The sequence below is a fragment of the Frieseomelitta varia genome, unplaced genomic scaffold, assembly GCF_011392965.1.
Source record: "Frieseomelitta varia isolate USP_RPSP 00005682 unplaced genomic scaffold, Fvar_1.2 scaffold_320, whole genome shotgun sequence".
Lineage (NCBI taxonomy): Eukaryota > Metazoa > Arthropoda > Insecta > Hymenoptera > Apidae > Frieseomelitta > Frieseomelitta varia.
The window spans coordinates 21,866-75,022 of record NW_025110058.1 but is presented as its reverse complement, the minus strand read 5'-3'; the positions used below and the strand labels follow the sequence as shown (position 1 = coordinate 75,022).

Here is a 53,157-nt window from a genome sequence, read left to right as displayed (position 1 = left end):
TTAGTAATTGTATATTTTGTGATATTGATAATATTTTTATATAAACAACTAAAATTAATTACGGAGTTATTATTTATTTATGGTATTGTGATATAAATATAAATTATCATAATCACTATACTACGCCAGCGATTGGAAAAGTGGGGGCGTGAGTCCGCGAGCCGCCAGTCAATCGGTTCTGACATAAAATGTGAGAGTACGGTCGTGAGTGTACGAAGACGAAAGGTAAGATTTTGACGGTGAAATTTCGGAAAATGAGTATCTAGTGGTGTCACGAGTGGGAGTTAAGAAAAATATATAAAGTCGAACAGAACGAAGATCATTTGCACTCATTATGTTTAAATTTAGTTGACAGCTAAAATTATAAAATTTTTTAATAATTGCTGACAATTACAACGAACGTAGGCGTGGTGTTGTACGACATATAATATAATATAACGACATGAAAATAATACAATTTCAAAGGAAGAAATTCTTCAGGATTATCGTCTATGTACACTCAATAATTGAGGATGATTCACGTAAACTAAACTTCTTATTGATTACTGCGTAAGTTTATAAAATGGCGAACGAAATACTTCAGAAAATTGAAATTATTTATCATTAATATCGGCGATTGCTCTCGAACGAAGTCGCATACGTAGAGAAATATAATCAACGAAAATTTCCTTTAAACATTTTATTTGAAGTGATACTTCATTTACTCTTTCGTAAATAAATTGCTGGCAGACGATATATGAAATATGTTCCCGAGGGCAAAAGAGTTAAAAGTTTCAAAGGCTGACTGATTATTTTTCGGGTTACATTTATACGAGCCACGATCGTGATTTTAAGAAGCAGTGGGGTTGCAAGCTTAGAGAAAATATCTCTTTGTATTCCTAAATTAATAAACTTTACGTTTGTTTTAAATCACTTGCTGTTTTTTCTTTTCTTTTTTATCTTTAGTCCAGCTCGCGGCGAAGTTGTTCTCGATTGGAAATTATCGGGATGTGCGAGACCGATTATCGAAAACTGTTCTCGAACAAAAATAGCGTTGATACTGGCCAATTGCACGTCTGGTGCATCGAGACCGCCACCGCGGAAGTATAAATCGATAGTGGAGCTCCTAACCGAATAGACGAGTCGATGCACGAGACGACGTGAGCGTGTGCCACGCGTGCACGATACGCCTGCTATCAGCAGCTACTATCGGCGAAAATACCGCAAGTTTCGAGTAATCGCGTTGAATATTTTCTGGACACGTGCACGTGCGAGCGGAAGTGGAAATGCTGCTTCTACCACAGCCTAACAATCGATCGCACGGCGATGCATTCGACTCGAAAGTTATTTCTGTTATTCAAATAATACATTTCCCCATTGTTTAAACGACACTACAATGTTTCATTACGCTTCGTGGCGGTGTGATATGATTTTCAAATGAATATGTGAAAGCCGAAGCATTTTTGTTAAAAAACTTTTCAAATAGAAAGAGGTGTCGTTCTTGGGGAAATTCTTACTTGCAGTTGGTTACACGGGGTGACATAATCATTTTACATATGTAAAATAGAGTGGTTAATGTAATGTTGTAAATTAAATTGCGAGTATAAATATGATTATGATAAGAATGTATTAATGGTAATCTTGTGAATTAAATTGCGAGTCAATAATTAGACACAATTTTCGCCTAATTGCTCTTGCAATTCTTTGACACACTATATATATATATATATATATAGAATATTGTGTAAATTTAGCGTGGCGATATATTTATAACGTATCTCTCTCTTTCGAATTCTTTGATTCCGACTTTGATATCAAACCTCATACTTGGATCATTTTTTTTTTTTTTTTTGCCGCAAAAGGACTTTTTTTCGAGCACGGAATTCCGAACGATGACAAGAAGTAATGGAGCAAAATGGCCAATAAAGTTTATTGAACAAAATATTGAATAAACGTACATATTGTCTAACGTGACAAAATATTGAATGAATGTAAATATTGTTTAACATGACAAAATATCGAATAAACGTAAATGTTGTTCAACAACTCGATATTTCACCTCCAGCAGATTTCTGCTCGTTGTTTTAAAATACACGTTCGCAAATGTTAAATATCTTGCTCGACTTCTATCGCCGGTTCTCGGATTCGTTTCGAATTTCCATCGCGTTCGCGTAATCGCGTTCTGGGACGCGACTGGCTCCCAGAACTGCCAGCAACGTTGAAAACTTCTCGGCACGGCGGGCCGAAATATATCCCCGGCCCCTTTCATTTCCATTACCCCGTTCGTTCATTATATTTATTTATTCCCTATGAAGTATCCCCCGTAAGGGGAACGGAGGGAGGGAGGAGCCGCTTGCGAAACATTTCAGGTGAATCTAATTACGCGCGAAACGGCGAATAACCATCGCTGTTCGGTGTTTCGGCGCGCTTTAAACGTAAATGTCGAGCGACCCGCCGATGAAAGAATCTTTTCAAGCGTTGCACCTTGTGCACCGGTCCCCGTTCGCCGAAAATCGACCAAAAAAGCCGCTAGGAGTAAATGACCGAAACCTTTCCAATTACCCACGGTTGGATTTGTAATTAAGAAACACGAAAAAGTCGAGTCGTGCTCGAGGTCCGTCTCAAGATTCGCCCAGCAAACGACCCATTCCCGAGATTTTGCTCCCGTTTGCCTCCCGTAGCAAATGCACCACAGGTGCATGTATGTGATGTGGCGAAAAAATTCGTAATAACACAGGGTCGCTTGATCACTCGTGCTGGCAACTGATTGCGGACCATAACGAGAGACCGAAACCTGTGTATAACAATTCGTCGCTTTCCTTTCGAACCGGTCGGTACGATATCACTGGAGTGAAATGATTGAGAAGTAAATTCATTATTTATGTTTGCCTATTATTTATCATACTTAAATATACTTAAAACTATTGAGAAAATATGGCAATTTTGGGGGAAAAAAATTGTCGACGTGCGTGGCACGTCATTTCAGCGCAAGAGGTTAATCAATTGTGCTGGCAACTGATTGCGGACCATAACGAGTGACCGAAACCGTATACAATAACTCGTCGCTTCCCTTTCGAACTCGTCGGTACGATGTCACTGGATAGAAATTATTGAGAAGTATTAAATTTATTATTTGCTTGCCTATTATTTATTATACTTAAATATATTTAAAACTATTGAGAAAATATGGCAATTTTGGGGGAAAAAAATTGTCGACGTACGTGGCACGTCAGCGCAAGAGGTTAAGAAAGTTGGAACATTCTGTGATGGATGCCTAACCTAAACCTAAACCTAATCTAACTTAAATTGTTTTAAAACCCATTACTTACTTAAAATCCATTAAAATTACTATTGCATTATTATCCTTGTATACCGTTTATATAATAATAAAAGCAATATTCAGCTACTATTCTTTTCTGAAAGTTTTTCAATTTTTAATTTATTTTAATTTAGTACTAAATTTGCTTTGTAGGTCACCAATGACCGACGCGACACTTAACGTGTTATCAGTATCTTGAAAATAAATTTTGAAAGCGCCTTTGGATGCCAACACTAGTCACAGAGATAATCTATTAACCAGAATAAGCAATTGACTAACCACTTGCGTTGGCAACTGATTGCGGACCATAACGAGTGACCGAAACCGTGTACAATAACTCGTCGCTTTCGTTTCGTGCTCGTCGGTATGATACATCACTGGATAGAAAGATTATTAAGACGTAATAAATTTATTATTTGTTTGCCTATTATTTATTATACTTAAATATACTTAAAGCTATTGAGAAAATATTGCAATTTTGGGACAAAAACTTCTCGATGTGCGCAGCACGTCATTCAAGCGCAAGAGATTAAGAAAGTTGGAACATTCTGTGATGGATGCCTAACCTAACCTAAACCTAATCTAACTTAAATTGTTTTAAAACCTATTACTTACTTTAAATTCATTAAAATTGCATTATTATTTTTGTATACCGTTTATACAATAATAAAAGCAATATTCTTTTCTTGAAGTTTTTCAATTTTTAATATATTTTAATTTAGTAGGTACTAAATTTGCTTCATCGGTCACCAATGACCGACACGGCACTTAACCTGTTAAGAGTACCTTGAAAATAAATTTTAAAAGCGCCTTTAGATGCCAACGCTAGTTGATACCAAACCAAAGAGATAACCTATTAACCAGAATAGGCGATTGATTGATCACTTGCGCTGGCAACTGATTGCGGACCATAACGAGTGTAAATTTATTATTTGTTTGCCTATTATTTATTATACTTACATATACTTAAAATTATTGTGAAAATATTGCAATTTTGGGACAAAAACTTCTCGACGTGCATAGCACGTAAGAAAGTTGGAACATTCTGTGATGGATGCCTAACCTAACCTAAACCTAACCTAACTTAAATTGTTTTAAAACCTATTACTTACTTTAAATCCATTAAAATTACTATTGCACTATTACTTTTGTATACTGTTTATATAATAATAAAAGCAATATTCAGCTACTGTTTTTTTCTGAAAGTTTTTCAATTTTTAATGTATTGTAATTTAGTAGGTATTAAATTTGCTTCGTAGGTCACCAGTGACCAACACGACGCTTAACGTGTTATCAGTATCTTGAAAATAAATTTTAAAAGCGCCTTTAGGTACGCCAACGCTAGTCAAAGAGATAACCTATTAACCAGAATAAGCAAATTGATTAACCACTTGCGGACCATAACGAGTGACCGAAACCGTATACAATATATATATATATACGTCGCTTTCTTTTTGTGCTCGTCGGTATGATATCGCTGGATAGAAACAATTGAGAAGTAATAAACTTACTACTTGTTTCGCCTGGGTACAATACTTAAATATACTTAAAACTGAGAAAACATTTACCCTTGATATTTGTTGATCATACGTTACATGAATCATCATACAGTCGTGAAAAGAAATTCGGTCCAGCGAGTTAAGAAAGCGAGGAATCGATGAAAGAAAATGGACAAAACTTGCACGAAGCGAGGAAAAAAACTTCGCGAGCAAGGGGGGGGGGGAGGAAGAAGGTGTTGGGATAAATAAGGGAGCAGGGGGGCGTTGTAATTTTCTAAGTGCGGGGGAGTTGCGGCCCAGCGCGGAAGAGCGGATGTAAGGCGGTTACGGGGAATGGAGTGAAACCGAGCTGGTATTGCGTTAAAATTTACATAATAGCCGGCTCTAACTCCTGTTGCGTTCCCCGGGCCGACTCCGCCGCACGGTGAGCGCAAACACCGACCGTTTCGTGTAATATACTTTCGCCGTTTATTTCCATCGTTTATTCTCATCGCTCCAGCTACGAATTTCGAAAGGCTGTTTCCCCCTTCCCCGTTCCTCGTCTTCTCTATTCCCGCGCCGCGTATTTCGTCGCGCATTCACGACCCACAAACGACGACAACGACGACGACGACGACGGAGAACGAAATGAGCTAATATTAAATTCTTGCTCGCGAGCGCAGAACGTTCGCGCGTGTGAATGGCAAAGAGAAAGGGTGGCGAGGAGGGTGGCGAGGACCGCGGATGAAAAGGGGACGATTAAAGGTTGGACGTTGGACGTTGACTCGAGATTGACTGGCGCTTTAAATATCGCGAAATTTCTCTCGAGTTTCGTTTAAAGGCTCGAGTGTCCCGGGGAGCGAGCGGGTTTGCCCGTTGCGCGTGGATTAACTCGATCGTAAATGATTAACGACCGTGGCCCGTCTTAACAATGACGGCATCAACCGCGCTGGAGGAAAGTTTTACGCTCAGCCCGTACTTTGCCTGGTCTCTCGGCCTGGGTTTCTATTCCCAGTCACTCTGGCGGTCGTCTCGCTTCGAAAGGGGACCAGCGCGTCGAACTGTCCCCACCTGGGGGAACGAGAGAGGCTCTTACTTATCGTCAATTACGAGAATCCGAGAAGAAACTTCACCCGACGGGTGTTTAAATATTGAAGGAAATTTACAAGGCTCGGCGGTGATTCGCCGATTTAAGTCGTCGGTAACTGAGAATCTCTTTGCCCGGATCTCGTTTCGTTGCATTTGCGTCGCATACGCAGAGATTATCCTGCCTGTTTTTCATCCATGTGAAAGGGATGCCAACTCTTTTGATTCATCAACGAGCGTCTAACGTAGAAATATCTCTAACGAGCAATCGTTTCCACTGTCCACTTCTTCCCCTTTTGTCGTAGCTCCTTTTCATGTTCATTCGCGAGTCCACCGTGGCTTCGAACAAACGAGATTCCCACCGGCGATCCTTGGCCGCGGTCGGCCTCGAATCCGTTGTCGCTGCAATTTACTCAACCTCGACTCTGTTTTTCACATTCAAACGAACCCGAGAACCACGCCAGACAAGATCACCTAATCCAACTACAATCTCGTAGGAGGGGATTCGTTTTCGAGAAGAAAACGCTCGTCGTCCGTTGTCTGCACGCGACGCGACACGGGAAAAGGGGGAAAAAGTCAGCGTCGAAGGAGAGTCGGATATTATTTATTCATTTGTATTCTCTGTTGAATTGTCAGTGTACGTACTAAAAATTTAACTTTCAGCTTTGTTTCGTAATATATCGAATAATCTATTAAGGTGTGTGGCACAATTCGAAACATGGGTCAATATAGAATCCTACGTCACGTTTGTTGCATTCCATGATGCGTCTGCCTTCCTTTTCATACGTTTTCTACACACTTGCATCTTTTTCTGATTAATTTATTACCACACCTTTTCATTTTTCAAGGAAATTTCATGAATAATAAATAACTGTAAAATAATCATGTTTAAATTAGTATATGATTAATTGAGGCTACGTCTGAATTTATTCTCTGCAATTATTCTCGATGACATTTGCCAGGCGCTTGTATAGGTGCCTTTAGTTCGATTCGAGCAATGTGAGCGCCTATAGCAATGATGGCGAACAAATGACCCACGCGTTGATTTTTATAAATTTATCATTTATAAATTTATCATATATCTAAAAGAATTTTAATTATTTTTCGAACCCCTCTTTTCAAAAAATGTTAAGACAATTACAAGTGTTCGGTTAGAGCTTAAAAGTGAGAAATAAATGCATAATTATGTTTTATGGAGGATTTACGACTTGGTTATGTATACATGTAGGTATTTTAAGTCTTCAATATTATATGAATTAGTTGTGTCCAAAAAATTTTATATAGCACTTACGATTAAATAGATGTGATGAACACTAAAAAAACACACTAGATCCCATTCTCAGAATGGATTTACTAGTTTTTTGTATAATGAAAGAGAGAACAGACAATAAAAAAATATTAAGAAATAAAGTATATATATATATATATCTAATGTATAGTACAGGGGTGACTGGGCATGATGTCACCCCTTTTATATCAATTTTTTGACGACATTTATTTTTCTGCTCTTCACTTGCAAAAGTAAAAGTTGTAAAACAAAAAGGAAACGTAAACTTTTTAGAGGATTATAAAAGTGAGAACCAAAAAAAAAAAGTAGTTTTTAACCATCTTTCCCTCCGTTTCCAAATGACGCCACTGACTTAGTGACCCACGAGCTAGTATTAAAAAAAATAATGATCAACAAAATTCGACCTATTTCTTAAAAAAGGTTCGCCTATGGTGTAGATAAAAACAAATTTAAACAAATTTAACTGAGTGGTTTAAAATAAATATAAATAATTTATTAATTTAGGAATTAAGAAAAACTATAAATAAATCCTAAAATAAGTCTTGCTATTACGACTCGCTACTCTCTGTTCGAAATTTCACCCTGAAAACCTTCGTCTTTGCACACTCACACGATCATACTCTCATGTTTTACGTCAGAGTCGGCTAACTGGCGGTACGCGGACCTTTGCCCCCACTTTCCTGATCGTTAGCGTAGTGGGGAGGTTCGATGCAGTAGAGGGGGTAATGCTAGCGACCAGAAGAGTGGGGATGAGAGCTCGCGGGTCGCCAGTTAGCCACCTTTGTTTTACGTCTTAAGACTTGCGTGGCTAAAATAAACAGTGCCAGACTTGAATTATTAAAAACATTCCTAATATTGATCCAAAATTTCATATATAGTTAATGGAAGATTAATAAATGATAATGGAATTTTTGTTATAATATTATTACAAATTAATATTTTAAATGTTTTCATTATATTTTTTATAATAATTTATTTCATAAAGTTTTTTTCTTTATGCAAGAAATTTTTGATGAAATTAAAGGTATTGAAATTACAAATAAAACGTGGCTTTTGCTGTGACAATCGCATGACTGCGCAGAAAGAAATTCCGAAAAGCAATTTTTGTTATAATATTATTATAAATTAATATTTTAAATGTTTTCATTATATTTTTTATAATAATTTATTTCACAAAGTTTTCTTCTTTATACAAGAAATTTTTGATGAAATCAAAGGTATTGAAATTACAAATAAAACGTGGCTTTTGCTGCGACAATCGCATGACTGCGCAGAAAGAAATTCCGAAATGCGAGACTTCCTCACCGTTCCCAACAAGGCGCCTCCCGTTTCAGCGAATCAAAGTAAATCGAGCGTCTATGGGCGCCAACAGTGCCTCGAAAGCAAATTTTAAAAGCGTCTTCAGGCGTCAAGAGTAACCAAGAGATTAATGATAGATGGGCAACGAGACTTGCGAGGGTGGAAAGAGAAAGCGGATGAAAATAAAGAGGCGAACGGCTGCGTCAAGTGATCGTCCCCGGATGAAACACGATGCACGTATTCCTACGTGCGACGTTTCCCCATTCCGGACAGTGCTCTGACAAATATCGCCGATATCGGAAGGGAAAGCGTACATGACGTAAACAAGGTTCGTGCCCGGTGTACGAAAACGAACAAAGAAGACCGCGGCCGTCTCGTATTTCTCCCGGACTTTGCTTTATTTTTCGTGGACAGATTACAATGCCGAGGGAAATATATACCGCGGCACACGGTCTTTCGATTTTCTCCCGTGAAGATGTCTTCCCGCAACGGTTCTGCGGGACTTTGCATACCGAACAGGATGCCGATAGTTCCCTGCGAATGAGAAAATTGAATGGATCTCGCCTCTGGCATTACACACGCGTTAATCGACTTGAATTTTTTTTTTTAGGCTGTATTAGGCGGTATTTGATTTATAGATATTTATCGACAAATGGTTAGTTATTTGATTTATTATACATAACGTACAGATAGTTCTAACATGACTAATTTTAACTCTAACTCTATAATTTTTAACACCTAACTAATGAACTTAAAATAAACATAAAGCTCGAAAATCTGTCACCTAAAGAAGGAAAAAGAAATTGGAGAATATCCAAATTATGGAGTAAAATCGGATAAATCTTTGGGAAAAGTCTCAAAAATCCTTTTAAATAAAGTAAGTAATAGAAACATGTAATTTTTTTAAATAAAGTAATAGAAACATGTAATTTAAACGACGTCGAGGAAAACTGATCCTATTTAGTGTGTGGACTGCAAATTTATTTACTTTGCTTCTACACCACTTCTGTTAGCACAGTTTTCATCTTCACACACGTTGCACTGTATCCAATCCTCTGCAATCTTTAGAGTGGCTGGATAAGTTTTTCAGCACGATAAATACAACGCCAATCTCCGAATGGATCGTTTGTCTTCTTAATCTTCGTTCTCTTTCTAATATTATTGATAGCTGACACGGCTTTTAATTTATGTTTTGTTCTCTTCCAAGTAGAACTGCTTTATCCTCAGGCGATGTTAAATGTAAATTTGGCAATGTTTGTCTGAATTTTATTTAATCTTTTGTTTACGTTGATTAATCTGCAATTTTCGATTAACTGTACAAAGTTGTTTAAGGTATATCGTTTGTAATTTTTATCTATAATTTTTATATATGGAGAATCTATTTGTAATTTTTATCTATAATTTTTATATATAGAGAACCTCCTGCATATAAATAATTATTACAGCAGAAAAAAGGGGCGATTCACCTCACGTCCGTATGAATTTCAATACAAATGAGTCAAACAGCGAAATTGTATATATTGAATAACATAATGACTGAAAATACACGTCGGATGTTATAATCTGGACACCACGGCGATTAATAACGACAGAGAGAAATTTCCATTTTTCGTTATAAATACGGAATTGCAAATTACGCGGCAAAATTGTGATACAACAATTAAAAAAACACGGCCAGGCGTTATACAATTTAGACACCACGAAGAATCAACAACGACAGAGAGATTCGCATTTCTTATTGTAAACGCGAAATTGTAAATTACAAGTTGCTGAATTAACACTGACATTATCACCACCCTTTGCATCACGTTTGGAAGCAAATCGAACGAGCATATTCGCGAGGACACGGTGTAAACAGAGGGTGCGAGCAGAGCGCAACAACCGTTTTCCCACGTTGCCACGAGGTTTGTCGTTAGAAGAGCAACCGGTCGAAGTTTTGCTCGCGCAATGCTCCGCCACCTTCGAACGGGCCAAGCGAAACGAAAGTTATTGGCATTTTCTTTCTTTCTCGTCCGTGTTTCGCGCGGCCGAACGATCTCGATAAGAGCAGGCTTGATGTTGCTTCCACTTCTGCCTGGAGAATTACCGTCGTTCAATAGTCAATAAGCGTCTGCCGCAGCTACTTTACGTCACGCCTCTCTCTCTCTCTCTCTCTCTCCCCTGCCGCCGCAACGAATCTTGAATCCCTACGTATGTTTATATACATAAATAGCAAAGGGTGGAATGGATGTAAACGATATTGATTTTACTGACTATCTAATAGGGATATTTTAAACATTTCCAAGTATTGATTCTGTGCAAACGAAATGTGGTACAGTAAAAGTGGTAAGAATACATAAAATATAGACGCAAGGTGAACAAAAGTTAATTATCAGTATAGTTATACGAAAGTTAATTAAGTATAATTATGATAAAGGGACAAGAAGTAAATTGTTTTGACATAACATGTTTTTATAATACAATTGCAAAACTTTCTTTCAATTTGTTCTAATCAATATTTATTACACGTTTATAATATTATATACGTGTAATATACGAACACTTTTATGTAAATCATATAAAAAAATATCTGTTTCACGCTTCTACTTTCTAGAAGATTAAATCTCGATATCTTCTTCGGCGGCCAGTAGGTAAAACCACTGCCTTCACAGCTACTGGCTTGGCTTCGTTTTCGATTTTTTACACAGTAAAATCTCTACCCTTCCCTAGATATTCTACTCTTCAAAATCGCACTGAGGACTATAGGAATCGGAATACCGTTCGGTGAGAGAGGTACATCCATCACCCGTGATTTCGTATTCTCAGTTCTGCAAACGATGTACAAATCCGTGTCGGACAATTCATCCGATATATCCGTCAATAAAATACGAATCTGGTAATTCAGTCCCAATCCTAAAACCGTAGCTTCCATGGTGAGCGGATGTGGTCCCGCGCTTTGACTACTTCTTTGGCCAATCTCAGTCGAAGAAGACTTTGTTGAAAAGTAGAATGGATTTCCTTCGCTTCCGATTTTTCTCGCATTGCTCAACAAACAGTCGTGTTTCCTTTGGTACTAAAAATTTGGAGCAATCATTTGAGGGTAAATTAGATATCGCATTGTGAATAATGAAGTCTGCGGTCCGTTTTAGAATTTTTACACAGAGTCCGCCCTCCTATGGTGACCATTGCCATCGTACGTTCTTCTTGACCCATTTTACCGTACTGTTTTGAGAAGAAAAAAATACAATATTTTTATATTATTGGGATTTAGTTTAGAAAAATAACATTTGTAATAATATTTCTAATTCACCTTTATCGGAGAAACTCGGTTCTATAATTTTTAACGTGTCCACGTGATGTTTTCCATCGTATGAGCGAATACCATAACCAGCGTACCATAACTATACTCACAGCGAGCAAAGAAAGTCCAATTTGCGGAACTGGTAAACTTATCGAATCCAAAATTGCACCAGGAACATGGATATGCCATATTTTAATTCCCTATATGATTCATATATTATTATTTATATTATAGTTTGTCTAAAAATATTATGCGTACCTTACTGAAAAAGCTGATTAAAGTACCATGATAGTAACCGCGATGCCTTCATTATTCAGGAGCGATACAGCTACAACAGCAGGTGATGGTAATTTTTCCCAAAGTTTCACAGGACTTCCTCCTTTTATCACTCTTATTTTACCATCTCTTCCAACAATTAATATTCTTCCATCACCGGTCCATAAATCTGTACACGCAAAAAGCGACTGGCGGCCATTCTAATGGATGTTTATGCATAATACAGAAAACGTTCTAAAACAGATATATCGCAAGAAGCATTTAATTTTATAATTTTTAATTATTCATATAGAGAATTATGTCATCAGGGAAAGAAGTTTTACCGTGGATCTAAAATAAGTAGTTCTTCGTATTCCGTGCCCAGCACGAGACAACTACTCGCTGGATCGTTCCACGAGTCCCTTCGAATCCCACGGAAATCGCAGTTAAAGCGTTGCTTTTAACCAGTGGGATTCTTTTACATTGTTCCGCAAAGCTAGCTCTCAAATTCGGATCCGTGGATAGAAATTTCAATGTTCGCGGCGAGATAAGTTCCTTTAACAATGAATCTAGTTCATCAGCTAGTGTTAATATATATTCAATTCTTCGTCCAATCCAGCTTTGTGCCAAATCTATTAGCAAATTTATTCTTATAACTCAAAATGAAAGAATATGTTTAACTTACAGTTAGTGTTGTAACTGAGAATTTTTTATTTACCTCTCGTTCCGTTGGATGTACGTCAATGTGCGGCGAACAGTATTTAAAATACGGTCTCATATTTTTAAAAATGTAGACGCTAGAACCAACACCCACCGCCGATTCCATTCTCTGTATAAAAGCCAACCACTCCACAGGGTGGATCTACCATGTTGTGTTCTGTTATCTGTTCGCCACCTTTGTAAACTCGTATCTAAAAATAAGATAACAATTAGCCAGTGATAAGCGGATAAAAATTAGAATAGAAGAAATTCTATTTCATTACTTTGGACGAATTGACATTGAGTGTGCCTAAGTCGGCACAGAATAATCTAGCATCTCCATCAAGCGTATCAAGTGCATTTGGTAAAGTGTATAATCGGACTGCTGGTTCTCAAAGCGTTAATCCCACTGGTTAAAAGCTGGTTCCAAGACCGCCAATGTTATAATCGGCTCTGAAAATTATATAAAGGAATAAAAAAACGAATTATCTACATTAAAAAAGAAATATCTTCCTCAATTTGCATATTCTGGTTGCATTACAGGTACACTTACAATTAAAAAGTATTTTTTCTTACCGTAAACCGTGCATGTTCCAAGGATTTTTAATATTTTAGACAAACTGTTATTTTTAATTAAAAGGCATCGTTAGTGTTTCTGCCTAAACGTTTGCCATATGGATTCTATGCACTTTACTATAGTGCAGCGTAATAGATCAATGTCATATTGTCGTTAATATGTTGAATTTTTTAAAAGAAGAAGAAGAAAGTGCCGCATAAGCACTATGTCAGTTGTAATTTTCGAGTGAATAGAGATCATATCGAAAAATCTGTTTAGAACAACTCGCAGAACGACATAACGATATTAGCGGCTCGTGCTTTGTTGTGAACAATTGTATCCATAGAAATATCCACGCGTTCGGAATATCGATGACTAGATTTAATATAAAAAGAAACGCTGTTACGTTAAATAATTTATCTATCATTGCGTTAACTTGTCTATTGATTTATCATCGATGAAAATAAATCGATTTATTAAGCATGAATAAAAAATACATTTTTTATGAGCATAAACTACTTTTTTTATTATCTTATTTCTTTTTTTATTCTTATTTTCTGTTTCAATGAACGATCGCGAAATTCAATTTTCTTGATTCGTGTATTTTGGCACGAAGCGGAGCAATATTTGTAATAATATACTATTTAAATTATTGTTATTCTCAGTTATTTCCTTCAAGTTCTATTTGACCTGTTTATAAATAAACAGGTCAAATATTACAGTTGCGAAATATCTGTCAGTTTCAAAATAAAGCACAAACGACCTCTAAATGGAGTATATAATTTCATTTGAAATTTCATGTGAAATTTTAAATATTGATTAATCATGAAAGAATTCTCTTAAGAATTAAAGATAATGGCATCTTCACTATCAGTGAACAAAAAGCATCTACAAAGATCTACGCCAATAGCATACGCGAAAGATAATTTAAAAGTACCACCTCGAAAATTATGGCAGATGAAGAATGAAAAACCGGAATTTGAAAATGACAATTGGAACACGTATAGAAATTCGGATAAAGATGAGAAATGAGATACGATCGAATATCCGCAATTTGTAGAGATTACTAATCCATCAGATCTAGGAGATTCGTTTTTCAGCAAGTACGATTATAAGGAAGAAGTCTGATGTTAATTTTTTCTCGATGATTATTTTCAGATAAATCCACTGCAATTGTGAGCGCGCCAAACTCGAATTTTGCAAACACAGAATATCCAAATATAATTACATATGTCAATACATTGATTGCGCAAGAATTACAACAGTGAATTTCTCTAAATCAGTCTCGAGCTACTTTCTTCTCATCTAATAATAAAAAATTTAGTTTAATCCCTTTATAGCTCTTTCAGTAATATCTCTTTGTGCAATAAAAAATATGATAAGAAAACATGTATAAACAATTTACAGAAACAGAAGAATATGTAGTTCGTAGTAATAATATTAAAATGGTATGTCAATTTAAATAACTGACATTGTCAGTATTTTAATTACGATTGATTTGTGAAAAAATTGAACATTTCAGGAACCTCAAATTAACACTAAGTTTGTAATAAAGTGAAAAAGCCGCAGAAAACCGAAGTATATCCATTCACTTTCGATTTACGGGACCAACAAGAACAAAAGCAAAAGCAAGAACATCTTAAAAAAGTATGAAAATCATGTCTTTTAATTTTACAAATTGTTATTAAAGTAGACATTGTATTTCTTTTCCATTATTCTTAGTTACTAGAAGAAGTGAGAATATTTCAGGCAAATCCAGTGCCTCACTTTATAAAATCTCGAACTAAAACTATTAATAATCGTCGTAATAACAATGAGAAAAAAAACGAAGAAAAAAAACTAATAAATGATAAAAATAAGCCAACGAGTAATAACTTAAATCAAAAAGTACAAAAATCTGATAATTGCGTCAAGCAAAGTAAAAAGAATATCGAAGTAAGTGTGTACTCTTATATAAACTTTGTCCAAGATAAACTGCGTACATATTTTAATCAATACATATCTAATATTATCGAATAATAAATATCTTAGAAAACCAGCTGTGGAAAAAAACCACCGTTTGTACCATGTTTGACGAAAAATAAGTTGCAATTGCCAAAAACCCTACCTTTGCATACAATGATTCGAGTGCAGGAAAGAAAACAGTTTGATGACACTGTGAAAGAAAAAGAAAAACTGAGAGAAGAAAAAAACAAATAGTAAAAGTGATTTGTAATTTTCATTTTAATAATATTCAATTTTTGAGATTATAATACATATCATGTAATTGCTGGTAATAGGAAATTGCTGCTAAAAAAAGCAAGAAGAGGAAAAAATTGTTCTGTTAAGAAAAAAACTGTTCATAAAGTCCAACCGATTCCTAAATATAAATTGAGTTTACCAAAAGTTAAGAAACGACCAACTTAACTGACCCTGTAATAGTAATGAAACGGCGCCGCTGTACATAAATATTTAAAATTAAAACTTAGAAACAGTAGTATTAGTAACTCTATATTCAATATTTTTCTTTTCACTTCCTGTTCTGCAGATAGATACATTTATACAAGTGTAAATTAATAATACAATTAGTAATACATTAATATATTCATGTGCATTTTATCAATTTATAAATTTTATTAATAAAGACAATTCCATTGAACGTATATCTCCAATTGTGGGAAGTTTTTATAAAACAATTATTCGAGATTTATATGCTTACCACAGCTTATGCTAGATAAATATTAACAATGGTGCGTATATTTAACATATGTACATTTTGCCGATAATTACTCTCTGTCAGAATTAGTTTAAATTGCCGAACGTAAGCTATTTTATCGAGTTTCCTTACACGTAGAGGAATGGTGCCTAATACGAGTTCTCAAAATGGAGGAAGATGTCACGAGATGAGAAGTGCACTTTGTCCACAAATACTGTAATTAATCATTTGTTTTCATAGTCAAAAATCAGATAGCAATTAAAAACTGAAAGTCTGAGTTCGAGCCCCGAAAAAATCTACGTGTTGCAGTGGATTTAATATCGTTATCCCGACTCTGGCAGTTGATTCGTTGCCAAAGGAATTGAAAAACATATTCATACGGGTGAGTTGGAGCAATGAATCGAGCTTTCCTTCCGCGTCGTTGACTCGCACCAATTCGGGGATATTTTTCTACGGGGGCGAGCCCGAGGGTTACGACGTCTATTTAATATTTTACGATCTCAGAGGTGTCCCCATATACAAAGCGCACGAAACGAAAGCTTTACGATCGTTCCCGTTACATACACGCTGAACCTAACCTACAACTGTACTTTTTCAAGCACATGTTTGCTACGTTCTGCGAAACATCCAAACCAGTCACGTATATGTGTATATATATATATATATATTTTTACGTATCATTTTTCGTTCTTGTTACGCCATCCAGTAATGCGTTTTACCAGCACTGCACGTTTTATTAGCCGCGCGATTCGCACATTTGTTGCAATATTTATCAAAACTGTTCTAACATGAAACTATCAACGGTTACGATTGCGGATGATTACTGATGTTTCGAGTAATCACGTCCGTTACCGTAATTGTGAATTTTTCACGCTTGTGGTTTGACACACAATCGAAAGATGGCGCGATCTCGCAGGTTATATTACTTCTTTAAATAAATATATTGCGAAATTTAATAAGAAACTATTTATTAATATTATAACAAGATTTTTACAATGACCGTTTGCTTTGATTGATTATTAACAACTGAGAATACAAAATATTTTCTGCCATCTTATTTTCTTCTTTCTTCATTTTAAGTCAGCCTCGTCGCTATTAAACTCGCTTTTTAAAATACGCGCGCCACCACATTTAAACAAAAGAGTGGAAGTGTCGCGCGAGTCGTTAGTGCGAAGTGAATCGTGATTGGTAAATGTCACTCGTATTAGTGGCTGTACTGTTCGTTCGGTCGTTTGACTTGTCTGTTCAAAAGTGACAATTTAACTTAACCATTTTAGTGCTACGGACTATTTAGAAAATCGTGTATATATTGTTTTGTGTCCTTTTATGTATGAAAAACGCAGAAAACTTTCAAGGATCGTTTATTTCTCAACTGTTTTAGTTCCATACGGCGTATATCAATAATATCTTATTTGTTTGCGTTTCAATGATATAGCTTTGTATTGTCATATTAATTATATTCAAATATTATTTGGATAAGTGCAGTATTATTATTCACTTTATTCGTTATTTCATTACTGTTCACTTATATATTTTCGTATATTTAACAGGCGAATGAAAATTATATTTAATCATCCGGTATGATATATAAGCTTTGCTTGTTCACTGAATATTTATACATTTACTGGACAAATGAGAATTGTATTTAGCTATATTTCGGTGTGATATATAAGTGCCAAATTTAAAACGATTTAGAACTACGTTACCGACGACACATAAATATTATCGACAGCGACGGTGAATTTAGTGGCAAATCATCATCAGACGAGGCTGCAAAAAGGTTAGAAAAATAAAATGCAACGTACATCTACGTTTAACGCCAAGCACAATAATGGTTTGTTGAATTCCATACTTCACCCTTTATACACACCAAGTGCAGATGTTGTAAGCCATTCTTACTTCAAAGTTACAAAACGTACTTGTTATAATGGAATCGTTAAAACTGTTGAATTCATTGTTAATCCATAATTCACAGTTTGATAGACTTGTTGATTTTACGTTACATAAATTTTCTTATATAGGGTGGCCACTCAAAAAACTGAAAGGTCATAACTCGTTTCAATCTTTCTTTGTAGGTTATGCAAAAAATTACTGAAAAAGATCCATCGACTATATTCCCAAATAAAATAATAAAAAATTAAAAAAAAAAAAATAAAAACACATGTGTTTGCAAGAGTTATTTTTGTTTTGTATCATTCAGTCTTTCAGCGACCATCCTATAGTTACGAAGCAAATTTGATCCTAAATTGCGCTAGCAATGAATGTTCGCCAAAATCCGAGTTTCGTTGGCTCCGGTGAACGCGGGGGGAGAGGCTGTCCGCGAGAAAAAATGGCCGACGAGCGGTTAAACTGCAGAGCGGCGTGTTTTACGATCGCGCGATGCGTTCGTGTAACAACGGGGGCTACAATTGCCAGGGAGAAGCGCTACAATCAGCAGGGGCATTGACTCGTCGCGGCAAAGTTTCGTTCAACAGGCAGCGGGAGCGTGTTTCTGCACGGGTCGACACGCGCCTGCACGCCTGTTCGCGTTACGTTCTCCACTCGGTTGAACGCGCGCGCGTCGCCGCTGACACTCGACGGCCATTTGCTACCGCGTGTATTCCACTGTAATGTCGCGTACCCCGGCAGCTAATTATTGTCCTCCAGAGTCATTATTCACGCCGGCTGCGCGCTAGTTTGAAGGCGCGGCAATTCCAAGATACACCGTACAGCGCGAACCGTGCAGGGAAAAATGTAACACGCGTAAGGCTCACGCGACACGGTTGGTCGTTCGGTGAACAATGCAGCCGTCAGCTGGCCGCACAAGTGCAATCGCCGCGGTAGATGGCTACAGTGACGCGGGTCGAGAGACATTTACGCAAGAAACTCGCGAAATTAACGTGCCAGTTTGTCACTCTCGAGGGAAACAACTGTCCCTCGCGTCGCGGCACGTCCGCCTCTTTCTCGTCTCAGCCATTAGAATTTCTCTCCCTTTGCCCGCTCTTCTCGTGTTTCCCCTGCTCTTTTCCTAGTTTCCATCGACGGACGCGGATCTACTTTGCCGCTGTTTCGCCGACACGTGGGAAACACTCTGTATCTATCTCGTACACAGAAACGAAGTTGACGCCATTCGAAAAGCTTCCATTTTCTTTCAAGCACGACACGTCGCTCCTCTTTCTCGTGCTTGACCGATCCTCAATTAACCACTATCCGACAGCTAGTTTTTTTTTTTTTCCTTCCTTCAAGAAGATGTCCAGTTTTTACGTTTGTTACTAGCCGGAGGAGAAAAAGGTCGAGACAGAGGGGAAGACTTGTGAAAAACTTGGGACAATTGTGAAACTGACTCGGATCCGGGCTTCGTTGGTTTCATTCCGGGGTCAACTTAAATTTGAGAGTTCTTTGATAACACCGCGAAGTAGCCGGTTCTTTGTTCGCCCGTCTTCTCTCGGAGAGAAATCCTTCGAAAGAGTAGAACGAAGAGCGGAGGCTGGGGGAAGAGGGAGAAAATAGAACTGGGAGAAGAAGACCGCGTCGCGCCGCTGTCCGTTACCAATTGTATTTCGTCCGTCTCTGCTGTTTCGCGTTCGATTCATATCCCGGGATGGTGTTCGACGAGGCGTGACATCGTCCCGAGGAAAAAGTTAGATGGGAAGTCTCGAAAGTTGGAAAACCATGCGAGGAGAGATGTCGCGAGTTTGGCTTCTGGCTGTTCCAAAGTGTATTTAATTTTACAGCAATTTACAGGATTGTGAACTAGTCTTGTCCAACCGAGAGCAGAGATTACTTTTCCAACTCTGATCAATGTAGAAATTCTGTACGGTCGGAATTCTTAACGATAATTCTTCATCTAACGATTTTGATACGCGGCCGGCCGCGTGCTGTTGAAACTCCTCGTTAAAAAACATTGATTTTATCAATTTACGCGACAACGAAAACGAAATTATCTTCGAATAATTTCCGAGATATTTAACAAAATACTACCCTAACTTTGAGGATAGTTTTCAACATCGGCCATTGCTGATAAAAAAAAAATTTCTTTGAAAACTATGTTCGTGCCAAATGTCATGAAAATCGGCGATTCTAGGTTCGGTATGTTCCCTTGTAAGTGTAACAGGCTCGCGAGTCAGCAATCATCTTGACCTACGCGGTGCTTTCGAGTTATATGATCTTGTAAACGTTAAGGAGAATGAGTCGAAAGATGTCTAACATACAGGCTGAACCAAAGCTAACTGGCCGCCCCCCACTCTCCTGATTGCTAGCGTTACCCCCTCCACTGCATCGATCTTCTCCACTATGTTGAAACTCTTTCCTCGCGCACGAGCCCCACTCTTTGTCTGTTGATTTCTCTACTATGCAAGTGGAGAGACTATTTTGCTTACTCGATGTGTCGATATTTACCCAGATATTTTTCTGGCAAATCATTCCATGATTTGATAATTTGGTTTCATTATTTAATTTAACTTTCACAGTTAAACGCAGCCAAATGCTGACTACTATCCGCGCAAAATGTATACACTCAGCAGGCTCGTCGCGAAAAGATACGACAATATTCTTGCGCTAACAAGAGATTAGCATTGGTGGTACTCGTTCACTCGAACGCGCTATTATGTCGTCTCGTGTCGTGGATTACGCTGCGAATTTTTTTTATCGGCCATCATTCCCCCATTCTGCTCCCTTATCAGCGATTTCCCACGCCATCATCAATTCCTCCCCCTCGCGACGTAAATCCTCTTACCGGCGACTCTGCCCTCGCGTATTTCCCCCCGGCCGCTGTTTCTTAATTCTCGATTTCCTGCATCTTCCTTTTCCTCTTCCGAGGGACGAGAATTCTCTTCTCGCGAATCCTCTTTCTTCGCGTTCAAAGGACGCGAATGGTGGTCGATCACCTATCGATCTACGTAGACTTGCATAGGTGCATAGTTGGTCGCGTTCCTTTTCCGTGTTTCGCAATCTTACGCGAAACCTCGTGAGCCTCTGGTAGCTTACTCCTCGAGCTGCGTCCGTGTGCGAGTTTACGGACAGCTTAGAGCCGCGACTACGAAATTCCACGTCTCGGTCGGTCGGCGAAATTGAATCCAACCTCCGGGGAAATGTCGGTCGCGTTCGCAAAGTCCGAGCTCCTTTGGCCAAGCCGTCGCCCCGGCCAACTCGATTATCAAATACTCGTCCCAAACGTGGACGCGTGCTTTCGAGCCATGCTTCTCGTTCTCTCTTTTCTTTCTCGATCTTTTTCTTTCGTTCGTTATCGAATGTGGACTCTGTCGCGCGTTCGTCAAACACCGTAATACCGTTTCACGCGTAACGCAAAAATTTGCGTCGAGCAGAAAGTGACTCGCTTCTCGCGCGCGAGTTTCGCACGAACGTACAGGGTAGAAGGAAAAGTTTGTGTCATATATGAATTCTACACTTTAGATTTGATGGAAATACGGGTAAAGAGTTTGCCACAGAGTTGACCTTGATTTTGAATTTCAAAGGCAAAATTTTTTTTTGTTTTTAACCTAATAGTTCTTTTGAAAAGTGGCGAAAAATTTAACACTGCGGACGCGTGCGTGCTAACAGCGACTTTATGATTCTGGACGCGTCGACGTAATGTTTGTATTACGAATCAGTCAGTTTTGATTAATTAGACTCGCACCGATGCTACAACTATGATAAATTAAATGTTAGTGATATCTAATACGAAAATTGCGTAAAATAAACATCCACGCGTCTAGAGCCATAAAGCCGCTGTTATGTAGATCCACGCGTCTAGAACCATAAAGTCGCTTAATGTAGATATTAATCATTTATTTATATAAATTTATATACCATTATTAATTTAAATATTAATAGTTTTCTTATTTAAAATTTAATATTATGCCTGAAAAAGAAATAAATTGTAAATTTATTTATAAAGATGTTAAATTCTTTTAATATTATTTATATTTATATAAAATTTATATTTATAATATTCTTTTAATTTTAAAAATTAATAGTTTAATATTAATTAATTAATAAAAATATTTTTAAATTTGCAATGTTTTTTATAAACTATAATTTAAATTATTTATAAAATTAAATATAATAAATATAAATATATTTAATATATAAAATATATAAATATATTTATAAATAAAAAAATAAATAAATTTTTTTTATTAACTTTAAAATAAATAATTATTGTTTATATATATATAAATTTTTTAAAAATAATTGTGTACTTTCATATTAATAATAATCTTGATAATAAATATAATAAATATAAAATAAATTTATTAAATTTAATTATTTCATATAAAAAGCACGCACACATCCGGAATGTTAAATGATTAAGCAGTGTCACTTTCTTTGAGTTCCTTCGAATATTTTGGCAAATTATTTGGATCAGCGCTTCCCAACCTGTGGCACGCAAAAATAATATTGGCATTGACGAAAAATACCAGAGAACCTAGTTAAAATAAAAACACAGGAACAAAGTTACAGAGTTCCGACTTGAAATGCCATTGGATTAATTCGAGTCGTTTGATTATTTAGCTGACCTAAGGAAATTGAAAAGATAAAAAAACAAACTTTTCTGAGGGATGGATGGAAGTTTCTAAGAGAAGGGCAAGTTTGGGAACCGCTGATCGGCGTGTCGTATCGCTTCATTTTCATTTTCGATAGCAAACCCACACAGTGCCTGCTATTTAAAACTCGAGCCGAGTTAGACTGCGAGAATGGCGAGAATGGTTTCGACAGAGAGAGAAACAGGAGGCGAATTTCTTGGTCACTCGGACTACGGGGCAAACGAACGTTTCGCGAGGGGGGGGGGGGGGGGGGGGGGGGGGGGGAAAGGGACGGACAGAGTGAGAAGGGGACTCTCGGTCGCGAATAGGATCGGTCGTTGAACACGGACGTTGACCGGTTACGATCGAACCGAATCGTAAAGGGAAGAAGAACAGGTCGAGAGAAAAGAAAAGAAAAGAAAGGAGTGAAAAAAAAAAAAAAGGTGGCAGACGGTGGAAAACGGCAGAAATCCTTGATCCAGGGAGAAAGAAGAAGCGTGGAAGAAAGGAGGGAACCCGGTGTCTAGGAGCGTATTCAAATCGAATCAACCGACGAGTGCCTCCATTAATTAGCACGAAATTGAATTAATGCGTGGATCACGCTGGTGGAGAACGAGCAGCCGGCTGAATGACGCTCGAATTAAACATTCATTCGGTCGAAATGGAACTTATGTAGCGGGAGGACGTCGATCTGGCTCAATGAACCGAGAGAGAGAGAGAGAGAGAGAGAGAGAGAGAGAAAGTGGGGGGCGACCTGGTTCGTAGATCCAATTCGAACAGAGATAAAGGAGGATGGTAACTGTGTTACAAAAGTCAAGTACGCGGGAACGTGGCCTACTGGACGAAACCATTGTTGAGCCAACACACAGATGTCCAGAAGAGAGTCGAGTGGCCCCCATATGGTCGATACGATGAAACGCGGATGAACGAGTTGCCAAGTATCATCTTCCACTGTTAAATGCGACGGGTTGCAAATCGGCGGGGGACCGAGTGGATTTTTGATGCGTTTGAGGTTCACTTTTTTTTCTTTCTTTTTTTTTTTTTTTTTTTTGATCAGTCATGGGGAATGATTTATTAGAAAATGACGAGTTTGAACGAAATGGTAATCAACAGGCTGTGAATATTCGTGGAAATTTATGTTTTTACGGATTGGACGATTCGTGATAATTTTGTTAATATAATCTTATTCTTTTTAATACGTTTCATATTTGAAAGAACGATAAAAGTTTCACTGCGATTAGAAACCATCCATCATTCGAGGGTTAAGTCCATCGTTAGTTTTTTGAAGGTTTTTGATCTTTCACACTTGTCACATTTATACGGAAAAAAAAAAAATTGTAGAGAGAAGAATCACAACATCAACAATTTCATTAAATATCTTTGATCGCAGAGCACAAGACAATTTTTAAGTAATCAAGCTGATTTTCTCCTGAATTTATTCTGTTATTTATCATTATAGCCCTGCGAAAGAAGAACCACGAAGAAAAGGATCGCAACAGTTGGCGATCGGCTGGCGTTCGGCTTTCGAATCGGCACGACTTGAAAAGTTATTTTGTTAAACACATCGCGAAGCAGCTTTCTGGTAAATAAAATAAAGCCTCCAGAAACTTGGTGCTCCACCTTCATGATCAATAAACTTGGTTCAGTCATGAGTTTACTTTGCCCGTGTAAAGTTCTCGATTCTCCTTTCCTTCCCGGGGATTCCGCGAATCTCGATCGTTTACGTTCGACAAACAACCAGTAGGATGTTTGCTGAATAATTTTTGTCATACAAGGAACTCGACAACCCCTGCGAAAAATCCACGCCACGTTCAAGTTCTCAAGCTTCGGAATTCTAAACTATGTAACGAAAACTCCTTTGCCTCACTTGGATCACTCCTTTGCCTTACTTCGAAAGTAAACACACCGAGCGGCTAAACGAACAGCAGTTTATGTAAAAACTAAGTTCCTCCGAAGGCATAGCAGGTCAATTAAATAGATTGAACGATCGAAATATGCTTTCGTAATCTTGCGCGCGTTAAAATTGAAAAATAAGAAAAGGAACTTTGTTTTAACCAACTCGAAAGTAAACGGACGATTAAACCGAGCAACGTTTATTTCTGTAAATCTTCGTTTCGCGAATTTAAAGGATAAAACGGAATTATTTCGTAATTGTAAAATACGTGCTTGGAAATAGTAAAACAGCTACTACGTAGAGGGGATTCTTTATTTTACCGGATTCATTATTTTTATGCTTCACTCGGTTAATTATTTTTATGTTTCGAGTAACTAAACGAGATTTATTTCTACAAACTTTATTTCGACTAAATTCTGAAAGAGAAGGGAATTACGAGGCTTCAGGATTCTCAACTACGGAATATTAAATTTTTAAATGAAAGTTTCGTTTCGCTTGTAATTAGCTAAGTGCTTTCATGGATAAATATTCGAAGAAGATGAAAATCTGTTTTCGTAAATTCCACTTCCGTAAATTTAAAATTACTCTCCGTCTGTCTGTCATTAAATGTCAGGACTCTATTTTCAGAACCTTTCAACTTGAAAAATGTTATCGTTTTAATACACTATCGATAAGTTAATTAAATTGAACAAAATTCTGTCAATCGTACAGAATGTGCATAAACTCGTATAAAAAGAACAAGAGAAATTTTTGTCCAAATTTTCCTCCATTATTGATCCTCGGGAAACGAAAGTTCGAAAACAAAAAATACACGAGTCTCAACAATTATGTCGCTGAAAAATTAATGATTTCTTTAGCATGTCGTTTAGTTATTTCAAGAAAATCCGTAATGCAATGTCTATTCATATATCACGTCTGTGACTCGATCTACAAAGTACATCTCGCACATCTCACTTAACGATCGAAATCAAATCGTAATGTTTCAATAAACCTTGCGTTACTTCCAAATATTCAAACAATCAAGATACAAATCTCAGGAATGTGAAGAAGAAAAATTCACAGTTCTCCGAGTCTACGCTCGAACATAGATCTTCAAAGCAAATAGCGAGGTACGAGTGCACCTTTCCTCGTACCTGGCCTAACCGCAGAGCGGATGAAATGCAAAATAGAAACTTGCCGCAGGATTGGCGATTCGTCGAAGAGTCCGTGTCAAAGGGAAATAAAGAAAGGAAACGAAAGGAAAGGCTAAACCCTCTTGCCCTTTGATGCACTCTGCATAATCCTGACCGACCTCAGGGTGGCAGCCCAGGCTGTAAAGGTGTCTTAAGGATTATATTTGCGAAGGAGAAATTTCGGAGTTTCTTCAACAACGGGGAGGACAGGGCAAAGAAGTGGAAAGGACCCAGATCTCGGAAGAAAGAATTCGACGATAACCATCTATGGCGACTGTCCCGTTTGAAAGTTTCTGGGGTAGAAGAACGAACGTGTCGCAGGAAGCAACGTGACTAAATGGACGTGGATATATATTCACCGTGTCGGAAGATTCGGTGAAATATATACGATGAGCTTACTTACGAGCTTTTTTTCTTTCTTTTTTAATTCCATTATTTTTCGGCAATTGAGTTCACGAACGTAGGACTGCCGATTTTAAATCGAAGACATATCTGACAAATATCAGTGTGACATGTACACTGTTCTATAAAATCTAATCTGTAAAAGATACATATATGCAGCTGTATATAAATATCATGAAATAAGTATACCTCATAATGAAATATATGAATTCAAGTTAAAAAGTTTGGAACACAATGGAATTTTGTAAGAAACAATGGCTTTCTAAACAGATAGTTTACTCTTTCATTAGAATTTAACTATGAACTAGCATCTCAGCTGAACATTAGAAATAACAATTTAGGATCAATAAATTTTCAATAAATTTTCGATTTATTTAAAATCTCTTAATAATTCTAAATTCTCGTAATCTAAAAAAAGTAAATTGCTGTTAAATCTGTAAGTTATTGAACAGTCAAGAATGAACAGAAGTTGTTGTTTTTCGTGATGGTGAACGTCCCAGGTGAAAAAAACTAGCTTACACGCGAAGTTAATCTACATTTTTAATCCTCCATTTTCCGCTCCACAAAGAAACGATTCTTTAGCGGTCATACTTGTCACGCGTTGGAAGATACATTTCCGCTGGTGCAATTTGTTCCGCGATTCAGCATACATTTTTTATCGAGCGCGTTGCGATGCAATTTTATTAGAGCGCGGATGGAGAATCGCATCACGATGTAACAAGTCAAGAATGTTTCTCGTCCGCTGTGAAATATTGCAGGTCGCAGCCGAAATTTTTTCCTTCTTAGTCGCGCGTGATCGATGAACCCTGCTGAGGAATTTTGAGAGACGAACATTCACGAACCAAAATCAAAATTACTAGCATTTACAAAGCGAATTCGATTTTACCGATGAATATTTTATACACCATATGCCAAGGTAGATTTTCACGGCGTATCTTGCTCTTTTATCATTCGCGTCACGTGAATATTTTACATTATAATTTTATTTTTATTATATATTTTATATTATAAGCAGAGTTTCGTTCCTAAATCTGTTCGATTCTGTCTGTTAATTTCTAAATCTATACGATTAGTATTGTGGTTACACCACAGAAATCTTTTAATCAATATTAACAAATTTGGAGCACTCTGTCAATTTTGGATAAAATCATATTTTTCCAATACGACGCGTTGATAAAGATATTGTTACTATTTAATTAGAAAAACAGTAAAAAACACAATCTCTCGTTGGCCAATAAAACTGCTAAATGTTAAAGAAATCTACGTGGAAATAGTTTTTGTTTGGAGGATAACGTATCAAAATATGTTAAAACGGTATAGTTAAATTTCAATCTTAATATATTCTATATTTTAAAAAATTAATATGCCTAGATTATTCGAAAATACTGTTGTATATTTTATTTTATTGACTCACAGGTTTCGACGACGGTGTAATGTCATTAGAGTTGGAAAGTGCACATTATGTGTATCTACCAAGCAATGAACAATATGTCTGCAAATATTGGATTATTCATTACGGATATATAGCAAATAATGGGTATTACTAAATAATTATTAGGCGTTGAATACACTAATTAAAGGGAATAATGCCAGATAAAGTTGAATATCGTATATCAATGAAGAAGAGACAAAAATATACTCCAAACTATGCTATAGACTGTACTCCAAATTGCCCGACTATTATTTAATGATTTTTCTAAATTTTCTCTTTCAAATGAAAGATAGAAAGTCGTAGAAACAAATAATGTACAACAGTCTAGACATTCTTGACTTATGCTATTGCAATTTAAAGTTTCCTGTCATGAAACATGTCTGGAAAGTATAATTATATTTTAATTGATGTTTTATTCAACACTGTCGATAATTATAAATTTACGATTGGACTAAATTCTAAATAAAATTGTTTATCTTCTAACATATCTTTTATATATTTTTGCATTCATATTCCTTCTTATATATTTAATCTGCTAATCTACTGATAATTAAACTGTAAATTTTTAAATACTTATATTTAAAAACAATATAAAATATTGTACATACAAATATGCAAACTTTAGCACGTATTATAATGTTAAATAGATGAAACAAACTTTTGCTCAGGCATTTCTTTATTTGCCTTTATAAAAGCATAAAGTTGCACAAATATCAGGAATCAATTAATGATCAATAATATCAAGCAGAATATAGTCAGAACATAATTCTTTCGTCTTATTGTTGAACACAATTTTCAACTCTTATTAATTAATTTATTTTAAATAGTACTTTAGAATGGTTTATTTTAAAAAGTAGATACAACGCCTTCAAGTTCTGAAATTTCGCTATAATGCTCGTTTCACTGCACCAATTTTACTCGCTTGTTAATATAAACGAGTATTCCCAATCTTTCGATCTTTCCACTATAAACCTTTAATCCCTCCATGTTACACACATTACGTCTCTTTGTGCAAATACCTAACTAATCTCAACGACGTAATTCAAGAAATGTGATTTACGATACACGGCAAGACGATCGATTTTAAAACTTCCAGATAGATCTCGACACGCGTTACGCGAACGAGACACGACATCGCTCGCAGCGGCTGTTGGAAACTTCCCGTGATGACAAGGATCACTTCTCGTTGGATAACCAAATTTCCAAAACGAGAGAGATGACTTCTCACGACGGAACTCGGCGTATCGGCGAAACCGAGCCACTGTTAAACTCATTATCATACATCATCTCAGCCGAACGAGCGACGAACGTTTCGAGGAACGTTTTGAACGTTTCGTTGCCGATTCTTCTCGACACCGGGGCTAAGAGCGTGCGCGCGCTAATTCACTCGTTTCGTTGGTCGACGAGCTCTCCTCTGAAAAATTCCAGCTAATTCTCAGCTGGAACGAGGCTTCAGGGTCTCTCGCGATTCGCAACCGTCAAACACGTTTAGCATTTTTAAACGGCGTTTTAAATGCAAACGAACGTCGGCAGATTCCCGTCGTGATGCAGAGATGCTTAATCGAATTGCACTAGAGTTTGCACTTGTACTCACTCAGTGAAAATGGTAGATTCTTGAAAGGGAACTACCTTGATAGTATAATTTGAAGCTTCGAGATTAGAAAGGATATTTTTTTATAAAGTTTCTCCTCTCAATGAAGTAATTATCTTCTTCTTGCTTTTAAATGTCTTTCTGATGGAATAATTCTGTCAAATGACATTGGCAGACGTTTAAGAGAGAACCAGATTGGCGATACAACCCGGAGTTTCGAGATTTAAAAAAGTTTTTATAGATTTTGAAAATTTTTTCATTGACAGGACAATTCTCAATTGAGCGTCTATGTACGATAAACTTTTTCTTTTTTTTCAATCGGGAGATATATCACTTCTTCTTTTAATTTCATCGATACAACAACATGCAATTCGTTCGAAATCGACTACGTTAGAATTCGATAGTTAATTATAATATTTGATGATTAGTATAGCGCCTAACATTTGACAATTAAACCAACCAACCAACAAGCAACACGCTCGAAATGAAATTGTAATTAGCTACAGTAATTCACTACATGATGGCTAATAGTTAATTATTTGACCAACAATGGCCAATAGTGATCAAACGATATATTTTATGTCTAAACAGAAGATTTTAAATTATAGTCAATTTACGTACATTCTGTGTTTCTTCATTGGGGAAAATGCACAGAATATAAAACATTCGTAATTCTAAAAGTTTGAAACGGCATAAAGAAAACATAGAACAATAATTGATAATGAAATATTACTCGATTTGTAACCGAGTTGAAAAAAAAAAAAGAAATTGATCTTTCCGTATGAAATACATTAACTTTCCTATTTAGTCCAGCAACCTGTAACTTTGTTCGTAAATTTGTTCTCCAATAGCATAGCAAAGGATTTCAGTAACGGAAGTGTCTCGGAATAACCAGCAACTCGTCGGTCCCTCGAGAAAACGTCCGCGATACACGCGGCCACGATTCTAACGATATGTATGGTGGACGCGGAGCCGAGGTTTGATCGCGTGCCTATCCACATTCCACCGCTCGTCAGACTTTTAAATCGAGAATACGAAATGGCAGAGGTGCGTCGATATAAACCGAGGCTGTGCCTCGGCATAAAATCGTTTCCCGTAGTTTCCGTGGATTTATGGACGGTGCCAGCCCCATACACCAACCGGCGGTTAACAATCGATGTTTCGGTTTAACATGTAAACACCAGCGATAACGTTGTCCGTTGACAATCTAATAAATACTCTGGCAGGATATTTCTTGCGTTAGAACGTTTCGCGAGCTGGCTGTCGAATGAATTTCGCTGGTGTCAAATCGATCGCGTTCTCTGTACGAAAATTTTGTTTATTCCATCTATTGGTACAATTGGTGTCTAATGACTTTACGTTCGAATAATCGATAGCTTCGAATTTAATGTTTTCTAGTCGTCGCTGTCGATGGTGGCAATTTATATTTCACCTGAGAATGTATCATAAATATTAATTGCATTCTGGCTGATTGAATGTGCCAACTGAAAGAAAAGCATCGATATTTTATTCCCACTGAAAGATCAAATTTACTGGACTATCATTGTAAGAGTTATATGTAGAAAAAAATTCCACTCGTAAAAATTTTATTACAAGAGATTGGAACTTTATTGCCATATGCTTTAAGAAAAAACGGAAATTTTAAACACTGTATAGACTCAAATACTACAGTTATGTTTTCTCTTTTTTTTTTCACTTAATTTTAAGATTCTCTCTATCTCTGATATTAAAGAAAACAATGTCGTTGATGTTACCATTACATTGTTCAAAAATTTCTCACTCTTCGCACACTCCAATTGCATCGTAGGTTAGAATTGTTTCTGATTTGATTCACGACATTCTATGACTAACAATTTAATCAAGATCCATAATGAAGGGCATATTTGGGTACATAAAATATACAAAACTCTTCATGTTCTACTTTAAACGGTTGAAATTTGTCAGATAGACCAAGGATAGACGAAACTACCCAACAAACCAGGAAAACAATCAAAACTTAACTCGAAAAACAAAGCGTAAAGCAATAAATTTTTATCATTCCACGAAACATTGCACGAGATACAAGAAATAAAAGACAGAAGCAACCGAAAACGGAGTAAATTCGATAGTTTAATACGACGGAGAGTAATTAGCAAATGGCCGGTGAAATTTCTCGAATTAGTTATGGAAATAAGTATTGTACACGGTTTCACCGTTGGCGCGCGATTTCACAGCGTGACTCTGACGCCAGTTTCGAGGATTTCGCACGGTTTTACGAGCTTTTGACCCTTTTTAACTCGGTCACGAACGAAAGTCACCGCGCCGGGGAAAAGATATACCTGCTGGCCCCGCGTTTGCACCTGGCTCTCGGCGAAATTTCGGAAAACGCCCCCTCCCACGCGGGGGAAAGCTCGTACGCGGACAGGTAGATGTACGGACACCGTGCAGTTTACATACCCCCGGCTCGTAAATCTTGTCTGTCTTTCGGGGAATTTACATTCCATCGCTGTCCTGCCAGTCGTAAAATTCCGCTTGGAACAGGTGTAGCCGCGCTTCCGCGATATTAAGGTCTTTTTTGCAAAGCGCGGTTAGAGAGCTTTTGTCGGCCATCGTGCAGCTGAATAATTATGTGCGTGACAAGCGGCGGAACAAAGGAACCTTCGCCGAAGAGAGATTATTGGAAAAAGATAGATAGGTTTAACGTACATGGTCGACGTACGAGGTTATTTGCCTGTTTCGTACCTATTCCAAGATTTATCCTCTCTCGTATTTTTTTACGAAGCGGTACGTTTCGTTGTCACACACGAGCTACCCGATTTGAAAAATTCAGAATTTCCAATTTCCACGCAAGCGTATATTAATTATTATTATATGCGTTGAAATATCGCTTGTCTCGTTCAAACTCTCCAATTTTATTAAAAACATGTGAAACGAAATTGAAAATTCTAAGTGATCCGAATTCAATGGCCATGTATGCACGTATAAAACCGTACACTTTACCTGCGTTGTACAAAACATTTCAAAACTTCATTCGAATTACGATTAAAAAAGCTTTTAATGATTCTGAAAATGTATACAGAAGTTACGAAGTACTTATAGTACAAGTACTTAGGCAGTATATATTTCGTAGTCAATCTATTCAATCTAGTGATTTCAGTATTCAATATATATTTACAATAAATACTTCCAATATACATTTTCAAGTTGGTCCCAAGTTTCACCGACGTAATCACGAAACTCGTGTCTTACCAGAAGATTAATAAAATGTTAGAACGTTTCATATACATAGCTCACGTAACATAAATTTACATATTCACATAAAAATACATCTACTATATTCTACTCTGTGATACGAATGCTTTTGCCAACAACCGTCTAAGGACTTTTAATTCAGAAATCACGGTCGAACAACGTCTAACGCAACGTGCGTTCTTGCAGAGATTCCTCGCCTGCGGATTTACTTTCCGATGGTAACTCTATCGTCAAATTCGATTTTGAATGCCGAGCGATATATTCAATTTCGATGGCGACGTTGCACATATTGCTTTTACGCACGCCCGACTGGTAATCACGTTTTACAGGCGAGAGACTATGGAATCAGTCAAAAGGATCAATTTGCCTGCCTTAAAGAGCGCATTGTAGAAACCCGTCGCTCGTCGAGCATAATGCGAAATCAAATTGTCAATCATGATCCTAGTCTGCATAATTTACTCTTGGCCAGGTCGATTGGCTGATTCGATTATTCGTATCACATTGTGTCGAACTGCACACGAACCGACCGTCAATTTGAAACCAATGCACCGCGTTAGTGTAACAGGATTCTCTTACTCCGCTGGTTTATAAACACGCATCCTTTGCACAAAGACGTTCTACTATGAATTACCATGTTAACGTTAACCAAACGTTGTTGTTCGTGCTTGCTACGGTGAGACGCGTAACTCTGTCTCTCTCAAGTATTCTTGGCATTTTCAATTGTTTCAACGGAAACAAGGTTAGGAATCGCGTTATTTAAAAAATGAATTAAATTTCGGTAATAAATATTATCAATTTGTAGAAAAGCAGTGCTTTAATAAGAAAATACTACGTAACAAATAACTTTTCCCGTCAAATATTTTAATAGTTTAAGTTTTCGCCTAATGTTTCTCTGTCATTTACCCTGCGTTACAATTTAAGCACTATTCATTTTATAATCGTAGCGAATTCATAGAAAGATGAGTGACGAGTTGTATATTTTATAGTTTCATCCATACTACGAGATATTTTGTTGAATTTTGTAAACTTCGAATGTATAAACTTGGGTACTTGGGTACTATTACACAATAGAATTTATTAGTCCTACAAATGTGCAACGTGTAACTAAATAATAATAGGTATCAGTTGAATTGGACAAGATGGTGTTTCGCCCGTGGTGTTTCGCTCGAATCAATTAAAACAAAATGAGTTCGTAATTACAGCAGACCAACTGCCACAATGCTACTCGAAATACAGAATGCATCGCATGCATTGCATGACTGCTTACTATTAAAGATGTGATAAATAACCTCATCAAATTCTTAAACGAATTCAAACTACCAACGAAAATATTACGGTACACTGTGATGATTATACTGAACTATCGACAATTCGTTTTATTTATACAAAATTGAAATGTTCGATATTTATAGGAAAGTGATTTTCAAATTCAGTACGTCAATTAATTCCTCATAATTCGAACTGTTTCTTTTTGAAATTTTAATTTAATTTAAGGAATAAATTCTTGCCATCTATGTATTTATTTATTTTCGATTGTTGTAAAATAGTTGCTCTATTAATTTCGTACAAGGTTTATTAGATATATATTATCAGTACAATAATTTTCACGTACAACAATCGCTCTATACCTACAATATAGAAATATCCAAAGTGAAAAATTCGTTAAAACGTCTATACGAATGTTTATTTCTTGAACATCGTCTATTTCTCCAACTGTACATATAAAAATCAAAGCATTTAATGTGAATTAAAATAAAAAAACACGTTGGTTGAAATAAAACGTTCGTACTTGCATAACAGCTCCACGATTATGTATTTCTCTGCGATTCACTCTATTTGTTATTATCTTTACTAATTCCTCTTCCCTTCCCTTCATTGTTTTTTCTGTCCTTCTCTCTGTTATTCGATGTAAATTTTGGATGCGACTTCGAGCAATATCTCCTCTCCCGGGGATATATATATTTCGATGGAATATTTCCGACGAAATACAGTTTACTGATGAGGAAACGGAAATACACGGAATCGGCGAAGTCGCCTGATAACAAGAATGCAAAGTGGAAAAGTTCTCGGCGTTCGCTCTCGTCGCCAGTTATTTACGCAATCTCCGGTGAACTCGAAATCAACGTTTCGCAAGCAATTTTCAGATCGTACGGGAAAAACTTTCCTCCGCAAAAAGCTGGAATGTGCTGACCCATCGACAAGCAGATATAATCAGGCACGCGGAAAACTTTCGCGCAAGGTACCAGGTAGCTGGATTAAGAACGAGAAATTGCTATTGTAAGTCGAACATTTCCACTCTCGTGGACAACTTGAAGATTCAGCGGGCATTCTGGAGAAATTGCCTTGTAAAACGAAAAATTCCGTTATTCGTTCTACGTGGAGATCGAGAACTAAATTCATGTCTGATTTGTTCGCAAATATTCGTGATTTATTCGTGTGAATTGATCTTTGAATTGGAAAGAAGAAAAATTAAAGCGTTGCCTGGAAATGATAATTCGTGATACAAACGAGATCGTTATTTAACTGTCGTACGAAATTACGCGTTTTGTATATTTAGGTAAAGAGAAACGCAAGTCAGACGTCATTCGTTTGAGAAAGAATTGACAACTTTATCACTTCGGGGAAAGGATTATTTTATTATCGTGTAATTTTCAATTTCTACTGGAAAATTGACGAGAGATTGGAGATAATGCAGGAAATTAATATTAATTAATCCGCTATTCTACCAACGCAGAAACATCCATCACTCTTGTATATACTTAACAAGGTAGTATGCAAAATACTAATTTCGCAGGTAACGAAAATCAGACGGTGGCATTCCATTAGCCTGGTTCTCTTCGGATTCGTGAAATTCAATAACATTGCAAATCACGTTTTACGTTCATCAAATTAAAAAGCAGCAACAAGCACGTTGCCTCGAGAGGAGAATCGTTTCATCATTTTAAATTGCTCAAAAAATTAATAACGAAGGAAATTGTTATTGATCATTTTCTGACGATTCACAGCGAAAAATGTAAAAATTTGCTAAACGTATACACGTGAATTTCCATAAATTTTTATTAAAAATTGTCTCATTTCTAAGTATTACTTTTACGAAGTATATTTGATACAAGTCGTCGTTCTTCTCTGTATTTTATCATTTTCATTTTCCGTCTAGTACCTAACTCTATATAACTCGATACCAATAAAGCAACAAATTCGATTACTTCCTCGCCTCGTCAAATCATGTGACAAGCGTACGTAATATCGCAATAACTGAAAGAATACCCATCACACCCGGACTTAATAAAACAAACGACAGTATGACGCTTTCATACTGTCTGCCCTCTGGTCAGAAAATCCTCATTTCCGCGACAGGTACGAAACGAAGTGGCCATAGGTATCGGAGCCTGGTAGTAACGACTGGGTAGTTTTCGTTCGTTTTCCAGGCTTTCAAGCGACGCTTTTCCCTTTCTCCGAGCCGCGCAGCATTCTTCGACAACGCCGTCCTATGAATCACCGTTTAAAGCGTCGCGTGTGCCAGCGTCGAAATCATTTTTCACGTCGCCGGCTGATTGATACAAACGCGATCTAACCGTGACGAAACTCGCTGCTCTCGGTGGCGGAAAAGGACGAGGAGGAGAGAAAGCGAGAGAGAGAGATTGGAGGTCGTTGAAGAAAAAGAAGACTGCGAAACAGCGAGTCTAGGGTGAAGGGGAGGGTGAAAGGATGGAAGTCGGAGGATGGAAAAACGAGTAAGAAGAGTTAAAAAAAGGGGAGGGAGGGGGAATCGTGGAGAAAAAGAAGAGATGAAAAGCGAAGGAGAGAAGAGAAAGGAGAGAAGAGAAAGGAGAGAAACGACGTGTCCAGCTGGTTTTTACGCCTCGTTCTTTCTCCGCGAGATCCCACGACAATGAGAACGACACCGGCGACATGGGCGGACCTAATTAAGACGGTGAATTCGTTCCCGATGCTAATCACCGCGGCTCGCTACGCCGTGTATATTTAAACGTTCATTAAACGCTTCATTGTACGAGCTGCAGCCGTGCCGTTTTAAAGGGATTAGGAGACGTCAAAGTTACTGCGTAATAGAGAAACGGAGAAAAAGGAATTGCCGAAGTCGAGCTTTCAAGTTTAATCGCGGCTTGTCCTTTTGTTTCTATCTGTCCACGTTTCTTCCTTTTTTCCTTTTTCTCCTTCGTCTATTTTTTTCGGTTCGTCTTTCTCTTTCTTCGTGTTACGTTCGCGAAGCTTCTGTACTTGTTGCAGGACGATTCCTCGCGGAGATATTGTATACAATACAGTTGTGTCACGAAAGTGTCCGAATACGTCGTAAATTATTTATGCTACGTTTGTGATATAAAACATTTCAACATTTCGTTAACGCTGCGATGAGGAATGATTATTATGACATTGTTTGTTACGTCGGGAAATTACTGGCAGCAGCATGAAACCGTGATAAAAAGGCTTTGAGTTTAGCTACCATTGTCTACAGAGTAAACAGTAGACCAACCGTATCATTCTGTCACTTCGAAACATCTTGGCTCGTGTGCTTTAAAAATTCCAATACGTTTCATCCCCAATATCTCTCGTTCACGCCAAACCATCGAAACAACCCTCGAACAAACGAAAAGAATAAAAACCACTGGGAATCCTTTGGAACGCGCTGCGAATTCGATAAATAATACTCTCTCTTGCCCTCAACACTCATCCCAACTTCTCTCTATTCTTTCTCAATATCGAGATAAAAGTCAAACTGCCGAGTCAAATATGCAATTAAACAAATACAGCTATTTCCATTTGTTTTTTCTTTTGGACAATAGAGCGCAGAAAATATTTCGATAATATTTTTTGAACAATTTAATTTGATTTAGTTTAAAAATCTTTTTCAGTAAAGAAGAATTACTATTGTTAATTTTTAGAAGATTTTTAAAAGTGCAAAACTGCATAGAATGTGTGCACAGAGAATCTAAAGTACAGTGCTTTCGGTAACATTTGCTAGATAAATATTCAGATATTTTCTGTTGGGAACGAAGTTAAAACGCGTTTTACTCGAATTAAAAGCATTTTACTCAAATTAAAAGCGTGTTCTGAAAATTGTTAAACTAAAGCTGGAAAAATTATCCTAGTTCATCCTTTCATTCATTAAACTCCGCGAACGGAAAATTGATTTATTTATTTACGAACGAAGCGAGTTATTCAAGGAAACGTAGTTTTTAATTAACCTGAATACATTCGCAAGCATTAATATCCGCTTGTGTGTGTAACGCGAATCGATCGTGATTCACGCAATTGTAGACAATTTATGCAGGAAGACAAAAGGTGAAATAACAAGAAAGAAGAAGCAATCGAGTCAACAATGTGGGTCAAGGAAAACACGTTTCCACGCAGCGATTTATAATTCATTGTAGAACAAATTAAGTGCTACGTTCTATGTGGGAACAATTGTTAATTTCACAGCTTGTCCGCGAGTATAGAAATCGATAGAAAATAATCACCAAACAATCTCTACGTTGCGAACGTTTTGGGCACTGCCGTTGCGACAGATCAAATTATTGCTACACAAAATACTAATTTCGCGGATAATGAAGATCAGATAACGGTATTCCATTAACCTGTAGCTTCTCGAATTCACGTAACTCGATGAAGTCACGCGTAATCACGTTTCACGTTCGTCGAATTAAAAACCTATAAACTCGTTTATTGATAATTAGTGGAATGTATATAATATCGCGTTAAATTTCATTCGTTTCTTACCGATTGATAAGTGAAATTTCTGTCGAGATTAGCTATTAAAAACTGGCACGTAAATTAGCAATTTAATTAACGATACTTTTGTTGTCTTAATTTAATCATTTCACAATTTCTAGTAGGTGTATTGGGAATTTTTTAAACTTTCGTTTAAAAGCGCGAATGAATTGAAAAAGAAGGGGCGAGGGATTCTAAATGGGCGTCGAAATTATTTAATTTACTCGTTTGGAACGAAACATGTCGATATTCTAAAAGAAAATTAATTAAGAGAGGTAATTTTAACGCGTTCATTATTCTGTCTATCAAAACTCTATTAATTTTCCAATTATTCATTTCATAATTATTTTAATTTTTAATTACGTCATAAAGAGTGGTCGGGTAACTTTATGAACAATATCGATTTAAATTGGCCTGCCTAATTTACTATTCCATTTCAATTTACCCTCAGTTTAAATTCGATCAATTTCGTACAATTTATAACAAGACTTATAAAAGAACATCGTTTAAAAAGCACTTGGCAATATAAACTGATTTAAAGAAGAGAAAGAAAAACAAATTAAATTTTGCGTTAACATATATTATTAATCTTTGATGAATTAATTCAAAATCATTGGTAGTAACGATTCGCTAGAGTTACAAAATCCCCATAGATCTAAATTTATTTAGAGAGGAAAAGAAAAGATGAAAAAACGCAAGTCGCAGTAAATTAAAAAATTCGCCACAAATTAAAAACTTGTATCATTTATCTATCGTTCATTTTCCAACGAATCCAAATAAAAGAGAGAATGGAATCGTCAAAAGTACAAATGTTCAACGGTTCAGTTTCCGTCTTGTATGTCTTTTTTTTATCGATGTGAATGGTGCCTCTTTCGTCGGCGATCAGGTGAAATCATCTGGGAGAATGAGCGCGACAAAATGAACGGTCTGTGGACTCGATTTCGGCGAACGCGCGCGGCCGAAACCATTGAACCCAACTGCGTTCGCCAACGGAATACGTTGTGCATGCTTGTTGTTTTCGTGACTGACGGATGCAACGGTGAATTAATCCCATGGCAAAGTGCCGGCCGCCATACAACGGAATAATCGCCATCGACAAATAACCTGGAACGGTTTAACGCTTGTCGATCGTTGAATTTTCCGGAGCGAAAACTATTCCTAGGCGAGCATTTCAATATGATCAGGGATCTCCGCGTACAAATTTCGGCCAAACGAGATTTTCATTGTTTCTATTATCATAATAGAAACAGCTATTATATTTCAATATAAATTCGTTTGCGAACGTTAATTCCTTCTATTTATTTTAACCATGCAAAAGTCTTTCTTTCACTTAATGTAGAACGCTTCGTCCGTGAAGTGATTTTCAAGCTATATATACCTAAACAACAATTCATTTTTGAAAGAAAAATATTTACCATTTTCTATTTTTTTAACTCTATTTGATTGAACGTTTCATCTATGAATAAAATTCTTTTTACTCCATTTGATTGGACGTTTCTTGTGTCTACATTCATTGATGGAAATTGGGTTTGAAGAGAAAGTTTGGGAAAGATGGGTTTTGAAGAGAATTGCGAAAAGGCAATTTAATATGAAAGACAATTTTGTTTCTCGTATCACTATTTTAAATCCAAAGAAGAAAAATGTACAAGGAACGAGAAAATAACATCAAACGACAGAGATGACGTGTAACACTAAAAGTATTTTTCAATTTCGTTTTTTAAAACGAAACAAATAGAATAATCGAAGTACGCTTCGTGTTATCATCGGTAGAAAAACAAGAGCATTCAAAATCATGAAATATTCGCTTTGTGAGTTTTTCGCTCACTGAAACATTAAACAATGAGCTATTAACCGGCTCGTTGAAACACTTCGCCAATTATCTGGAATGTTTTCGATAAAAATGTAGCCGAAAATTAACAGCAGTCACGATAGCTGTTTCAGTTTTTATTGTTTGAAGAGCTGTGTAAATCATGTCGTGTACCAATGAATTTTGCTGACTTTCGAAAATCGAAAATTCGCGAAGAATTCGAGTCGAGATTAACGAAATAAATATTTTTCAAGCTATCTAATATATAAAAATCTTTTTAAAACAAAAAAAAAAAAAATAAAAATTCTAGTGTAGAATAAATGAATCATTTTATATTTCGTACGTTTTACAATATTAACTTATTTATACTATCACTACGCGAACTACCAGATGTAACACATTTAACATCATTTAATTTAACAATATTTAAACTCGTAACTTTGGTTTAGTAACATTTGAGTTATACAATCACGTCAAGTAATATTTATACAATCCAAGTTGACCTCTTAACTCTAAAAAGCACCAGGATTCTTCGAAAAAGGCCAACGAAAATATTCAAACAACTCGAAACCAAAGCGAAGCATCTATTTACATTTGCACGAAGCGAACTTTGTCCTAATTTCAAGCGCTGGCATATTCGAAGCGTACTGAAAAAAAAAAGTACGCAAATGGCATCGCAAGATCGATCAGCGCAACAAACGGTGCAACGCGATTTGCGTCAAAGAAACACGGTAAATTGGACATATCGCGTCAGAGGGGAAAAATTGTTGAGTGGACTCTATATAATACATGTTATAACTGCATGTTACATACATACGTATACATAATATCGGGCAAAAGTTACCGCAGGACAATGCACAAGTCTCTTCAACGCCAAAATTGCAACTGTTGGCTGTTGACTCGACTAGTAAAGAGAGTTGGGTGCATTTTGAAAGAAACGCGACATTTGTAGAAATTGTAAAAATTCGTAACAAAAATTTTGTCAACATTTTTAAAATAGGTAGTGAATATTATAAATACAAATACTAATTATCGTCATGAAATCATAAATGTTATAACAAATGTACACTCTGTCCACACGTAGCCAACCGAGTTATTTGTCTTCCAGGAATTAGTATAATCTGCGTTTTATAATCAGAATTTCGTTTATTTACAAGAGCAAAAGACCAACAATTAGATAACTATTTAATCTAATTTAAAATTCGAGTTTTTTGTAATACCAGTAATAAGATACAACAACGGAGCAATAAGCAGCAGCAAAATACAAATTCATCCTTGCATTTTTTAGTTACGCTATTCAACAGATAGAGAGAGAGAGAGACAGAGAGAGAGGGAATGTACTAAATTAATCTAAGCAAGAAAATTACTTAAAATTATTAATATTAAAAATATTGACGTTAGGAAATCCATGTACTTCGCACACAGAACGTTCTCAAACTTTCAGCCTTTCGGCATTATACGTATGTACGTATGCATGGCATGCGTTCGAGGAATAGGGAAAGGGTGAAACGAAGCGTACAGAGGAGAGAGAGAGAGAGAAAAAAAATTGGAACAAATAATCCGCAACTTACTGCCGCGAACCGAGCAGTTCGGCTTCGTAATTAAAAGGCTCGGGCTGTTTTCGCGTGTTGCGCGCCTGCATATACGCCAGTTTGGTGCACACGAGGGTTCACAGGGTGCACGCACAGTAACAATATCGCGGCTGCGTTGACTTTCGAAAGCAAAAGCGGACAAAACATCGTTTCAGCTGGGAATAAACGGCGGCCGATGAAAGTAGGCGCCTGGCGGCAGTTTTTTTTTTTTAACAAAGTTCCAAAGTTCCGTCCGCGTAACGAACAGGTCCACGCGGACGGAAACAGTTTATTTGATCACGCTTCATCGCGTTCAGGTACATACGCGTGTATACTGTGCAGTGCAGTGCGTGGACCCGTGATTATGACAAAAAAAAAAAGTTAGTTGGTCGATATTCACTGTTTGCTGGGTCTGCCCTTTTTATCGAACTGCTGGTAATTAGAATTGAAAGTCTATCTGTTGTCTCTTTCCTTTTCGCGTTCCTTTTTTCTTTTTTTCATCAAATGTTTCGAATGCAGACTCGTGCAATATACACGTGCATATGTACACAGCATCGTATTTATCTTTTGATAACTACCATTTCGTTTTTGATAACTACCATTTTAAATATCTGAATTTTCTGCCGTGTCATCAACGCAACGAAAATTTTAATGCACGAAATTGCACATGATATGAAAAAAACGTAGAAAATATCCCAACTAACAGTGCCCTCTGTGTTATTTGGTAGGCAATTTTCAACCGAGGTTTTGTATTTTCAATCATATTTCAAAAAGTACAAATTTGCATGAAATATGCAAAATAATTCTGCAGCCTAGCTTCACCGAGGAATTTTCGAACCTTCAATATTTGGATATACCCCTGTTTCAAATATTTCGCGAAAGATCTGGAAGAATTATGGTTAAATGAAACGTTGGATTAATTTTTATAACATAGCGATTTTTATTCCGAATCTTTAAAAGAAATTACTACTCTGAAGTTGAAAAATGAATCGTTATTTTAAATCGTCTTCCTAGATTAAACTTCACTGTCGAATTCGCATCCATCTTTGACATCAAAAACGCAAAATTTGCGATATTTCCGTGTTTTCGAAACTTCGAATTTACTCAAAAAAAAAAGAAAAGAAAAGAAAAGAAAAGAAAAGAAAGAAAGGAGAGAGAGAAAGAGAAGGAAAAAGGGACCGCAAATGGTAACAATGTAACTTTTTTAATCAGATGAAAAATGTCTAACCTTTGACGTTACTTGCGAACTGTGTACGGCAAAGATCTCTGTCTCTCTTCTCGATGGAGGCTTTGCACATCCCTCGACTATCGCGAACCATCGACGTTGCACAAAGCGTGTTAGATAGAAAACTCGTTTGTCAAAGTAAACATCCACGCTGATGTGTCTAGTGCTTAAAGTTAACACCGGCGATTCACGGATATCAATCGATGCCCGGATATCGAGAACGGTCCGTGAAAATAGTTCCCTTTTACGAGGACGATGCGCGAGAAGATCGACGCAAAAATGCGAACTCCCGATGCCAATGAAAGGAGACGAGAGCTCGTTTCGGCCACGGATAAACGTGCACGATCATGCTTCGACAATTTCAAAGGGACCTGCGGCAATCGTTTCTGGGGCCAGAGTTGAATATGAAAAGGGAGAGTCGGCTAAGACTTTCGGGCTTTCACGTGGCCAGCGGATCGTAATCTGCCATGTCCATGTATACTCAAACAGCCGACGCGATAAATCTTGCCTTTCGTTTATTAACGGAGACGGCGATTCCGCATCGATTTCCATTATATCCCGCTGGATCGGGATTAAAAGCGAACCATTTCGTCGGATATTGAAGGAAACTTGAAAACATACAGGAAGAATTTGTGGGTGTACACGCGCGTAAGTAGGATTAACCCGCTATGATGAACGAAAGTAAAACGAATTTAATGGAATTTACAGAATGATAGAGATCCGTGAATTGGGAAACGATGATCGTGTACTTTACTCGCGTGTGTTAAATAACATGTGTTGAAAGAAAAGTGGATATTTGAAAAGAACCGCGGGTAAGCATCGGCAAGTACGCGTTTTGCAAAAGATTCAAAGGTACGAAGCAGGATGATATTATATGTATAGAGAGAGGAAATATCTATTTGACGTAGGAAAAAGATATACAACGCAGTCACTGATATCTTAACGTTACGAACGACAATATTTAGGAAAAATATTTCTGGGAAATGTAGAAAAAGAGCTTGATTGGCTGCGATATATTTCATAAATTCGGTTAGAATTTTTGTGAATAATTAGCATGTGAATGAATAAATTATTCTGTTCTATCTTTTAAAATTAAAATATTCGATTAAAGTCGATAAGAGACTAATTTATTATTAAAATAAATAAAAATAACTGAGCATGGAGGGAAAAACAAATCTAAACTTTGGATTAATGTAATATCTTAAAAACGTTTTAAAGATATTTTCTGAACCTTCCGTGCTACAAACTAGGTCATCTTAAAGATGAAGTTAAGTTCGCTGACCTACAGAAAACTCTCCGAGCTGTCGTAAAGATACTTATTTCTGTTATTTCAAAAAAATGTTATGCCACTATTGATACAATCAATAATCCGCAATTATAGAAATGAGACATCTTTGTATTTTTGACACTCTATTAAATTAGATTTCACAACACGGCCAGACTTGGAACAGATCTAAGATACACGACGAGTGCTGTCTAAGAATTTTGTCCCCATTACGAGAGTAGAAACAAAAACGAAGAGGGACAACAATCGTTACATTTTTAAAATAACAAAAAATATGCCGACATAACATATCATCTGTAATGTAGTACGACGATACATGTTGCAATTCATTAAAGAAACATACGAGACTTTCCGCGCTCGAAAATGAAAACTTAACCACTTGAACTGGCAACTGATTGCGGACCATAACGAGTGACCAAACCGTATAAAATAATTCGTCGCTTTCTTCTCGAACTCGTCGGTATGACATCGCTGTCATAGAAATTATTAAGAAGTAATGAATATTACAATTTTGTGACAAAACTGAGACAATATTACAATTTTGGGACAAAAAATTCTCGACGTGCGCGGCGACGCAAGAGGTTAAAGACCGTCACGAGTTTTGTATGAGGTGTTAAACATCCATTCTGGAAACAAAGACGACTCTCTAACAGAAACATTCGCAGGCCATTCGCGTGCAGATCCCTGGAAGAAACTACCCCTAAATTCAGTCAAGAGAGCACGGGTCTAAATTCGATCACCGGATCAGTCTTGATCCTATAAAATTTAGAGAACGGCGGAGGTGAAATAGAAAAAAAGGGGGCGGGGGGAGTAGGGGAGAGGAGGGAAGCGAAAAAAGAACGAAACACGACGAGCAGAGAACGAAAAGAAGAGAGGAACAAATAGAGGGGAACAAATCGAATCCGTGTTCCGCGAGGCACAGCGACAGAGATACGGAACGAGAGACAACGACTAACAATACGCTGCTCCCATTCCAGCTGCTGAAAGGATTTTCACGACACCCTAAAGTGGCCGTTGAAATCTTGTTAGGCTGCGAAAATGCGAGGCTCGAGACCGTGTCACCCGAAAAGCCACTCGTTCCACCTTTTCTCTTCCCTTCTTCTCCTACTAATTGTCACCCTCGCCCAGTCGTCGTTATAAAACTACGAAGGATTTCGATGCGATTCGACGTGCCACTAAACGAGAGTGAAGTAGTATTGTAACGAGACGTTGCTGTGAGGAATTGAGAAGAAGACAGTTCGAGATCATCGTGTATTCTTTTTAAATATCTGTTGCTAAATAGTTAGAAAGTTAGGAAAATGTCACTGAAACAAGCTGTTCCTGCTGCCAGTATCGACAACCGGGATTCAATCACGCTTGTTTCAAAATGAAATGAAACTTTTAAAGGAAGAGTCTCGAGCTAGAAAAAGTCAGACAAATTATAGAATTATCGAGCGCTTCTTTTACCAGAATAAAACATCCGGAATAATTGGAACGGCAAATGAACACTCTCAGTCGCACGACGCTTGTACGATTAAACGTCACAGTTTCACGGTTGGTGCGTGGAAAAGGGTAGAAAAAGGAAGAAAAGAAACACGAGTGTAACAAAGAGGCGGAAATCAGGGTGTGTGTCAGTGGTCGTACCGATTTCGTCGTCGCGTTTTTTATCGTATCGAGCTTTCCGGCCAGTTCTCGTGCAAGCACGTGCTCACGCGAGCGTTGCCAGATTAGCCGGTTTCAAATGGTAAAAGAGCGAACGCGAGGCGAAAGGAAGAAGAAGGTACACGCCGGTCGAAAACGCGGGTAATTGAATCGTCAGGAATCCGTGCGATTTACACGAAGCCGCGACAAATGCTGTTCTTGCGTTCATAATCGCGTGGCAAACGAGCCTTTAATCCCGGCGAACGGACCAACACCCGTGAGAAAAACAACAACGGATCTGTCCACCCTCCTCCGACGAATAATTTATGTTCAAGGGTTCGTTTCGATGTCGCGTAATTGTACAGTTAGCTCGAATGATACGTTTCGAGGGATATTGTAAATTCGAAACTCGTAAATATGTATGTACGTACATGCAGTGAATCGCACAAGTATTCCTTGCAATCCTACGTAATCAGCGAGTTTGAATGTGCAGTGCGTAAATAATGATGACAAACGAATAGGGGAAACGTAGTTTCAGCGTAAAAGTACAGTGACTGTGGAAAGTATTGGCACGTATCATTATTTCTTAGGGAGGGTGTTTTGTTTATTATGATTTTATCTTCCATTTGAAACATATCAAATGTGTGTCGTCACACTATTAAATGATGTGAAATCGATATGACTGTTATGACTTATGGTCTTAATTAGATCGTAGGTAAATGCAACCGTCTGCAACTACAAAGTAGTTGCAGTGTGTTGAGAAACTGTGACCTTCGGAAGAAGCAAAACAAATTCTGTCGAATTTGAGTATAAAGGATATTGGACATCTGAAAAATTTTTTATTAATAGTTTTAAAAAGAAAGAAGTGCGTTTGAAAAATTCTATCTCTGAACGTCTAAATGAAGGAACCATGACGTTATATTATGTGCGTATTTCTTTCCAGATTCTATTTTCATATATAATATTTCCGTTCTATTCTAGAATAATTGGGATATTTCGGAATATTCAGATGGACAAGCTAAAGCACAATGAAAATTCGATTGAATCGAAATAATTTTTCACCTTGAAAATACACAAATAACTAGGTAAATCAATAAATCAATATTTCACTCATACTTCGTGTTCCTCACTCTGGGAATAGAAATCATAATAAAATCTCGGTTATATTTAGTTCCGTCCATTTACCTCAGAATATTGTCGAGAAGTAACATGTGTGTGTAACGAAGAAAAAAGTTCATTAGGTGGTTCACTGACCTACAGCAACTAAATTATTATTACTTATAGTTTAAGCATGAAAGTACCTATTATTTATTTCCAGCATACATTCCTCAATTACTTATTTATCAAATTAAATAACTTGTAATTTTTAGCTGGACATTTTTGTAAATTTCTCCATTTTGTTTCCACAATGGCACTTTATCGTTTCTTAAAACCCGACGTTTATTAGAAAAACATACGTTTGTACAGTCTTTCTAATAGATTAATTTTTTAAAGAAAGGACACTACAGCTCTAGATTTTATGAGAAATTTTCTAAAACGCAGTATCGTGAAATAACGTTATAACTCCAAATGAATAGGGTCGATAACAAAACCTATATAAAGCCGAGGATTAATTCGTTCGTGCAGACAATGTGCTATATCTTCGGTTTCCAATGAAAGCACGAAACTTCTTCCACGCGTTCGAATTCCCGTAGGTACCCTAAATCAAATGTACATTGGTGTATCGAAGGCATACGATCCAGATATCAGTTAATAACGCAACGGAATAGAATGCATTGATCAACATTAGACGCACAGAACTTGCCCAGCAGCGTTTTGACAATAGGAACGGACCTTATACGCGTTACCGCGCGCTGTTCAATGAAAACGGCATTGTTACGATTTCCAAATAAATCGCGGCATCGGTGCGGTAATACTGCAGCTATGGCGTCGAAACGCGAATCAATTCGAATGGTAATTTAGTGGCGATGCTTGCGCGGATTATGCTGGTCGAATAGCATTTCGAATTCCTCGCAAGCGTGCATACATTCGCAAACCGCACGTTCGACGTTTCGGAAATACAATGTAAAAATCAAAATAAAATATTAGATTTACTGGAAAATTGCGTCTATTCTCGGGCCCGCAAAATTTCCAAATACAGAGCCATTAAGCCATAATTTCGATTGTGGGTTAATCCATTGAGAACCAAGCAGTATTGTAAATACTTCAGTTTCTTAAATTCAAGGTTTTTAAATTTGAAACTAGTATTAAATTTAGAATTCCTTATGGTGACTGATAAAATCGGATAAAGAAATAAAACCAATTGGACGATGCATTAGCGTTGGCCTTTAATCTAGTTAACCGAGTTGTTTTTTTGAGAAAATTTCTATTACTAAAGAATTAAAACTAACAAAAAAATTCAAGACTTAAAATTTAAAGTTTGTGCTAAAAAATTAAAAATCAATAAGAAGAGATATTGATATTAATTGATTCGATTTTAATGTTTAGAAATAAAAAGAATAGTGAGTCACATTTTCTGTTCTTTAGAAAAAATGTTATTAAAATTGTCTTTATAATTTTATATGCATATCGTTTATAATAATATTATTAAACTATTGAAAATGTTGAAAGATTAACTGTTTGCATTTTCTTTGTTCTACGTTTCTAACAAAATAACACTTAGAAAAATGAAAGAAAGACAATGAACAGTGTGTTAAAATAAATATTATTTAATAAATATTATTTAAACTAAAGTCATTCCTAATATGAAGTAATCCCAGGCATGTAGAACGTATTGTATTTTCGACGCGTAACGTAAACGTATGCGTAGTTTAATTCATGTAATTTTTAATGCATAAATATTTGTAAAATATTTAATTTGCAGAACGAAAACAAATTTATATCAAAGGTATAAAAATTCAAAGCAATTTATTTTAATGAAATTTATTCAATTAATCCTTTGCCTTTATTGAAAAAAGAAGATAAAATATTTTCTGGCAACAAACGATTTCTTCTCGACAATATTTTCCGCAGTTAAAAAATTACTTGGAAGTGACGGAATACCATTAAATATTTTATTGTGAATTCCAGAATGATTTAACATCGATATCTCTAATTCAAAAATGTGTAGAAATTATTCTACGGATTGCATTAATCTTTCCTCATTTTCTACGAGTATTCTAATATTTATTAAACTAAGAAACACGTTTCAGAAATGAATCTCATATTAAAATCGTTGAATTTATCACAACGGCAAAAGAAATGGAAACAGTACAACTTTTATGGAAATAACATAGAAAAATAGCTACCAACAAAATAGCAATGATAACCAGAGAAATTATTTTGTGAGATAATATAATGTAATAAATAACTTTTACAACGACTTTTACCTTTATTTAACTTGTAACTTGTTAATATTGATGCAGCGGTATTAATAATATGAAAATTACTTTCTATATTTCGTCAAAAACAAAAATGGAAGAATAAAATTTCAAATAAATTTACAGACATTTATAATACTTTCCTTTCTAAAACAAAAATCTTGGTATCAAGAGCTACAACAAAGTGCTGAAATCTCTATCCTATTATTAGAATTTTTAGAATTAAAAAGGATGAAAACCTACTAAAATTTTCCAGTGAGCCAATATTTTGTTGTACGTATGATATCGAGATTAATTTCAGATGTTAAAATTAATTCTTATATTACTTCCATTCATAAAAAAAAAAGATTGAAGAATGTTGCTATAAATAAATGTAGAAATATTTTTCTTTCCAACAAGGCTCTCTGTTCAAAGAAACTTCGACGTGAAAGTGTACTAGAGAATTGCCAATTTATCCCACCACAAAACTGTCCAGAATGCAAAAAGTTGAAATCAAAACTTTCCAGTTTCCCCCATGATATTTGTTTTCATCTCGTTCTTTTTTTTTTCGGTCTAATATTGCACTCAAAAAGTTGTTCGTCGCGCGACATTAATATGGCAGTGTCTTCCCGTGCCACCTCCTTCGCCGGCAGTTAACACGCGCCCTCTTAAACTTCCGGACAACTTTTCCCCGCTAAAACAATTTGGCCGAGGTGAGAGGTGGTAGTAACGCGAATAAAGTCGTCGTCAGATCGCGAGAACTTCTCCATGACGTTACCGAGCTGTCGCAATACCTTCACGCCCCCGATCGTTTGACAATATAATCGTTCAAATTAATCCTTTTTTATCGAGCTAATCGCGCACGCATAGGCGACAAACTAACTGCTGTTACGTGACTTTCACTATCCGAGGATCCGCGGTTCCAACAACTAACGCGCGCGATTATTTATACGCCGGCAAGCTTTCCAGAATACAGAACATCCCAGTGAATTATTAAACAAGCGGCAATTCGCGAGACATTCGTATCTTTCATCTCAACACTTTGCTTCAACTCGAAAATCATTTACTCTCCTACAATTATTCACCGATATCAACCACACATCGATTTAGGGAATTTAACGAAATATGTACATGGAATTTTAAGATTTTCTTCATGGTTGGCGAGTTCATCGACTGTCGTATGTAGGAAATACGAGCGTGATGTCACATGACCAAGTATATTCGACGACTTCCGTTGACGCAGGAAAGTTGACATTAATTCGAATTACGTATGATTTGTCCCGCTTCGAAGCAATCATGTAATGCCGGATGCCGTTCGCCTCCGTATTTCAACTCCACGTGCGATTCGACGCGGTATCGTATTAACCTCTTGCGCTAGTAATTGGTTCACGGACCATAACGACCAAACCGTATACAATAATTCGTCTTCTTTTTGAATTCATCGGTATATCACTGGATAGAAATTACTAACAAGTAATAAATTTATCATCTGTTTCGCCTGGGTTATATTTCAATATATTTAAAACTGGGAAAACATTGCAATTTTGGGCCAAACATTCTCGACGTGCGTGGCGACGTCATTCCAGCGTAAGAAGTTAAACGAAAGTATGGCAATTTCGCTTGATAAATGCGACAGGAAGCACGGTGGACGTCATCGTGTGACAACACGTAAAATCATTGAAATCGAGTAACGACGAGGATCGATGCACATTGATAATGTCAACATTTGCGCGCGATTTAGAAACATAGTTGAAAGAACGGGGAAATGTCAGTGTGAAACTTACCGAGCTCCCGATCGTACAGTTCACAATGAGATATCACAACCGGCACCACTTTTGATCTTAGTTCTCTTCGCAGAAGTCGTTAAGTTTCACGAAACTTAGTTCATGACCACTACCCGAAAACGATGTGCGTTCGTTCGCATCTAAAATGCAACTTGAACCTTAGCCCGCGCTTTGGTGACTGCCAAAGAACTGGGAGTGGGGATACTCTTCCCTTAGCCAATGTGTTCACAGGAGATCGTCACCAGATGGCTGTACGAGTTTGATACGTTTTTTCGACAGAGGACATTGCGAACGATTTCTACTACACCAACTGTCGTTATTAAGAAATTTATTTGCTTAAGAAATTTATTTTTTAATAAATATAAAGGACACGTAGAGGCTTAAATGTACTTAATAAAGTAAAAAAAGAAACGAAAAAAATAGTAGAAAAACAAGGTATATAAAGGTAGGAAACGACTTTATTAGAGGCTGATATTTATATACCGGCCGTAACTCTACCGCGGGAATTCTCTTAACTACAGACGAGATATATGAAAAGCCACAGACGAGGCATCGACGAGATATATGAATAGACCTAGTACTTTACAGGGTTTCGTGGTCGAGGATCTAAAATACCGACATAGTAAAAAAATCATTGGTTTTTTAGCGTACTCTACGTGCAAAGAACGGTGAATTAGGGAATTACATCAAATAAAACAATCGAGGTTGGTCAAGTAGTAAATGCGCCAGAAATATGATTTTTGAAATTCATTACAGCGTTGTCAACTTTCAGTATCGAAATGTGTAGCTAGTAACTAACCGAAATCATTTTTTATATAGTACATTAAAATTCCAAAGTTATTAACAAGATATTATCAGCTCAAATAAATTTTATCAAAAGTTCGATACAATATGAGAGAAATTAAAGAGAAGAAGAAGGAAAAATCCTTTCATTTCAGATATAATCATTATAGAAGAAATAATTAATCCTAGACTTTCTAAAATATCTTTGTACGAAAAATGTAGAAATTCGGATGAAATACTTTTCATACGCCTACAAATTAGTTACCCATATGTCGAAACTACGTATTATTTAGTTTTCATTAAACTAATGGATATAAACATCTATACAAAACGCCTAACCGAGATCACGAAAATCAGCTCGTATTACTTGCTATATAATTAATAATTATATTAGTTATATAATTGATTGTTTAACTGTATAATATGCTAAAGCACTTACGTTCTTAGTTTTTAAATCATCGTAAGATTCTCAGAGGATAAGGGAAACTGAAGACAAGGCGATCTGTAACAAATAACATTAGAATTTGTGTTTAAAAGCAAAGCAAATTCTTAAGTTCGAAATAATGAAAGATTATTACGTTCTTGGCTTTGGAGCCATCGTCGGATATCCCCCAAAATATACCAAAAAGTTGTTGCTGTGAAGCGTCTGCAACGAAACGTCAAATATTATATATTATTCTCAAATTTGAAAAATTGAGTAAATTGAAGTGCAATATATAAAACCACTTACGATCTTGATCTCCTGGTGAGGCCTTATCCTCTTGAGCACTGATTTTTAATATCGAAAACGAACATTCAACAAGAAAATATACAAAAACGAAAAAAAAAGAATGGAAAAGAATAGGAAATTTTCAAAATCAAACGCGAAGAATGCATGTTTAAAACTCCCGAAAGTAGGTACGCAACGCTATTAATCCATGCACTCATATTTAGAAATATGCAACACTAATTGCGAGGTTGCTGATGAATGACCACCTTTGTGCAGCTCTTGCAGCTGCATCAGGTGATACAAAAGCAGAAACAGCCTTCCACGAATCCTGTGGAAGAATTTGGGCATTTCGTAAACGCAACGCTACTTGAAAAAACGCGATCATTCGTTATCGCAACACTAACAATTAGAGGAAAACTAATTGAAAATTGTGAAGGAACAATATCGCAACACTAAGAGTAAAAGTAATTGAAAATCGCGATGAATTAACGTCGCAACACTAAAATCAAATTCAATGAAAATTATTAGCAACAATACAAAAGCTACTGTACGAAGAAAAAACTACTTTGAATGTTCCAACATTTTAAAATTAATTAAAAGCAATAATTCTATAATATAATATAATAACACTAAAGCAACTACGAAAATTAACAATCAAAATTGCAAAAAAACAATCACGATATCATAATTCGCAACTCTAAAGTAAACACGATTATTATTTTTTCGCATCACTAACTCAAACTGTAATCACTTTCTCGCAACACTAATAAACAGGCGAGAAACTATTCCGCAACTCTAATTTAAACCGTAATCAATCTTTCGCAACACTAACAAGAAAAACCGCGATTTGCCCAAAACGGTGATGAACGATGATGGAGAAGAAAAAAAAATATACAACTACAAATACTAAAAGAGCATAGTGACAAAGTAGTAACGAAAATGACCTCCCATGCTCTGGAATCATTTAAATGACCCAGAGGATGAGAAGCCATTTGTTGTGACCCTCTTGGTGGCAGTTTGCCGGGCCTCTTCGGCTTTCAGCCTCTTCTTTTCTTCGAGCGCAATGCCCGCTGAAACTTAGATCTAGCTCGAGTCTTTCTAATCGCAAAATAAAAAATAACATATAAATCGCGAAAGCTGACCTCAATA

General features: G+C 36.6%; 1 long non-coding RNA gene and 1 pseudogene across 1 annotated transcript; one reads left to right on the top strand and one right to left on the bottom strand.

Moving 5' to 3' along the window:
• Positions 1 to 10,963: 10,963 nt before the first annotated feature.
• LOC122530016 lies at positions 10,964 to 13,753 on the bottom strand (annotated as a pseudogene).
• An 852-nt stretch (positions 13,754 to 14,605) lies between these two features.
• Positions 14,606 to 15,168, top strand: LOC122530017. The gene is made up of 3 exons (XR_006306896.1): positions 14,606 to 14,687; positions 14,762 to 14,886; positions 14,962 to 15,168. It is a non-coding gene; the product is annotated as an uncharacterized LOC122530017 (long non-coding RNA).
• Positions 15,169 to 53,157: the final 37,989 nt, after the last annotated feature.